The sequence below is a fragment of the Parasteatoda tepidariorum genome, chromosome 5, assembly GCF_982258835.1.
Source record: "Parasteatoda tepidariorum strain Cologne lab strain chromosome 5, Ptep-v5.0, whole genome shotgun sequence".
NCBI lineage: Eukaryota > Metazoa > Arthropoda > Arachnida > Araneae > Theridiidae > Parasteatoda > Parasteatoda tepidariorum.
Window position 1 is genome coordinate 4136742 of NC_141759.1, and position 53970 is coordinate 4190711.

General features: G+C 29.5%; 1 protein-coding gene and 2 long non-coding RNA genes across 5 annotated transcripts; 2 read left to right on the top strand and 1 right to left on the bottom strand.

The window, feature by feature from the left end:
• Positions 1-38502: 38502 nt before the first annotated feature.
• Positions 38503-41120, top strand: LOC147808494 (uncharacterized). Of its 3 annotated transcripts, XR_015433584.1 has the most exons (4): positions 38669-39061; positions 39346-39392; positions 39716-39787; positions 40936-41120. It is a non-coding gene; the product is annotated as an uncharacterized LOC147808494 (long non-coding RNA). The 3 variants fall into 3 exon arrangements; XR_015433586.1 differs by lacking the exons at positions 38669-39061; positions 39716-39787 and adding an exon at positions 38503-38662; XR_015433585.1 differs by lacking the exon at positions 39716-39787.
• Positions 41121-42303: 1183 nt separating this feature from the next.
• LOC147808495 (uncharacterized) lies at positions 42304-47473 on the bottom strand. Its single transcript, XR_015433587.1, has 2 exons — positions 47169-47473; positions 42304-46086 (listed from the first exon to the last, which is right to left on the bottom strand). It is a non-coding gene; the product is annotated as an uncharacterized LOC147808495 (long non-coding RNA).
• A 1562-nt stretch (positions 47474-49035) lies between these two features.
• Positions 49036-49785, top strand: LOC147808496 (uncharacterized). Its single transcript, XM_087165187.1, has one exon. It carries the CDS (start codon positions 49036-49038, stop codon positions 49783-49785), a length of 750 nt encoding a protein of 249 aa, XP_087021313.1.
• Positions 49786-53970: the final 4185 nt, after the last annotated feature.

A 53970-nucleotide genomic window follows, 5' to 3' on the forward strand; every position in this document is an offset into this window, starting at 1 on the left:
CCAGATTCTGTGGGATCCCTATTTTAAAATCTAGGTTAACTATTTTAAAAGAATCAGTTTAACAGTATTAACCTATATCAATTATAAAATTAAAGCATTCCAATAAAATTAAAACCTTCATAAAAGTAAAACTTTTTCCAAACAGTCCATTGTGGATAGTAGGGTGCTGAAAGTTAAGGCTCGACAATTTCATGACCAACATAATTGTGGCTATGTGGGTACCATTGCGCACAAGCCACCTTTACTTCTTAGACGAGTTTTCTACACAGGCTTTCTTACTTTCAGTTTAAATAAATCTTGATTACAATCGAATCATTCGTAATTTTTGGTAAACGCATTAAATATTTTTTACAATTAAAAAAAAAAATCAGGCGACAATTTTTTTTAAGTATATTTGAAATATCCCACACTTTTTTTCCTTACAATTAAGCTTATAACAAAAATCGAATAAATTAAAATAAGTACAAAAATTCATTAATAAAACAATTTGAATTTATTATGTTTATGAAACTGGATATTTCGAGAATCAAAAGAAAAATTACCGTTATAAAAAGAGCGTTTTCAAGTAGTTTAAATGTTTTTAAAACTATATACTTTTTGTATTTTAAGGCTCACATTGAATTTTGACAAAGGTCAATAAATCCTGTGTCCGGCTACCCAGCCGCTATCTGTTCGCAGAATATAAAAAATATTTAAACAAAAATTCGAAAAAAGGAAAACAAAATTCAGGAACAGATAATATAAAATTTTAATAAGTGATTTTTTAATATTCAATCAATAATATACAACATAAAAACCTTGGAACTTAGAATAGCTAATTGCATTGTTCAAAGGAAATTCCACCACACAATAGAAAGATAAATCAGAACAATAAAATTTAAAAAATGCAAACTAATGAATTCTTTTATGTTAATTCAAAATATAATTGTGCTGATAAAATATGAGACTTTGAATGCCTATTGTTATTTTCGGTGATCATTTTCTATGTTTGTCTCATTGCTATCTAGACAAAACAGCTACTTTTTTTTTTTTTTAAATATAGTGATTATAAATCACTTCCGAAACTTGGTCATGATTTAACTACTGATAGAATAATTTTTAAGAAGAAACTAATTCACATTTCTTGTTCAAAATTTAAAAAGAATATATTAAAAAAATTTAAACGAAATATTTGTAAAAAAATTGTTTAGCCAATTTATTTTTTCGTATTTCCTTTCAACAATCTAAGTTTTATACATTTAACAGCTAATATTCATTTCAATAAATACTATTTACATGCGTAATTTATACAGCACCTTGGGTGATTCAGCGAGAATATTATACTAAAAAGTGTGCTTAAAAGTGCTTATTTTCGATTTTCAAAAGCCCTTAAAGGCGCTTTTTCTATTGGATGTTATTAGAAAGTTCTTAATTTCCCCTTTTCCAAAATTAGATTTTTTTTTTCTTTAACACTACGAATTATGCAAAAATCGCGGTTTTCACGTTGTTATTTTCAACGTTTATACAATTAATTCACCCTCAATCCATTGCGGCGTAATATGAAAAAGCACCAATCATTTTATATGTTTGATGAAATACTTGCTCTGGCACTTGATTCTTGCACTCTTATGTGCAACTCCCTTGCATTTTGCAAGAGATTCTCAATTTCAGACTTCATTTTCTGCCCTCTGAAATCAAACCGAATCTCCCGAATTTTAGCTGACCACAGGGATCAACTCAACAGTGTCGAATTTATTTACCAATTAACAAAGGAAAATTTAATTTCCCTTGTTTTATCGTCCTCAAAATTTCCGTCTCCCTTTCATTTATATAATTTTATAAAGATAAGAATTAATTAAGATTTTTAATCGCAAGATTAAAAATCTTATCCACCAATTGAATAAATTTTTTAAAACTTTTATTGTACTTCATTACTTTCTTTTTTACCTATTACTTTTTATTATATTATTAGATTTAACATTTTCCGTACCCTTAAGTTGTTTTATGAAAAAACTGAATAATATTTAGAGGCAAGCTTTTAAAAAAGTATGTAGTGAGCGCTTCCCCTTTTAAATACAGCAAAACATTTTATGTTATTCATATTTGTCTCTCCAGAAACTTTAAATCATCTCTTAATGATTTGGTTTAAAAACAATTGAAAAGGAAATTCAATTATCTCAATTCGTTAAATATTATTAGTGTAGGGACCCTATAACAATTTACTTCTAACAAAAATTTTTAGCTTCAATACTCATTGTATTTACATTTCAAATTTATTTAAACATTTTTTGATCATTTCATTAAAAAAAAATACTAAACTAACAATAGAACTCTGATCGATGTGCCTTGATCCTCAGAGCTGCCTAACTTTTAAGTCTTAAACAAAAATAAATTTTGTGATAGCAGCGTTTTCAAAAGAGTAATTGAAGGTAGTCAAATTTTGATCATTAATACTAAAGGCAACTTTTAAAAACAGATATAAAAAATTTTACGCTTTTTCATCTTGTTCCATTTATCATCTCGTTACGTTTTTTCTCTCATATGCAATTATACGTTGCAAAAATTTAATTTAATTTAGATAAAGCACAATATTAACTACTTTTTTTTTCTGGTTTTGAAATTTAAATGTTACATAAATTTTTTAGCTGAAATTGTTGGTTGAGCATACTTAAACAATTATATAATTGTTAAGTATTTCAAGTAAAAGTACCATTTCCAAGTACCTAAGTAAAATTATTTTTACATTGTAAAAATGTATCGGCAATTTTTTTAATATAGATGTTTTCCATGTTTCACTCCCCGGTAAAATTTCTACAGTGCGTTTGGGTTTTGTTATGTAAAATTTCAGACACTATTAGAATAAAGTTACCTAAGTATTTATCCATTTCATCTCAGTTAAAAAAAAGAAATGGAAGAAAATTTATGGAAGTAAGTAGTTTGAATATTTTTAATTTATTCTCTTAATCATCGTAATTACAAAATAACAATAAGAATTTAAAAATTCAAACAATTTCATTTTTAAGGGAAATTTTTTTTTTTTTTAAAGTAAAAAAATTCCACTCAGAATATGAATAATGTATGATAATTGTTCAGAACATATTATTAGAGTAGAGTATTATTAGAGATGATCACATAGGCTCATTTCTAACGGAAAAAAAAAAAGAATACTACATTTAAAATTACACTTGAAAGCAGTGGTTGGAAGTAGCACACAAGTAATAAAACTACTGTAGTCGCTACTTTTTTTGTAGTTTGTAGTGTAGTGTGCTACTTTATTAAAAAAGTATTGTAGCAAATAGTGTGACGTAAAAAAAAAAAACTGTAGTTAGTCCTGGCAACTACTTTTTAAGTTAGTTTCACATATAAACGTACCTAGTTCTAACCCAACTAGTGAATCATGTTTAACATAAATTTTTTTTTTTAAAAAACTATTTAAAACATAATGTGAAAATTAATTACTCCAGCAATTGTAAATTATGCAGGTGTATATTAATTTCTCCAGCAAAATTCGGTTTCTTAAAGTAGTTTGTAGCCACTACAATTTTAAAAAAGTAGTTGTAGAAACTTAATACATTTGTTACAAAGTAGTTGTAGAAACTTAAAAAATAATGTTTTTCCAGCCACTGCTTGAAAATGATTAATTATATAAAATTTATCAGAAACCTAATTATAAAAAGAAAAGAATTATCAATAAAAATTTAGCTACTCAAATATTATATCTTAATTATATTTTAAATATAAATTCAAACAAAATCAATTGGACACAAAATATACTTTGGAATAAGAGGGAAGAAAATGAATGGTAGCAGAATTCGTAATTTTTAGTATTTCTGTATTGCTAAGTAAATAATGAGTGGAATGACATAAAAAAGTTCTTCTATGTCTGCTTCTATTTATGCTGCACAACAATACCGAAAATTAATTAAAATTATATCGCCGAATAATTCCACTACCATGTAAATCTCCTCCTTGCTTATTCCAAAAATGAAAAATGAAGGAAGACAATAATAAAAAATATAAAATCTAATATTATATAGCATCAAAACCAATGCAAAATAATATTATGGCGAATGCTAGATAATATTGAAAAATAGCACCTAGGTATTATAATATAAGAAAAGATAACAATAAAAATTACAAAATAGTGTATAATAGCACCGTTTTTTATTTTGTGGGTAGCATTATAGCAAGCTTGTGGAGTCTTCTGAATTCATTTGATGTTTGTTTCATTGAAAGAACGCGTTATATTGAAAACACTACAAGTATATTAATAATGGAGGGTGCGTTTTTTCAAGCTTAGGCGTAAAAATCAGCCAGAAGTAGTAATCTGGAAGTGTTACTACAAATTTTACCTCATAGCGCTATCTGTGCTTGGCTTAACACAGTCAACCATTCATAATGCTAAGAAAACAGCAACCTTTTGTATCTTTCTAATAAATTAAAGTTGTGCAAGATAATGATATATTTTCTGATATTATTTTATATTAGGAGTTACTTGATTTTTCTTAAATATTTTTCAAAATGTGTGGGGCCACACTTTTTGTTACACCTTCCCTCTCCCACATCACAAATCACTCCTCCTCTCTAAATGTGGCGTTAAAAATTTATTTGAATGAAATAAAAGCTAAAATGGATGGTTGACCATGTAAAGCTAAGCACACACTTCCGAGTTACTACTCCTGCTGATTTCTACGCCTAAGCTTGAAAAAACGAACCATCCAATATTATTTATTATACTTGTAGGTTTTTACAATATAACACAGTCTTTCGATCTAACTTTAAACGAAACAAACAAGTTAATTCGGAAGACTGTGCAAGCTCGCTATGGTGCTATTTTACACAAATATAGCCAAATAAGAGATAACACTCAAAACATGGCTAACCTTACGTTTTACTTAAGCTGTGATATTAATTTCATTAAAGTTGTTTTAGGCTCACGGCCTGTTAGAATTAATAAATTACAGAAAATTATTACGGTGAAATTACGGGTACATTTAAACACAAATCACAATAATAAAACTTCCAATAGCATTAAGCCTGCTTACACATCGCCTCGTAAGCATAACATAAGCCAAAGGACACACCAGAAGTTTTCTATAGTTTGTCTACGATAAGAACTACTCCGGCTACGCAGTCCGAGGTCGCTTGCTGCTTTGGAAACAAGAATAGCGCATTTTAGGGAGAGTAGCTTCTCTTCACTCTAGGGCTAACACAATAGATGGAAGAAAAAGATTCCCTCTCTCTTACCGACGAAAGCCAAAACCTGTCCTAAGAATTACCCCACATCCCTACATTAAATAGTTATATCTCATTAACATAATCAACATCATGGGTACAGACGAATGGCAAGGGGAGTTCTTGCTTCAGACAAACTAAATTTTCTTTTGGTTTTAAGAAGCTTGTTATTATTTACATTCAGTCAACCATACATAATGACACAAAAAAATACCTTTACAAACAGTGGCATACATTTATAAAAATTAAAAACATTTAATAAAAAATGATGCAATAATTAATACAAACATAGTAATAAGCTAAGAATGAATTATTTTTACAAATATGGCAAATTTTTTACCCTATTCTTAACTCACTTTTTGAGCAAATATATTATACTAAAATTAAGCTTAGATTAATTTTTGCAATAAAATATGTCATTACATAAAATTTCCCCATTTACATGGCACTTGGGCAGAATATCACAACGAATCTTTATCACAATCAATGTAAAAAACAATTTATGAAGTTCTCTTGCATAGTTTATATCTGATTTGTAAACATGCCTTAGATATAATACACACTTTCATTCTTAAAAAATACGTCTAAAATACAATGAATCCATTTCTTAGATGTTATTGCATACATCTAGGAAGTGAAATTAGCTGTTGTACTATGAAATTAACACTAAAATTTAAAAATAAAAAAGCTGAAGAAGAAAGTAATATGAGCTGTTCACTGCACACATTGATTAACTCTAAAAAACAAGATGTAGAAAGTGGGTGACAGTCTTCAATTCCGATTACTGAAATCAGTCTTGAGAGAACAAAATCAGCGGACTGAATTTAGTTCTCTAATAAAATCTCTTTCCAATTAGCTTTTTAAATTAATTTTTCAAAAAAAAATTTTCTTAAGAAAATGTAACAAATATTTTCTGTTAGATGAAATAATAATGTCACATTGCAGTGAAAGAAAACTAAACTACATCTGTTTGTGAATCTAATTCTCTTTGAAATATAGTTTTTTTCTTCTTAGAAATATGAATGCACAGGCACTGCTCTAAAGAAATTTCAAAACTAAATTTATTTTTGACCAATTAACATTGTAGAGTTTGCTGTTTACAAAAATTTGCAGAAACATATAGCTCTCTGATTTCAAAATGCATCTTTCCATCGGAATAACTTATTATATCAATGACTTGATTATTTTTTCTAAAAAAAATATTTATTCATTTTCTTAGTTTATTTTTTACAGAAAACAAAAATAACAGCCATTCTCATATATTTTTTTTATACCAATCGCTGAATAATACACTATTAACTTTTTTGGTTCCATTCATCTGTTTATTTTTTGCTTCATTAGTAATGTTTAATGTTATACCTCTATAAATTTTATTTTTAAAAAAATAATCATAATGTAGCTTTTCCCAGAGTATCAAAATATTTATACACACACAAAAAAAAAAGCACCATATGTAGTTCAGTCAATCCTATTCTTTTAAGTCAGTGTGACAGAATTCAGTCCACTGAATTTTCCTAAGACTGATTTCAGTCCCCAGGACTGAAGAGTGGCACCCATGTATAGCTCCAAGAAAAAAATTGGTGGTTAATGCAATATGGCAATCATGTAAAAAGATTTACAAGATAAGCTGGAATTTTTTATTTTGTTTGCTGTAAGAAAACAAACTAGATATATATATATATATAAAATAATAATCATGTCATTGGTATTATTCTATTCTTATACAAAGATAAATTTTGCAGTCCGTGATATATATTTTTTTTAAATTCTATTTAACAATGCTAGCTTCTGTTAATTGTTCAAAAAAAAAAGATGCCTTGAATTTTTTTTAGAGTGGACCCATGAATATAATGAAAAAATGTACAAATATTATTTCTTAAAAACTTCTTTTATACACTCTTTACTATTCGAGTAATTTATTTTAAACACAAGAAACTACAATTAATTTAAGAGCTTTAACTTAAGGGCACTTTTTCCTTTTACCGGAACAAGTAAATTCAGCTGTTTTATTTATAATTTGTTTTTGAAAAAATTACAATCACCTAAAAATTTTTTTTAAAAACTGTTGAATTTGTTTGCACCTGGTGGCTTTGCATTGAAGAGTACCACTTAAGATATTCCAAGAAGTGGCCTTAATCGAATTACGATGTAAAATAACTTAGATATAAAAGAGTAAGTGGAAAATTTCATTTCATAATTTTGTTTTCTTGTATGAAATTTGTTCAATATTTCATTCATATCACTAAATTAGTTCAGTGATCAGCATATCTTTAAAATGAAGAGATCTTTTCTTAGGATTAATTTATAAAATACAAATTTAGCAATAGAATAGAAATTTTTAATCCCTACATTTACATTCTAAAATCTTAATGATTCTATAAAATATTCAAATTAAAATACAGTCATAATTTTATTTTACTTCATTAAAAAATAATTGTTATTAAAAAAAAAAGAAAAAAATAGTAAATTTAGAGGTAAATTTTTTCAACCAATTTATAAAAATTGCTGCATTGGGATAACCTTATAAACAGCAACAGATTTTTTATTTCCAGCAATAGTACCTTCGTCACTAAAAGCATAACTGCAATATTTTTTATAATTTTTAGGAAAAATATTGAGAAATCTGTCGATATTTCGTGAACTCAATGAAAAAAAACCATTTTCCATCAATTCAGTTAATTCAAATTTTATAAGTTGTTTAATGTCACCATTTTTTCTCAGTTCAAAATCATAAGGTTTGCTATTTTCCTTTTCAGTTACCCAAGAAATATCTATCTTTTGTAACCTCCACCATAATTTAAAAGTGTTAAACAGCAATTCACATGTCGCATTTGGATACTTTCTTTTATAGTGTAATTGCAGAAGAGCAAAAACATAGCTCTTCATAGATCTCCTAATATTTGATTCATCTCCCTTTAAATCATCAAGAATGTTTTCAATTGAATTGTTCTCCAAAAATAAATAGTTATCATCTATTTCCAGATCATTCTCATCAGGAATTGTATTTTCCACTTCTTTTTTTGACGTTACAGATACAAATCCTAGTCCATCAGACTCTTCATCTTTTAAATCTTTACATTTTACACCCACTTTAACTTTTTCAACATTTTCCCCACTTTCAGAAATTGATGTTCTTTTCCTATCCGTGATTTTTTCTTTGATGATATGGTGAGACCCCTCATCAATCAATATTTCTTCGGAAGAAGAATCCACGGAGGCACACATTTCATTATCTGAACAGTCATCATCACTTGAATCCCTGTCTTCTTTGGGTTTAGTAGCATCAAGAGACCCATTTGTTTCTTTAACCTTCAGTGTTTCTAATTCAGCTTGTATTTTAGGAAATTTTTCTCTGTCCTCTTTACTACACCAACTTAACCAATCTTTAAAATCCTCATCAGAATCCATGTCAATAATATCTTCTATATTAGTTTTGACATTAAGAGTTTTTGATAAATGGCGTTTAATTTTAGTTGCAAATCTTCTCCACCTTCCTACAACATGTAGCGTTAAGTTATCAAAGTTATCCTTAACAGAGATTGAACTGCCAAAAGGATATTGCACACGGATTTGTTGACATTCGTACAAACGTATTCTGTCTATCTCGTCAAATAAGTGTTTCATGATAACACTGGGAGATTCATTCCGCTCCTGTGATTCTTGAATTACGATAAAAGGCAGCCTTGTCATATAATGTTCTTTTAAATTATTATTTATGACCCCTCTGACTGGAGTGACTTTCCTACTGAATGGCACGATATTGACGCCACACATTTCAGCAAGCTCCAAAGTATCTTTGTGAGACATCCCACTAATTCTTTTTAAATAATACTTCGTCAATTCGCACTTGGCTTCTTCTTCCCAAAAATAATAAAGCTTAGAAGCAGGTACTAATTTGTTTTCCTCGGAAAGTAAGCTGAATTGACTATTTTTTATACTGCCTTTAGGTTTCAATTTTAGTTGCTCTAATAAAATCTTATAAAAGGAAAGAGTGTTATCTGCACCAATAAGTGGATTTCTCTCAAGAGCTACAAATAAGTTCTTAATGCATAACAAATCAAGCTCCATCTTAAACCCCAGCCATTTTTCCAAGTCTTCTGGCAGTTTTTCATTATCTAAAATGGGTATGCTGTTTGGCTCTATGTAGTGAATAGGATGAAATTTAGAAGAATATAGCTGTTTAGCATGATACACTTTCTTATTTATAGCTAACAGACGGCATGTCTTAAATTTTTCCTTCAAAGTCAAAAGCAAGTCATCGGAAAAGGAAGTTTTGTTTTTACGCCAATAACGAAGTAAATTGGAAAAAAACCATTTCACATTTTCAGGATAATTCAAGTGATTCATGTATTGCTTATAAATTTCGAAAAAACATAGTTTACGTACGCCAAGACAATTCAAGGTCTCTGCCAGCAAATGTAAATCATAGTTATCAGAAACAAATTCATCAGAAGAAACAATGTACTCAATTCCTGGAATTTCTTCGTGGTAATTACTGCTTGATGAAGGCCAATAACAGTGATATGCTGGCTTTAAAGTGTTATTTCGTGTTAATATAAGCATGTTTTTTAGGTCTTCCTTTTCATTTGGTTTGAGACCAGACAAACAATTAAGACTATTATGCCAATGTTCAGTTATATATTCAAGAATAGCAGTATGGTTATCCTTTGTTATTTTTTCTGACAAACAACCCTCTTTAAACCATTTTAGTACACTTTTACGCATCATGTTTGCTGGCGCTATTTGTTTAGAAACTCCTATCGCAGTGAAAAATCTATCTAACACTAGCGAATCATTAACTAGTACTACAACTTCATTTGGACTTATAATATTTTCGAAGCCTTCGACTGTCGATATTGCATAGTCAAAAAAGCATAGTTCAGCTTCTTTAAAAGTTTGACTTCTAGTCAGAAGTGGCAAGCATCTAAAAAGCTTTTTCTCTGGAACAGATAAACTTTGTTCAATTGAAAAATAGTTCGATGCAATATACTCAATGATAGAATTATAATTTTCTTTTGTAAAAAATATTTTACGGTATTTCAACTTAGTCAAAATATTTCGTACTACAGTAAGTGGGTTAATATTGGCACAGACACCCATAAAAATAAAGAAGTTTTTGAGCAAAGCCATGTTATACACTGGGGAAAGTTTTTCTTCATCAGAAACAACACTAGCTAACTCTTTCGCGGGCACGACATCAGAGAGATAACAATATTTAGCGTAGTTAAAACGATTTTTACTAGTAAAAACTATTAAATTCTCTTTTAACATGTGAACTTCTTTCGAAGATAACTGATCTATGTGATTCGCAAGATATTCCATTATATGTACATGATTTCTAAGGGTAATTTTTTCCCAAAGGACACCTAATTCAATCCACTTCAATATACTTAGTTGAATGACAAGGAGTGGCGTTCTTAAAACTCTAGCTCCAATACGCTGCAGCCAATCCATTATTAATTCTCGATTTTCATGCGGCAAATAATTATTATTTACTGGGTTTAAAAAGCAGAAGTCCGGAATTGGATTATCACTCTCTTCCAGGAATGCATTTTTAGGAGATGTCAGTTTTCCATTTTTTGTCACAAGAAATGGAGTTCTTCTTAATTTGCTGTTACAGGAGTCATCATTATTGAGTCTTTCATAGAGATAAGAAATAAAATCAACATAGGAGCTAGGCTTGAATTGGGGGAAATAATTATTAGAAAAATCTCTCAACAACTGATCATAGGCAAAGTGTTCTGCTTCACCACAATTTAGATTAATTCTGTCTAAAACACGATAATCAATTAAATAAGGAGAAATTTTGGGATCCTGAACATTTTCAAAATTTTGCCTGAAGAAATCAATATCATCACTCCAAGCTTGTCCCAACTTTAATAGATACTTTCTTTGGTGAGATGGTAGCCAGGCTACTTCTGTCTTGGCTTCCATTAAGCCATGTAAGAAAGCTTGAGCAAAAATTTTGAATGGGTGCTCTATTTCTCTAACATAAAGTGAAATGACATAATTCTTCAAATATTGAATAGATGCCAAGTCCCTGAGTAAGTACAACTGCAGTCTACCAACTGTCTCGAGAAGAAATGTATTCCAGTCATTTTCGTGCAATTGCGTCCGGTCGAGATTGAGAATGAAAAAGCTGTTTATGTGATAGGGTAACATCAAATGTAGTTGGGTGGGCAATGTATTGTAACAAAGACCTCTAACTTTTGATATTTCTGTTAAAGAATCGGTACTTTTTAATGCAAAAGTAATTATTATATTTTTTGCATTTTTAATTTTATCTGGATAGATGAAACGACTCATACTTGCAATGGTATTTCCTATATGAGCAGGAACACTAGGACTGTATGATCTCGTCAGCCAAGTACTTTCGACGACATTGTTTTTAAAAAATACAACTTTGGTAAACTTACCAAATTGTTCCTTCTTTCTTTCTAAAACATAATTTTCATCATCAATATTTATTATCAATTTGTTAACTCTTTGCAAATATAAAAGTAAATCAGGATGATCAATAACTTCTTTGAGCTGAATCTTAAGTTGATTTACATCTTTCAATCGTAAGATAATGTTAACAGGTGAACTGTAAGAGTATTTTTCAACAAGAGGCAGTTCATCGTATTTGCACCAAATTGGAATAACTTGCCACGGTCTGTTTTCTGGGTTTGGCCAAGATGTTTTGTCAAAACGAAATGAGTACCCATTAGAGCAAATGTAAATAGTGTCGGATAAATTGAAAAGAGATTTAAAACCTAGACCTTTGTAACCAGTTTTGCTTAAATCATTTGCTTTGACTTCTTTAATTTGAGAGGCATAGTCACAAATTCTATCCACATCATTGTAGTCAAAGCCTTTGCCATTATGGCGCACAATAAAAAAGTCATCTTTTACTAAGAACTCCACTTCGATCGACCTATGATGATTTTCATAAGCATCATCAGCATTTTGTAAAATTTCAAAAACAAACTTACTTTGACCACTTAATGCTGTTTGAATAACAGTATTAGAAAGATTTGTAAATGACCGAAGAAGGCGATTGTCTGTTGTATATTCATTGAAAATACTTAAAATATGATCATATGGAGAAACCATTTTAGATAAAAAAATTTACCTAACATTAATGAAATAATATTTAATTAAACAGCATAATTTTTAAAGCCTAATAATCTCATTTAATTGTAATGTTACACCTCATTCCTGTTACATGGAGGGATATTTCCCGGTTTCGGAATCAAGCGTGAAAAATCACCTTCATTCGCTTTCAACCTCTAATGTAATGAATTGAAGTTGTGCGTTGAGTGATAAATGATTACAAAAGGAATTTCTTGTTATTTTGTTAAGCGGGATTTGGCAAAAGTAATAAAATTTTTCTTTGGTCAATTTTTCTTTTGAAGCACTGATCCTTATTTTATTTAATTTCCCTCAATATTTTTATGATTATTGCTATTGATGAAGCCTTTTTCTCAAGACTCTAAACTAAGAGGTTAGAAGCAGAAAAATTAGCCTTCGAAATGGATTCCTTTAGATATAATTCAAACGGAGCACACTTTCAGTTTTGTAATCATTTGCGTTCATAAAAACTTGTTATGTTCGAAAAACATTGATTCAGTTTAAAACGTTTAGCTCATCTCAGCCACTCCAGTTTTCAGAATAAACCCATTTTCGATATCGAAACCGGGATGTTTCCCTTATTACTTTTAACTTATAAACAACACAATTCTTAGAAATCGTAAGATAACAATTTATTATAAACCATTTACAAGAGTTCCGAGCTATTTAATTAATAATTTCAGCACAAAATTAAAATTTATTTGTTTCGTATTTTTCAATAATGTGCTTAATTGAAACCGAAAACTGTTGAACGCTTTGCTTTTAAATGGAGTCGCCCTATTTTCATATATTAGGCATTTTTAGTGAATATACGACTCCTACTCGTTTATTGCAGTCATTTACAAATCTTTCGAACACTGTAATTCAAACTGCATTAAGTGGGCAAAGTAAGTTTGTATTTGAAATTTTGCAAAATGCTGATGATGCTTATAATGAATATCAAGAATCAATCGAAGTGCAGTTCATTGTCAATCAGGGATTTTTAATTGTCCATCATAATGGAAAAGGGTTCAATTATAATGACGTAGAAAGAATATGTGACTATGCTTCTCAGATTGAAGAAGTTAAATCTACCGATTTAAGCAAAACAGGCTACAAAGGTTTGGGATTTAAATCTTTGTTTAATTTATCTGATACCATTTACATTTATTCAAATGGTTACTCATTCCGATTTGACAAAACGGCTTGGCCCAATCCTGATGAAAGACCGTGGCAAGTCATTCCAATGTGGTGTAGAGTTGACGAATTGCCTCTTTATGGACAGTATCATTACGACTCACCAGTTAATATAATGCTGCGCCTGAAAGACTCAAATGAATTGAAATCCCAGCTCAAAGAACTTGTTGATCACCCAGATTTATTCCTGTACTTACACAGAGTAGATAAATTGAGAATTCAATTCAACGATCAAGATTATTATCTTGAAAGAAAAATCGAAGCAGTTGCTGATCACTTTTATAAGGTGGTATTTCTAAAAAATCACTCAGTGGAGAGTACATGGCTTATTAGAACCTATGAGCAACATGTTCCAAAAGAAATTAAAAAGTGTATCGAAGGAGCCAGTCGGTTTGTCTATCCAGAAAAAATAAAGACTGCAGAAAAAGTAAATTTTACCTTTGCTTTGAAGAGCAACGAGACTTTGACTGAGATATCTGAGATTAAAGGTTTTTGTTACAGTACATTGCCCACACAATTACATTTGACTTTGCCATACCACATCAATAGTTTCTTTATTCTCAATCTTGATAGAACACAGTTGCATGAGAATGAGTGGAATCTATTTCTAATTGAAGCCGTTGGACATTTTCAGCTGTATTTACTGAGGGACTTGGTGTCTGTTGGTAACTTAAAGAACTATGTTATTGCTCTCTATAGAAGAAAAATTGATCATCCTATTTATGGTTTTTCTAAAGCTTTTGCTAATGGTTTTATGAAAATGCGAGGTGAAATCGCTTGGCTTCCTTCCTATAATGGGAAACGATTACTGAAATTGGGGGAAGCCTGGAATGATGATATAAAATTTTTTAAACAAAATTTTGAAAAAATTAAAGAACCTAAAATTTATCCCTATCTTATTGACTATGATGTATTACAGAGAAGCAAACTACTTCACGCTGAAGGAGAAGTTAAAGTTTTTACTCTTGATAAATTGATAAATAATTTAAGAAAATATCTGGATATGTTGTCGCAAAATGGTCACAAGAATTTCATCGCATATTTTCATGCACAACTAAGGAAGTACACCAGGATTAAAAGTAAATTAAAAAGTGTTCCATTTTTGGTTACGAAGAATAAATCTATCGTGGCTCCTCGAGATGCGGTGATCGAAGAAATCGAAAACCCGATACCGGATTTTACGTTGCTAAATCCGATCGATAACGAGTATTTACCTTTGGAAAATCGTGAACAAGTTAAGGAATGGCTGCGAGAAATTGGAGCTCGTCGTTTGAAATCTCCGGTTGAAGTTATTCGGGAAAGCATAGTTGCGTGGATAGAAGCAGGATTTGATACTCTTGAGGAAAGAATACAATATAAAACCCACATTGATGTAATGCATTATCTTTCAAAGAACATTTATCATTTTAATCCTAATTCAAAAGAATTTAAAAAGTTGAAAGACAACTTGCTCGTTCTTACGGAGGCAGATTTTTTTAAATATTCAAAATTATGTTATCTCCCTGATGCAGTTCCAGTGAAAGAATTGGCTGATGTTATTGATAAGAATGAAAAACTATCTTCTACGTATGATATGTGTGCACTAAGAGACTTTTTTATTCACATTGGCGTAAATAGTAAACTCAAACCTCTTGACGTACTGCGTAGAAGTATATTTGTATGGCTACAAACTGATGAAATATGGGAAAAAATCACGGTAGACAATTTTAAACCCATAATTAATTATATTGCTTTAAATTATTTTTCAATCTCTATAACGAGAGAAGAGAAAAAGCTGTTGAAGAAGCTTCCAGTGTTGACTTTAGGACGTAAACTTCATAAAGCAGAGTTTTGTTATTTTGATTCATTCACCCCTAAAATAAAAGGCTTAGAACGTGTTATAGCACCAGATAAACTAGTTTCTTCAACTACATATTCTACTAATGTCAAGAAATTTTTGACTGAAATAGGAGTGGCAACAACTATAAAGCCAGTAGATTTGTTGAGGAAAAGTGTCTTGAAGTGGATTCAAGACAGAGAAGATTTAACGAAAAGGATAACTCATGATAATCACCTTAGTATTCTCGAGTATATTGCAAAGCAGTGGTATTATCTCAAATCTGGTCTAAAGCAAAGGGAAATGAGAGAACTGAGAAAAATAATAATATTAACACAAGATAGCACTTTTCATTCAGCTTACAGTTGTTACTGGCCGTTAAAAGAAACTGATGACATTTCTACTGAAAAGATTCCTGGATTAGAACGCGTTATACCTCCTAATGTATTAGTTTCATCCAACTATGACTTAAATTTATTGAAAGTAACATTAAGTAATCTTGGAGTGCGGAATATTAAATTCACTGACATATTTGAAAAATATAGTAGTCATTTGTATCATACAAAAAATCTAAAATGGTTTTTTCACAATTTAGTTGTTTATTGGAAAAAATTTAGAGGATCACCCAATACAGATACTAAATTACTTTGTTATTTACAAGATAAATTCAAGTCGCCATCTTGTTTGTTGGCAAAAAATATGAAACGTTACTGTTCATCTGAACTTTATTCTTCAAAGTTTGAAGTAATGCAGTCAATAGATCCAGATTCTATTCCTGTTTTAGCCTATAATGGACACGTACCAGAAGATTTGGAATATTATCTTGGATTTCAAACAGAGCTTAGCCTTCCCTGCATTTTGAACTTACTTAAGACTTTAGAGAGAAAGCAGTTTTCCGGAGAAGAAAACACATTTAGATTTGCAAAAACTTTATTAGAGCAATTGAAATTGAAACCAGTTGATGAAGTTAAAAGTTGTAATTTCAGCTTATTTTCTAAAGAAAACAAACTTGTACCTGCTGTTAAACTTTATTATTTCCGGGAAGAGAATGATACTTGCGAGTTGACTAAGTGTTACTTGAAAAGAATAAGTGGCATGTCTCACGAAGAAACTTTGGAGCTTGCTGAACTTTGTGGCGTGAATGTCGTGTCGTTCAATCGGGAAGTTATTTACAAAGTAGAAGTTGCAGATTTTACTTTAAAAACATTTTATATGGCACGGTTACCTTTTATAGTTGTTCAAGAATCGAGGTATTTAAATGAGACTCTCGTTGTTATTCTCGAGCGCTTGTATAAAAGCATAAATTCTATAAATTTATATCAGTGTCGTTCGATTCAAGTGGTATACCCTTTTGGAGAGCCCATTAACCAACAATTTCACTTTAATAATTTAACTCTATACATAGAAGGCAAAAACTGGAAAAGATTTCGAACTAAAATCAATAACCATCTGAAAACGATCCTTAATCTTAAAACAGATATTGGAGAAATCATTGACATGAATATTGCGTCGTCTGAGGAAATTCAAGATTGGTTAAATGAACAGGGAAACGAAGATCGAAAAAAATATTTAAAAATAAAAGCTGATTTACAAAAAATTATATTAAAAAAAGATGAAGAGAATGAATTGCCTTTGTTTTTTGGTTCGAAATCTGTAGGAAATGATTTCAAAGAAAATGAATCATCAGAAAGTGAAGAATTATCAGTGGATTCTTCTTCTGATCCATCAAGTGATGAAGAATCTAGTATCAATACATCTGAAATTATTGATACCGGAATTGATTCAAGTAACAAAGATGATGAATTGTATTCAACTAACATGAAAAGAATGAATTCATTTTCAGAGCAGCTAAATGCAATGCAAAAAGTTACAAATATTAGTTTAATTGATAAAGATGTTAGAGATTTTAGTAATTTATCGCCTCACAATTTTAATCGTATTCAGAATAAAGCAATTAAAAAAATAAAAGAATCCATTAAAGATTCTCGAGATCGAAATTTAATTGATGAATTTAATCCAAAAAGATTACAAGAGAACTTTACCTTCACATTGCTTCAAAATTACTACAGAAAAAAGTATCCTAATTCTAAGTGTAAGCTGAATTTTGGTAATTTCACATTAAAGTGGTTATCTCATAAAATTGATGTAATTTGGCTGAATGAAATTGAGGATATTAGATATCCTTATGATATAGTGATAAGAAAGGATGGTAAAATTAAACAGCTAATTGAAGTAGGTTCAGCTGAATTAATCGACAATGATTTGTTTATGCTGAGTCACAAAAACATGTCTAAATCTTTCAAAAAGTTGCCTACTGGGTTTAGAGAATATTATTGTTACTGCTGTGTACTTAATTCTATAAAAAAGGAAACAGTAGCAGATGAAAGATTGATTGCTGTCTACAAAATAGTTCCTATGATGATTAAAAGTCATTAAAAAGGATTTGATACATTAAAATTTTAAGATAGTGTTAAAAATAGAATTTTTATTGTTTACAAATAATATAAATACAGTAAAAGCTTGACTATCTATAACTTACTGACCTGAAAGCTCCAGTTAGCAGAATTTTTCAAAAATTGTGAATTTTTTCAGCAATGCTTTTGTTATGGCATGACACTCTTTCTCGAAAACACAGTAAAATGGTAAATTGAAACTTGGACTTTTTTTTAATGTTACGGGGAATTTTTATTTTATCCCCATTCCAGTTGCCTATTTAGTGACTGACTGTGTAAAAATTATATTTTTTAATACATTCCAATATACTCTTTACACTTTGTTTGTTTAACATATTTTTCTGTAAAAAAGAAAAATGTATTCTATAGTATTTTAAATTCAGAATGTTTCTTCTATATTATTTATTGATTACAATACCTATCATTAATTTTGTATAAGTATGGTAGAGTAAAATATCAAACGTTTATGATGACTTAGTGATCAGATAAAACCCGTAAACCAAAGAATTATTGACAGGTGATGAAATAAGTGCCAATCAAAACACTCTTCTTAGACATGAACCTCACTACATTTGATGTATCTGCTAGCTATGGAACTTGATATTTTTTCTTCAAATCTTTTTTTTCTCTTTTGTTCTGATTTAGGTTTCAATTTCACAATTTTCCTTTATTATAAATTTTTTTTCTCCAACATTTTACTTTAGTTTATATTTGGTATTTTTAAAAAACTAAAATTTTAGACTTGTTTTGATTTAAGATATCAGAGTTCTCCCTAAGGCCGGCCGCACACTGAGGAAGCGAGAGGGAGGTGAAAAACCCCCCAGTTTGATTCTCGCCTCTCCACCAAACAGGTTTTCAGGGGGTGAGCTGAAAAATGACTGCACATTGAAGAAGTGTGCGCCTCCTCAACGAAGGCCTGGATTCTGCAGATATTTGTGTAAATTGGAGCCAAAAGACTATATCGCTAGATTTGGATATAATGAACATATATATATATGAATATATATATATATTTATGAATATATGTAGATATTTATGAATATATATATATATATTATGTATATATATATATAAATTAAATTAAAATGTTTAAAAAAAATTATGAGCAATTTTAGGAAGAAAATGACTTTTAAAAATGAGAAAATAAACAGCTTTCCTTTTTTTCCTTTAAAAAAAAAAATAGCGATTTATTTATTCTTGAAACTGACTGCTAATTTTTCAACATTTCTCATTTAACAGCTTTTAAAGAACAATTTTTGGTTCACAGAACTGTTCTTCAAAGTTTGTATTCCATGTAATTTAATTTACTATGAAAATTGCACATCATAATTAGCAATACTAAGGGAAAAGTCTTCATGGATATTAATTACCAAATACTATCAATTAAAAATATTTTAAAAAGACTTCATCAAAATTCATTAAAAAGTAACTTTTAAAATTGAAAAAAAAAATTTCGAACTGAAAAGAGCGTCTTTTTTAAAAATTTGATTAATCAGCTTCGAAAAATAATTTTTTATAGCATAATTTATGCCTGTAATATTAATTAAGAACAATTTTGTGCACTTAAAATTGTTCAATGAGCATTTTTATTTTTATTTGGTACAAGTTTATTTTTATTTGGTAAATAATATTTATTTTTTATTCTTTAGAATATTATCCAAGAGAAAATTACCGAGAATTTTACATCCTTAATGAAATTATTTAATATCGAGAAATATTATTACACTCTTCCATTAATGGATTTTGTTCAAGACTTATATAAAGCTATTACAGTGTAACGTCCCATATCCGGACGTCCCTTTTCCGGAAGGGTCAATTTCCCGGACACTTTTTAACAATCAAAATAAACAAACATTTCTTCATCTTCCCCACTCTCTTTAAAAAAAAAAAAAGTATTTTGACAGGTTTTTTCCTTTCTTAGCTTCTAGTGATCTATGCATTAAACCCATAAATCAACAGAAAAGAGAACAGAAGATCTACCAAGACCATACCATTAGTAAAGCTCCTCCTCTGGAATGCAGGAAAGGGGGGGGGGAGATTTGTTTTCAAAAGAGCACAATTGAGTCCCCTCCCCCCTTCTTTCCTGTGCAGCTGGCTAGTAAAAGAGGCATTTCCTGGAACCTTTTTGATAAAGTGTTAGGGAAAGAAGTACTGTGAAAAAGGGTAAACACAGCAAACGTTAAAGTGGAGGGGGAATCCCCTTTAGTTACACAAGAAAAAATAAAGAGAACCCAATCAGCATGCCACGCCTTTATGCTTGATTGATAGCCAATGACAGGAGAGAAAGTAAGAACTTGTCACTCCCCCCCCCCTTCAACTTGAATGACAAGTAAGAAGGAAATGAATTTTGCTTCTTCACCTACCCACCTTTATGAATGAATGACGGGAATTTCCCCTTCTTGCTTGAAACGTTCTAGTTCAAAATGGCGGAGAGAGCAATTAATATTTTCATAACTGTACATTTTTTTAGTTTCCTATATTTATTTTTATAATAGCAATAATTATTTTTTTTTAAAAATTTTGTTTTTGATTGATTAGATATCATTCTAATACTAAAACATTATTGCCCGAAAAATAATGTTATTTAATTTCTGCTTCTTAGATTCAGATCATTTTAATCTCTGTTTACCTTGGGGGTCTATTATACGGAAAAATCGATTATCCGGACTTCGGAAAGTCCCGCCGATTCCGGATACGCGACTTTCCACTGTATTAATTTATTATTCGATTAACATTGTAGTTGAAATTTATTTGCACATAACCTCAACAAAAAATAGGATTTTTTTTCTTTTTAGAAAATAGAAAGTAGATACAGATCCTATTCAATTTTCAAATTCTTAGTGAAAAATAATTAAATTAATTTATTCATAAAAAATATTGTTTAACATTTAAATTCATAACATTACATTTATGACTAATATGGTTAATTCAATTCAGGATCCAGGGGTCTGTCCAGGCCGAATTTACTACCGTTTAGCGGTACCTTCACAAATTCAACTTTAGGAAAAACGATAGTTTCACAAATTCAATTTCAGGAAAAACGGTAGTTTCACAAAATACTTTTTCTTAAAATTTCATTTTTGTATCCCTTAAGAAACGATAAATCCATATTTTTGTGTTGATTTTTTAATATAATTTTTAATTTTTCACAAATTACGTCTAAATTTTCACAAAATAGGTACCTGTCAGAAAAACCTAGACAGACCCCTGGGATCGTCAATCCAAGCGCGATCAAGATCACGCGAAGAGGAGGCAAGATTTTACGGGAGGCGAAAATAGGGTCAAACCTATTTGAGAGGTTTGTGGGAGTTTTTAGTCTCCAGGAGGGAAAAAACTCTTCACTCCCTCAATGTGTGCTTGCTAGTAGAAAACTATGGGAAACAAATTTACCCCACCTTCCGTATTCCTCTCGCTTCCCGCTTGCCTCCTCAGTGTGCGGCCGGCCTAAGAATGAAAAAGGGCAGGATGCTTCCTTTCTGAAAAGGGCACTTTGAGTTTTGAAAGGGCACTCACTTAACATCATTAATATTTATCAAAATGTCTAATATTATGTAATAACTGAATTTTATCCTCAATAATTTTTAAATTATCCTCTCGTACTATTTTATAAGTATATTTCAAAAAGTAATTCTCTCTCATTATTAAAATGGAAAAAAAATTGTAGTTAATAAAAATAATTAAAGGCATGTTAAAAAGCAATCTTTGTGCATATATATATTTTTTTCTCACGAAAAGTAAACTAAAAAAAAAAAATTTAATTGATAAACAGCTTGCCTTCTTCTTGAAAGCTTTCTTCCATAATTTAAACTAAAAACTATGAAAAATTAACTTTTAAAGATGCATTGTTTTTACAAGGTATTTATTTCAAAAATAATTTTGAAATTTAAAATCACTTAAAAATTTTATTAATATCCTTCCCCTCCCCCCCCCCCCCCCCAAAAAAAAGATACTTATAAAAAATTTAACCATTTGAAAATAATCCTAACAAAGTAAATCTTCGTAATAGTACCTAATCAGAATTTAACCTATAAACACAGATAAATTTAAAAGAGGATACTTTTATTGGGATCAAAGGAGAATTAGGGCCGGCCTCCCTTTAAAAAATTGCTTAGGGAGAACACTCGAGATATAATTTAAGGTCAGAATTCAAATTACAATTGCAAATCTAAAAATGTGTGACATATTTCTGTGGTTGTGGCATAATTTATATTAAATTAATTTATCTTAAGAATTTTTGAATGGATAAAAAGGTTTATTCTGTGGTGCCAAATGTTTATTCATTGACAATCATTGAGTAGGATATAGTTTTCTTAAAAAATTATATTTTTATATTAAGATAAAAATTTTTACGGGAACAAAGAACATGCGGGATATTTCCATGTCGTGATCTGCCACACCAACTACTATAACCACTCCTTACAGGGTGGCCACCCACCTGGAAAACCTGGAATTATCAGGGAATTTTTTTTATACTGGAAAAGGGAAATTTTAAAGAAAAGCTGGAAATTTTTTCTTTGATAGTTTTTTTAATTTTACTAATTTTAATTATTTACTAATTTTCTTAATTTAAATTATTTCGTCCATTATACCCACTTTTTTTAAACGGAAATGTATCACCAAACAGTTGAAATATCATCAACTTAGCGATACTTTGCTTGCATCATAATTTGCTCCATTACAGCTCTGTTAAACTGGAATGCTACATAAAATTCTCCCACGGTTGCTAAACGAATGTAAAAACCTTTGACCGCTATGCGACTGTGCAATTTAGGAAAGATTCTGGTGGAGGTGGAAAAAGGGATTAGGATATTACCTTCTGTTTTTAAATTTTGTCCTTGGGCTGAATTCATTTATGGCTCAAGTTTGTTCCAATGCTTTGGTGGTAATTTTTTTTTTTCTATTTTGACAAAATGTTTTTGTATTTTTAACTTCATAAAATTCTCCAAAAATTAGTTGGTTATAATTTAATAATAATAGATTTTACATTGCACTCTTTTTCTGAAAGCTTTTCTATTACCATTCAAAGAAATCTGTGAATTATTTTTTTTCTCAGCAAACCAACCAATCACACATTTTTTTACAATCGCTAATGTTTGTCGACAAATTGTTACAATTGTTGCATTAATGCTAATTTTTTCTATTTCATTTTAACCTTTTATAAGATATTTTAATTTTTAAAAAAAGGTTTTTTTAAGAACCAACTATATATTAATATTTAATTTTACTCTTTTGTTGATCAATATATGATTTTTGATTCAAAATTTTGTACCAAAACATTAAAAAATAAATAATAAATTTTGCCAAATTGTCAAAATAAATTATTTTTATCAAGATGATATGTTAAAAAAATAACATTTTGAATAAAATATTTTATAATATAGACACTTTTCTTGTACACATCCTACACTTTATAAGAAATAAAAACCTGGAAATTTTAAGATTTTTATCTGGAAAAATCAGAGAAATTTGAAATCTGATTTGAGTGGCCACCCTGTATTATTAGATTTAAAAAAATTCTTCCTCTCTTTAAATTTTGTAATTGCTACTTTTGTTCATAATAACAGTTTTAAATATCTTCTATATACAAGAGAAAAATAAATAAAAAGAAAATTAGACAATGAAAGAAAAAATTTTAGACAATTTTCTTCTTCCAGCAATCGCATGTCTGTTATGAAGTGTTCATTTTACTTATAGCATGCTGTTTAAAACCATTTTAATCACAAAACTCTGATAGTGATATGATTTTACAAAATTTTACTCTTACTTTGTAATGTGTTTATTCATTTTTTTTTCTTTCAAAGGGCAATTTTAACCATATGAGTGTGAAGCAGATATATTTCCATATCAATACTTGTTCACAACAACTTAAATCTTCAAAGTGTGATATGAAACTTTAGAATACATTTTAAAAAATGTGCTATGACTGTCCTAGAGCAAACTACTAGTTGTGCCTTTCTAGTTCGCCCTATTTTACAATGTTTTTTTTTTTTTTTTTTTGCTTACCACTTCTGTGTTGTTATCGAAACTTGGTGATTATTTTGGTGGAGGTACAAATTTGATCAAACATTTTGGTTTTTATTGCCAGAAGTACTAGGACTCTTTGGCAAGTTCTTTTAAAAAGCAATTACTAGTTGTATAATAAGAATATAATTGTAATAATGTACTTCGTAACTATGCTTATGTGTAATTTTGTAATCTACTCTGTATTTATTGGATGTAAAAGGCCCATTGTATGTAAGAGAAACCACTTGAATGTATGGATACAGATTGTGATAAACAGATGTTGTGAGAATGGTTTTTACCGAACAATATTGTATCTCTCATTTAAACATTGTCTTCATTTTTTTTTCAATTACTATGTGTAATTCCTAGTAGTGAGACTAAGGATGGATTCAAGGTAATTCTTAAACCCAGTGTCTTGAATTGTGTCGTTAAATTTTGAAAATTTTTTTTTATTGAATACCAAAAAAACAGATAATAAGTGAACATTTTTCTAGTGTACTATTTGTATTTTTTTAATGCTCTCTGAGATTATTGTGAGGTTTTATATTGATGTTGAAAAGAGTCAGTTTTTTTTTGTGATATTTTACACAAGTACGTTGTAGTTGAATATTTTTGATAGATTCCAATAATTTTATAATGGATTCCTAATACTGAATCTGGTTTAGAAATTGAAAATGCCCAGTGCCTTATTTTAAAATGTTCATAAACTTTTTAAACCTTTATATGTTTGTTTTTAAGTTAATATTGTGCAAAGCAATAACAAGCTTGATATATATTTAAAGAAAATACAGTTTTCGTTATGATTTTTTTTAAATTTCTGCTTGAAAAAAACATTCAAAACAATTCTTAATCTACAATTTTTTATAAAGAGATTGAAATGTAAAAATTTTAAAATAGACTAAATCTTTTTTTTTCTTTCCCTTCATATTTTCTCCTCTTAAAGTTCTTTATAGTTAAATAATTAATGACAAAATAGAAGTATTAATTATTCTACAAAATAAATAGATTTGTACCCGTAATAATACATGAATAGCAAGTTTTCAAACAACATGAAACTGAGCTGGACATTCCTTTAGGTGAACTGTCTAGAGGAGTCAGAAAAACTTGTTTTTGGTTTATGTAATCAAGTTTATAATAAATTCAAATTTCCTGTAAATTAAACATTTCTGAACAACTGGAAAATGCAATATTTATTTCTTCCACATCAATCAGAGTACTAACAATAAGAAATGGAAAGATTCCCTATTTAATTCATAAAATCAAATTAAATTTAGTGCAATTCATTCCTTTCGTGAGCTTCATTGATTTTTGTGCTTAAAAGAAATGTTTTTGATTCGAGGTAAATTTAATTATTGAAAGACAATGTCCCTTTTTCATTTAACATGGTATTATGGGCAATTAACCTTTTACACCAGACAGAAATATAAATTTTCCCCCTAGGAGGTTTGGAAAGGTGCTGGATTGAAATATTTCATTTTGTGGTACTAGTGTAATCTACATAAATTCAAAAGTTTCTCTGTATATAAAAATGAATTAAATTGTGAACTAGATTTTTAGCCGTTTAAACCAGTAATTCCCAAACTTTATAAGCTTATCACCCCCTTCAGATTTCGATTATCATTTATCGACACCTCCCCCCCCCCAAAGAAAAGATTGACACCCAATCACCCTCCTTTTTTTTTTGCTCAAAAAACCATAAGTTGTCGCTATAAGCATTGATAATACTGAATTTTTTTTTTTGAAAAGTGAAAATGCAATTTTTCTATTTTTTCAAAAAAAATAGTTATTTGAAGAAATATTAACTAAACAGAGCAGAGAAAAAAAAATTTAAACTGGAATCTGGGAGTATTGAAAGTAATGATAATTAAAATATGAAAACTCTTTTGTTTATCTTTACAATGACTCCCAAGTGCTTTTCGTTAAAGCATGAATGTTCACAGAGGTCTGCTTTAAAGCAAGTGTTCAGCCTATTTCTTTGTTCCGAGAGGATTCGGAGGACAGATACTTGGTCAACCCAAAATATAACGAGAAAGTTCAGAAACTAAATTTTTATTTTTAAATAATTGTCTGAATGATTAGTTTCATATACATTTTGATTTTCGCTTGCCTTTTATCATTTTTCTTCTTAATACTCAGTGGGTTATCTCCTCATTGAAAGGTGAAATCACCCATTTGGCTTGGATCATCCCCCAGTTTGAGAACCACTGATTTAAACAAATATTGTTTTGTATAAAACTAGTCTTATTGAAAACTTGTTTTATTTTAATTTAAATGTCTATATTTTATGTACAATGATTAAGACATTTTAATTTCTTAATTTTTTTAATGATGTGATGAGCTTTTTGGTGACATTCCTTACAAATATACATTTTTATTCTGTTTTTGCATTAGGTTTTTTACTACATTATGCATTCCATATAAACATCTGGTTCCTTCTTGTGCATGGAGAATTTTAATTTATTTAAGTAATTATCACATAATAACTTAATAGCTGTTATAATGTGTATGTCAATTTTTTTCAAATTTATTGCCTTGATTTTAAAAAATTTAAGAAATTCTGATTGTTGAAATTAGGAATTGTAGAAACCAATTTGTTTAATAACTTCTTATTTGTTTTCATATGTAATTTTGTAATGATTCATGTTAGTGAAATTTTTTATTGTCCATGCTTTTATATAGTTTTATGATCAGATTCAGAGTTTGGAAAAAATCTGAATTTTTTTTTACTTTTAAAAAATGTCTTTAATTTATATTCTATAAATTAAAATATTGAATTTCTTTTAAGTCATAGCTAAAACTTATATATATATATAACACAATAAAGACTAAAGGGATAAAAGAAAATACTATGTACTGTTGTATTGAGATATTTTCCTTTGGCTATATGGATATTATATTAGAAAGCACTCTATTTTGCAGATATAATCATGTGAGCTGATGATGAGATTGTATCTTTTCATTATTTTGTTTTTGACTTTTTAATTTATTTTTTAAATAAAAAATTTTTTTACTGTTTTTTTTTTTTTTTTCTTTTTTAATAAATCTCTTTTATATTTTTTCCATGTCTTATTTACAGTTTTAACGCATAATCCTATCTTAATTTTTTAGTGATTTGGAAAAGCAGTGTGAACACATTAACCAAAAAATTAACTTGCTTGCACTAAAATTTATGGCAATTAGCAATTTTTAAAAATTTTTTTATATGGTTCTTTATTTACCCAGGTAGATAGCCGACCCCGATCAATTTTGTAATTCTATTGAATTGTCTACTAATAAATATATAGTATTTTTATAAATTTAAAATTATGTTGCTAAGTTTTTCATAACTGGTACAATCTTAATTTGTAATGATTTGTAGTAGTCAAGCATATTTATTTTTTTAAATTATTCACTTTTCAAGTAATCTAGCTCTATTGTTGAAAGATATGTTTTTGTTTACATTTGATTATTAAAATATGTTTTCAAAATATTTTTTTCAGTAAAATTCTTTTTTTTTAAAATTTGTGATTCTGTTGAACTGAGTTATATATTTTTCAACAAAACAAAATTCTTTTCTTTTTTATTTATTTATTATTTCATAGAGAATTCACAACTCCATCAATTCTGTCTTTATTTCTTAAAAGAAAAAAAATCAAAATTTTTATATTTTTTAATAACTCAAATTTTACAAATTGCCAGGTCCAATTTGGTTTTAATTAGAAATGTTCAATGAACTTTCTAATCATATTATATAGTAATATTTTGTTTAATAAAAATTTGTTTTATGATGAAATCTTTATTTTATTGATGTACTGTGTAATATATTTGCTTTTAATAATTAAAATTTTTAGTTTTTTTGTTTTATACAAATTCAGTAAAAATTACACAAACTGTGCCTATATTTGTAACATAACTATATGATTTGGAAACTAGGAGATTGCAAATAAACTAAGTTAATTGCAGGCACAAACATCTAATTGGTTTCTGTAAAATAACAAACTAGAACATAACAAGATAAACACAGCATAATGAAGTACGGCTATCGATATGTTTCTACAAAAAGTATAATTCATGGGAGTTGTTTCTATTTTATTTATCTATATTGAACTAAAATGTTATTGACAGTGTATGAAGTTTTTGTCACATCAAAGCTTTTAAATTGTTATGATATTAAGTTCTTCAGTTTTAGCAATCAGCATTACCACATTCTTTCAATTCAGAATTATGAATAAAATTGTACTAATTTCATTTATAGCAATTAATATATTCTTATAAAAAGCACAATTTACGGAAACCCAAGTTTTTGGTTTATTTCTGACTAGCGTTAAAAAAAGCATGAAATGAGATAACATAATATTAAGGTTAAAAACAATAAGTATATTTTTTAAAAATGTACACTTACCCCAGATGTTTTTTGTTATCTTTATATAATTTAACAAAATTGCTCTCAATACTTAACTATTGTTAGAAAATTTTAAAGAGTTTTTATGCTTTCAAACTCTAGATCACTTGTCAGTATATCCTCTGACATTTTTATTGTTTTCATAACTATCATCAGGAGCAGGTATTAAATCAAATACTGAAGAAATTAAAAAGTAATGAGATTGAGGTGTGTTCAAGTCGATTAACTCACCAATCTTTGAAAGATCTTCAATTTCAACCATTTGTGAAATTTTTTTCCGCAGGGCCAATGTTCCCGTTTGATACCGAGAAGCTTTATTAAATCCCTTTGTAAAGCATTTTAGTCCAATACTGTTGAAATTAAGTGCAGAGCTTCCAGGAAATTTAGTCTTCACTTTAGAAATATGCCATTGAATTTAAGAAAAAGAAATGATTACCTAACCAATTTTTTAGTGTAACATTCTTCAAATGATTGGATAATTACAAGATTCAAAGGTTGAAGTTTGCTAGAAAAAAGTTCACTTACAAATTTTACAATTAAAAGCTCCCTTACTTCCTATGGCAGACCATACAGTGCTCTACCCTTCGACTCAAGGACACTCTTCTTTTTGGTATTTTCTTTAATAAAATATTATTTAATTTTAGTTCAGGTAACACATTTTAAAATAAATAAAAGCCTGCAATAGAATTGTGTCCAACAACCAAGAGGAATATCTTCAAAAAAAAAAAAAATTCTTTTAACGTTGCTGTATTTAAAACAAATGGTCTAATTTAATATTCTTTACAAGTTCACATTTATTTCATGAAAATAATGGGCCAATGCAACTTATTAAATGTGATGTGTATGATGAGTTCATGAATGGTTTTTCCCAAAATAAAATTCCAAACGTTTCCAATATAAATAAACAATCCTACATTTATTCAACTATTAAATTTTCAACATGGCAAGGTTATGAAAGACAGTATAAATCGTGAGTAATTGTCAATATAAAAAAAAGTAACAACTGAACCTGGAGCATACACAAGTAGGTAGGTGCGGAAATAAAATTTTTGCAAAATTCTAATATTGAGTCCTTAAAAATAACAATCAAGCCTGTAATCTAATTATAAAAATGTTAAAAACAAGTTTAGATACATTTAAAAATTCTCTCCCATTGTTTGCTTGCCAAAAATGAATTTGTAGTTGTTCTTATTGCAGTAGTGATACTCTTGGCAATAAAGGACACACTTTTTAATTCTTTCACTGAACAGAGTATAGGTATAGCATATAAAACAATAATTAACAATGTTCAATTTTTAAATTGTACACATTTGCAAAGTTGCATGTTTACTTTCTTTACTCTTATAAAAATGTTAACAGGTACACCAAAAATTAATAAACATATTTTTCATTAAAAAATCGTCCTCAAAAATAAAATATGTAATTAGTAATTTCATTAAACATAACTTTGTTTAAAGAAAAAATATATATTCATATATGCAATGGCAGAGACAAAAAGTACGGGGACAAAAGTAAAAATTGAGACAATGCTTGATAAGAATGAATGACAGTGACAGCTTGAGACAATGAATTTATAATTGATTCATTTAATTGCATAAAATGTTTAGGAAAATACATGACAATAAAAATATAGACATTTATACATCTCATTTTACTTCCAAACAGCTCAAAAAGTTTTCAAAATAAAATTATTATTCATAAAAAAATATCCTTATTCATCATTTACATTATCAAAAAGCAGCATACATATTTCAGGCATTGCTGTGTGCTAAGGGAAGAAAAAAAAACAAGATATTTTCTGTAACAGTACATATATACCATACTACTTTTTAAAACAAGCAAAGTAAAAAGTATGATTTTCTCTATTTAAGAGTGCAACAAGCAAAGTTTACTGCAAAAAATAATAAATATTATTATTTTTTAAATTCAGAATTACTTTGTTTAGAAAATGAATCTTTTTCAGCAAAATTTTATCAATACTGAATAATTATAATTAATATGTAATAATAAATAATTACCATATAAGAGAAACCAGTACAGTCATCCCCACTCAATTGTATATCGGATAATCAAATAACCCACTTATACGAATAAAATTTAATGAAACCAAATCATTTCATATGAAACTAATGTTAAATTTTCCTCGTTTAAATTAATATTTGTTTCAAGTTCTTGCTTAATTGCATAAAGAGGTTCTGAAATGAAAAAAATCTGTTTATTTTTAAGAAATATTTCACCAGATGTCATGAAATTTTCAGCTAAGAATACAATAGGAGGTCACTTCAATAGGCACTTCCTGTTCATTTGTTGCTCTAAACAGGTGTTATGAGTATAGTTTAAATGTTAAAATCTTGCTGGCAGTTATACATTGGAATGAATGAAGAGTGTTTTACCCCTCTTAGACTTACTTCACTTGCATATTATTTAGAATGTAAAAAGGTACTGAGTGATTTGTTTCACAGGGAAGACTTATGGTCCCTTCCTGTTGTGCTATTAGTTCTGAAGTTTCAAAAACCTAACACTAGCCTATAGTGTGTCTTTTTCTAAAGTAGAATACTCATAGCTTACCCCAGTAAATTCCAGATGAGTGTGAAAAAGAATGATTTGAAATAATCGAAACAGAAAAATAATAGAAGTTTTAGAAGACATAAATTTCAAAAATCCCTAACTAAAATAGCAAATTAATTTGGTATTTCAAGGATCAAAAAATGAAAAAAAAAATCGAAATGCACCATTTTAATTGAATAGTATTGGCACCAATGGTATTCCTTTAAGCAATAATAATATAATATTCCCACATTCCATTAATTATCTAATTAAAATTTTTTAGATATAATTTCTACATTGTCTCTTTGGAATCAATTTTTTTTAAATATCAGATGAAATAGAAATATAATTGTGAAACTACTAAATTCCATTTTAGAGTATTTGTTACTGCCTGTGCAGAAAATAACAATGTGTGATACCTAAATTAATCACATAAAAAATTTATAATGTAAACTTGATCATTTAAAAGTTCACTGGTCATAATGTTTACAAAAAAAGTACATTTTTGATTTCTGAAGACCTCAAACTATTATGTTTATATACATAAATTCTATTGGTGTAAGTTTACGTGATGATAAATACACAAAAAAATTAACATTTTCTTTAATGTTAAACACCATAAAAAAAAACTTAGTCTCCATTTTGAATAATTAACAATTCAAGATTAGAATTTAGATTTCAGACATTTGAACTCCCCAAAACAGACTAGGTACCTAGTTCACTTTAATAATAACACTTTCACATTGAAATAAATTAGGACATTAATTAATATTAATGCTACTATTTCTTTTAAACATCTTTTAAAAAATTAATGGTTGAAGAGATTTATGTACACATAGCTGCCAACACGGATAGGGAAAAATCCAATAGATTTTACAAAATAATATAAACTTTTAGAAACTTGTTACAAAACGTAAATATTTTACACAAAGAAAATTGAGGGATTTTTATTCATCAAATTAAAAAAAAAAAAAGCAATATTTTAAAGTTATTATTATTAACATTAAATAAACTTGACATGTTATGTATTATTTTTACCCTAAATCTTGAATATCAAGAGGTATTTAATTCAAGAAAGGTAGTTAGTAACTGATTTTTATACATGAGGCTCGCTTCTTTATGTATTAGTAACACTTGTTTAAATATTTAAGCAAGCATTAATCTGCACAAAAATTCTATTTCAATAGGGGTTTTTTAAGATAACTTTCTCATATTTTAGAGAATTTTCTAAAAAGTACAAAAACCAGGAGAATTTTTATTAAACCAGCAGAAACTGGCAAAATTCAGTTGAGTTGGCAACTATGTGTACAGCTACTTCTAGACGAATCACTGTAACAAATGTTTCGCTAATTTATTCTAATTACAAAAACCAGTCAGTGGCAACATGGTAAACAGTGGGATCACAGTAGGTGACACCAGGTACCGACATGAATATATCAAAAAATTAGCAGACATAATCTAAGATTTAATCAAAACCAGCTTAAGAAAAAAAAGCTTTTTTTTTTCTTCAGCAAAATGGTTCAGGAAGAAGTAAATTTAAAAAAAAAAAGAAAAAGATAAGCTTAGGTCTAGGTAGTAAAAAAACTAAGAAAATAACACTAAACATCACTTAGCTATGGAATCTACAGTGATTAGAGATTAAAAGGTTGCTCCCGTTGAACCACTGAAAAAGAAAACAATTAATATGATGTAAATGAAACGAAACTACATAAAACTCTTACAAAACATGGGTAATAAAATATTGCACAATTTAAACATTTTAGACAGGTAATTAATTTGTACCAACATTTTTGGTCTTGTCCTTTTTAACTATTGCATTGCAATAATTTTATAAACTGCTGCAGGATTATTATTTTCTTCAGACATAACAGAACTTGATTCTCTGAGAATATGGAAGATATAACATTTTTTATCATCTACAGGCAATTTGTTTAGCAGCATTGTCATGTTCTTATGACTTAAAACAAATGACTCATTATCTTTTACTTCAGTTAATTCCACTCGAATGAACTGCTTGATCACACCATCTTTACACAATTCAAAGTCATAAGGATGGTTACTACTCTCCGTTCCATTTAACCATTTAATATCCATTCGACGAGCTTTCCACTGCAACGTGAAGGTATTGAACAGCAATCCACACCGTGAACCCGGATACTTTCTTATGTAACGCTTTTGTAGAAGACTGAAGACAAAGCGACCAATGCACACTCTCATTTTTGATTCATTTTCATTCAAATCTGTTCCAAAAATACTTTCAACCGACGTTTCATCATTTACAGACTTTTCCGACGTTCGGATTTCTGCATTTCGAGCATACAGATAACTATGATCTGCTCGAATCAGAGAGTCATCTTCCGTTTCCTTTTGCGAAACTTCTGTTTCGTTTTTTGCAATTGTAGACTTAAAGCCACCGTAACTCAAACCAACATCATGATCTTTTGATGTTAAACTATTCTGTGCAAAGTTTGAAGAATCAAGTTTCAGTATGTCATCTACAGATATATCTCGACCTACAGATGTGGTTTCCTCGACATCGACACACTTCACGCCAACCATCACTTTTTCCTTAATTGATTGAATCTCAATACCTTTCACTTCGCATATGGAAGTTTTTTTCGCAATATCTTTAGCCGCAATAACGTATAAAGATTCGTCATCAGAGGTTTCCTCACAGGAAGAATCTTCGATGGAAGAAACTTTTTCATCATCACTTGAATAATCTTCTCTAACCTCAACATCTTTTACAGAACACAATTCTTCTTTCTTTTTAAGCTGCAAGGCTTGCAGTTCAGATTGAATTAAATCTATTTTCTTCTGGTCTTCCCAACTGTATCTCTTTAACAAACACTCATAATCTTCATAGTCAAGAATGTTAACAATATTTGTTTCAACACTGAGAATCTCAGCAAGATATTTATAAATTTCAGTTTCAAAATCTTTCCAACTATTAACAACATGCATTGTAAATTTTTCAAAGTTCTTTTTTAAACCTACTGGTTTTCCAAATGGATATTGTACACGGATTTGTCCGCATTCGTATAAACTTAAAGAGTCTACCTCTTCAAACAAGCAATTCAAAATGTTACAAGATAACTCATTTCTTTTCTTAGCTTCATCAAAAACAATGAATGGTAACCGTTGCATGCATAAGTGCTTCAGAGCACCATTCGACTTTCCCTCTACGGGCATAACTTTACGACTGAATGGCAGAACATTAACATTACACAGTTTTGCAAGCTCCAATGTCTCACTATGAGACATGCCGTTTATTCTCTTTAAATAGCATTCTTTCAATTCACATTCAGCTTCTTCTTCCTCAAAATAATAGAGATCCTTAGCAAAAGCCATTTCGTTTTTTTTAGAAAACAGCTTAAAGGGATACTTTTTTATTTCATTTTTAGATTTCAGTTTTAATTGTTCAAATAAAGTTCTGAAAAAATTGAGGGTCATTTTTTCTCCGCTAAGTTTCCTTTTGTCTATAGCTTTATATAAGCGTGTGATACAATTCAAACTTAATTTAGTTTTCATCTCAAGAGCTTCTTCAAGAGTCAAAGGCAAACGCCCATACGCCAAAACAGGAAAATTGTCTGGATCCATGTAATGAATGTCACTAAATATTGAAGAATACAATTCTTTCGAATAATAAGCTCTCCTGTTTTTTGCCAGCAAATAAGACAATTTCAATTTTGAGAGTAAATCCTCTGGCACTTTGTTTTTCCTCCAGTAATATACTAACTCATAAAAAAACCATTTCACATTTTCAGAATAAATCAAATGATCAGTATACTTTTTATATAATGTTAAAAAATTCATACTACGGACACCGAAATATTCTAAAGTTTCTTTGAAAATATTTAAGTCATAATCTGAAGAAACCAATTCACCTGGAGAAATAATGGATTCAATTCCAGGAATTTGCACGTCATCCATTGTAGAACTTGGCCAAAAACAGGTACAAGCTGGCTTGAAAGTGTTATTTTTTGTTAATATTAACATTTTTCTCAAATCACTTTTCTCTCTTTGCTTTAAACTAGAAAAAAAATGGCATTGTGAAGCTATATGCCCTAGAATAGCAAGATGATTTTCCTTGTTTATTTTTTCTGAAATCTTACCATCTCTTATCCATTGTATTACACTTTTCCTCATTACTTCTATAACAGACATTTGCTCTGAAACTCCCAATAGTGACAAAAATCTATGAACAATCTGAGACTCATTGTTCAAAAGAACAATTTCATTTGCGTTAATTATATTTTCAAAGCCTTGTACAGTCGGAATTGCTGCTTCAAAGAAACAACTGCGAGCTTGCATCAATTTCTGTCCTTTAGTTAAAATTGGAATATTTTTAAAACTTTCCTTTTCTGACTCCTGTAAATTGCGTTCAACTAATAGGTAATTTTGCGCAATGCATTCCATAATCGAACTGTAATTATCTTCAGTAATTATTTTCCATATCGCATTACTTTTTATCCATTCTAATATTCTTTGCACCACACTCATTGGCCGAATTCGGTTTTTCACGCCAATTCTAATAAAAAAGTGCCTCAAAGTATTCATATCATACATAGAAGAAAGTTTTGCATCTTTCGTTACAACATCAGCCAGCTCTTTCATGGGCATAATATCGGGGAGAAAACAGGATTTTGCAAGACGAAATGAATTTTTTTCTGTAAGAGCCATCAAATGTTCATTTAGTTTAGCAACTTCTTCAGAAGATAGTTGATCAATATGCTTTGCTAGATATTCGATAATGGCAACATGATTATTTTTCATTTTTTCAGAAAGGCAGCCCAAATGAATCCAGTTAAGCACACTTTCTTGAATCACATGACAGGGTGTTTTTAATATTCGAGCTCCCATTTGATGCAACCAATCCTTCACTGATTCTTGATTTTCTTGCGGTAAATACCCATTGTCAACTGGATTTAGGAATAAATAATTTGGTATTAAGTTTTCCTCATCTTCTATCACTGCCTTTTGAGGAGAGACCAGTGTCTTATTTCTAGTCACAAGAAAGGGGATATTTCGTATTCTCTTGTTAATCGGAATGTTGCTCTTCAATTTTTCATAAGCATATGAAATGAAATCTATATAAGAGCTCTTTGTGAAATGAGGATAATATTTCATAGCAAAATTTTCGAACAGATGTTGATAATTGAAACAATGAACTTCTTTTTTAGGTATTAAACTATCTCTGTCTAGCACATCGTAATCAATGAGGCAAGGTCCAATGAGATGATCATATACATTATCAAAATTCTGTTTAAAAAAATCAATTTCATCAGTCCAAGCTTGTCCAAGTTTTAACAAGTGTGTGGCGTCGTAAGAAGGTATAAAAGGAGTATTTATGGCATTCATAAAACCTCCTGAGAAAGCTCTGGCGAAACTACGATAGGGATGCTCTATTTTTCTCACAAGAAGCGAGATTACATAGTTTTTTAAATAATGATCGGGAGTCAAGTCTCTCAGCAAACAGAATTGCAGTTTCCCAATGACCTCAATCAAAAATGCATTCCATTCATTTTCATGCAACTGTGTTCTATCAAGATTGAGAATGAAAAAACTGTTTATATGATAAGGCAACATTAGGTGCAGTTGAGTTGGCAATGTATTGTAACAAAGGCCTTTAATCTTAGAAATTTCCGTTGAAGCCTCATTACTTTTTAGAGCAAAAGTTAAAGATATATTCTTAGCGTCTTTAATCTTCTCAGGATAAATAAAACGGCTGCCTCCCCGAACTATAGTTTTAATTTCAGGAGGAATAGGACACTCATATGTTTTAGTTAACCAAGTACTTTCTAGACACTGGTTTTTATAAAACACAACTTTAGAGGTTTGCCCAAATAGTTCAATTTTTCGCTCTATAATATGGTCTTCTTCGTCAAAATTAATTCTCAATTTGTTGATTCTGTGTAAATATAGCAGCAAATCTGGTTGATCAACAACTTCTTTGAGTTGGAATTTAAGTTTATTAATATCCCTCACACGCAAGACGAAATTAACTGGGAAACTATAATCTATAGTTCCATACAGAGGTAACTCATTAGCTCCGCACCAAATAGGAATAACCTGCCACGGTCTGTTTTCTGGGTTTGGCCAAAATCCTTTGTCAAAACGAAATGAGTACCCATTAGAGCAAATGTAAATAGTGTCGGATAAATTGAAAAGAGATTTAAAACCTAGACCTTTGTAACCAGTTTTGCTTAAATCAGTAGCTTTGACTTCTTTGATTTGAGAAGCGTAATCGCAGATTCTCTCCACATCACTGTAGTCAAAGCCTTTGCCATTATGATGCACAATAAAAAAGTTATCTTTCACTATGAACTGCACGTGTACCGCTTTCTGGTGAGCTTCATATGCATCATCGGCATTTTGTAGAAGTTCAAATACAAACTTACTTTGACCACTCAATGCTGTTTGAATAACTGTATTGGATAGATTAGTAAACGAGCGCAGAACTCGGGATTCAGCAGTATACTCCTTGAAGATGCTAGAAATATGTGCATATTGTGAAACCATTTTTGATGAAAACAATTTACATATTTTGTTAAAAATCGTACAAACACAGGAAGAAAAAAAAGTTTGATCAGATTATAATTCTTTATGTATTTCGTGCAGATAAGAGTAGTAGGGGGAATCTGAAATACCCGGTTTCGATTTGAGACACAAAGTATTCTGACTCGAAACTTTTAACCTCTAATTAACAGAATAGTAGAAATCACATAAATCTCGGTGCTCTACTGCGAAGCGGCATTAAGTGATTCATCGGTAGAAATAAATCGATGATGAGAAGTAGTAGTGAAGTGAGGATTAATGGAGATGGGGGAAGAGGGGGAGCTCAGCACCAAAATTCGAGACGGGGTTCGTGTGACATGGACAATCAAGAAATGTAGAGTGGCATGGGGTATAATTAAACGACAATATAATCATAAACAATATAAAATAAGATAATCATGATGATCGATAATATTAAGAAAGGTCTTTGTTAAACATAAAATATTGGTAATCAAAGTGGGCTGCAGGTGGCGTAGAGCAGAACTCTCTACCTATGGCAACTCTTTCCCCATTAGCGTGTGGAGAGTCCTAAGAAGCGGAAGTACGTTAGCAGTGATTTTCATATTCGCGATCGCAACACTCGAATACGCCATCTGGGGAGAGACCGGTTTCATGCCTTTAGCCCTTCTCCCTTCCCTCTCCTCCTCTTTTCAGTTGTATAGGAATGTACTACGATATTTTCCCCTTTCTTAATATTTTTCCTTTTTATTAAATAAAAATATTTTTTAAAATTTCCATGATACTTTTCTTTAGAACTACGTTTAATGTAGTCTTCAGTTCCATATAGTTTTTCAAGTTGAAAGATTTTAATCTATATGAAAATCAAGAGAGAAACTAACGTACTTCCTTCCTCTATGACTTTCCACACGCTAATGGGGAAAGCATGTGAAGTGTTGCCATAGGAAAAGAGTTCTGCTCTACGCCACCTGCAGCCCATTTCGATCGCCAGATTAAAATCTTTTAAGTTGGAAAACTATATGGAACTGAAAACTACATTAAACATAGTTCTAAAGAAAAATATCACGGAAATTTTAAAATATTTTTATTAAATAAAAAGGAAAAATATTAAGAAAAGGGAATATATCGTAATACATTCCTATACAACTGAAAAGAGGATGAGAGGGAAGGGAGAGGGTCCAAAGGCATGAAACCGGTCGCACGATTCCAAACCGTAATGTTCCCAATCCTTAAGACGGGGAATATGCAACTTTTTCCCTCTTTCTCGGGAATACGTGATTCTAAGCAATGACGTCAGAATAAAATTGTGCGTGCGCAACATGCCATGTACTGTCTTGTGACGCTGTGCTGTGGCGGGAATCTGCAAAGCTTTACAACCATTATTATTTGTTATTTTCCGTTGAAACTGGAGAACGCGAAACTGTGAATTAATAATGCAGTGAAGTAAGTAATTTATCATTTTCATTAAACTTTTGTTTGTGATTACAACTAATAAATTTCTAATATATTTTCTGTTTTAATTAATTGTTTTGCTTTGACTGTTTATCTAATACCCCATATATATCGCTATAGTGTGTGTGCCATTAGTTTTTCCCTGCATTCATTGCTTAAATGTTACACGTGTCTGTAATGCAGTATTCAAAGGTTTGAATAATGCTGTGCTGTTACGTTTTTCTGTTATGTCCCCAAAACGTAAAGTTTTAAATTGCAATATGTAAATTTTTAGATAGCTTCATTTTGTTGTGCACATCCATGTGCAAATTGTTAAATTTAAGTTTATGCTTTAGAAAAAGAGATAAAACTACTAACAGGAAGAGAAGTTACTGTAGATATAGCACTAATGTAGGCTACATGAATAATTATATATATTAAAATTTAAATTGCTCTTAAAAATTTTGTTCACGTCATTAATTTTGATATATATGGGAGTTTTGTTATAAAAACAAAAAAATTACTTCAGCAACTGATAAAACCTATGTTATTTAAACAGAAGACTGTTTTATTATTAATAATCAGAATAGAATGTTTATTATAATAAAATATATATATTTAAAAGAGCATTATTATTATTTAGCGTGCAATAATAAGCATTAAATCCTTTTTTTTTTGTTTTGTTTACCTTTCAGATGCAGGTGGAGATGGAAGGAGCAATGGTTGGTTTTAGTCATAAGAGGTAATTAAATTATAAGTTTTTTTCATTAATATTTAAAATGATTATTGCTTATCCCTCAAGTTATAAAATATCAGAATTTATTATTAAAAGTTTGTCATTCAGATATTTTTTTTACTTAGATAGTTTTCATTTAGTTTAAATTAACACGCCTAATGATTTCTTTAAAGTAAAATTTTTTTATGATATATAATATAATATTTAATCATAAATTTCTAGGCTTTCCAACCTTAATAATTTGTTATTTTAACATCTGTCAATATCTTTGGTATACTACTGGATGTATTGTTATTATTATGACCTAGATATTTATTTTTTTCACCTAGGTGTATTATTGTAGCTTATATCTTGGTTGTTATATTGTAGCTTATAACTTGGTTCCATGGTCTTGGCGACCAATAAGTATTTTCAGATATCTGATATTTCAGTATTTAGACCTCTGATTTTTCGGACGGTTCTATATCTGTTGATTTCAATACTATCCAGAGTTTATCAAGGAGATATAGCTTAAACCTACAGGGAGAAGTTTGCAAATTTTATACATTAAAATTAAGTTTCAAATATTTTTTTTCTTTTTAAATTATGAAATTAAGTTGTGCTTTAAAATTTACTATTTCTCTAATAAATATAAATCAGAAACTATACATATTCCCATAAGAATGTATAAGTAAAAAATATTTCAGTACTCTAAATTTTGTTAACAGATTATGATACAAATAAACTAGTAAAGATGATTTTGTAGTGAAGATGGAAGATAATATTATATGTATTAACATATATTAATGAAATGTGCATGCACATTGTAATTGTTTGTTCGTTATTGGAATAATTTATTTGTCTACTTTTAATTTATTCATTCTAATAAACAATTATGTATACCCAATAAAATCATTAAATTATGTAATCTGTACTTAGGAAATGTGTGTTAAAAGTTTTTTTCATATAATCAAATGCAAAAAGAATAATTAAGATACAAACTGATGTTGTTGTTTTTTTTAATTAAAGGATTTTTTTAAATTAAAGTCGAATTAATTTATTGTAAAATATAGTAGAATTATCTTGTGCTGTGAATGTTTAATATGTGCTTTTACATTCCAAGGAATGATTTGACATGCTTTTAGGAATTCCCTTTATTTGTGCGTTTATCTATAATTTAAAACAGGCTTTACATTTTCTGAAGCTTCATTTCCGTAATTTTATAATGCACATAAATGGAAGACTAAAATCTGAAATATCTATCTCTAAATCGTTCCTTATATTAATTCCTTTGTATATACATATATATATATTTAGAATATTTCTGAAAAACTTTTTTTATTCCTGGGCAAGTTTTCTGTTGATTTAATTTACTTTTTATTATTGAAAAAGCCTAGATATTAAGCTAACCTTCTGACTTAAGGTTTTGTCGTAACCCCAACTATAGTTTTATCTAATACATAATTTGTAGAAAAATTTTCATCAAAAATTCAGTTGCTATGATGTTTTCAAAGTGATTTTATTTTTAAAATGTACTGTAATTTAAGTTAGTGCACGATTTTTGTTTCAGATTCTTGGAAAAAGTGTTGTGTAGAGTCTGAGATTTTCTTTGGAACTTTCTTCTATTATACAGCAGATACAAAGTTATTTTGTTCTAGGTATATATTATAGAGGGTTTTTATATCTGTCTTTTATACCATTTTGTGCTAAAAATGTTTTGCAAATGCTTTTAGAAATAAAAATTTATTTAATTGATTTCTCATTTTATTTTAATTCTTAAATAAACCCTACATTTATTTATTTATGGTATTTTACCAATTGTTGCAACTAACAATTACATTTGTATTCATAAATATGTGTAAAAAATCTGATTTTTTTTCTTGCAACCTTTTTTTCTTTCTCAATAGTTTTTTAAGTTAAACTGAATTTAGTAAACATTCAAATAAGCATATAAGAAATGAAATAGAATCTTGAGACATTTCTCAAATATTTAATTAATGAATTGAGTTAACATTGAAATAAACTTAAAATAAATTAACACATGTTAAAATAAAAAACATTAATAAAATAAATGATTAAAAAAGTAAAATAATTTCTTAAATATTTCAGCACAAGGACTGCAAGAATGGGAACTTTAATGCTCCCTCATTTAATAAGTACATGAACAGAAATAAACAAATTGTTTAGGTTTGATATTCAAAATGGAAAGGTTTAATTTTCATATATATTAATGTAGGCATATGGATATTACAGCTTAACCTAGTCTGGAGTAATTTAGTTAAAAAAATTTTTCTCTTAATTATACACATGAGATAATACAGCTGTATTACAATAAATAAAAATGATAGGTTTGGTTGCGCAAAATTAATAATCTTACACTATTAACACTGAAGATTTGTGATAACTAGTAAATCTCAGTACATATACACTATTTTCAAATAGTGATAAGATAACATCGATAAAGATTTATGTCAGAGATTTCTTAAGTGTGAAAATTATTGTTTTAGGAAGTAATTAGTAGTTTAATTAGGTTTAGTAATTTAAAATAAAATTGCTTATGAATATCTTTTTTAACTTGTAATTGATTCTTATGTTTTTAAAGCCGTCTCAAGAATGTCATTCAGTTAGGGAATGTGGAAATAAACATTTTTTGCTTATGAAGTTTATTCCTGTGAATACATTAAAATATTTTCTTAAACTATTACCATGATGGGAAATAAAAAACAGTGCGTTTTAAAAAAATTATCTGTATAAAGTAATCGACGTCAAAAGAGTGTAACCTTGCATTAAGTGTTGAATAGCATTAGTTGCTTCTGAAGTTTTTTTCCCCATAAATAAATTAAAATAATATGTATCTCACTATAGGATATTTTAAAACTTCCAATTTGCTTTTTCATTTTTATGCACTAAAAAACTTGTCCCAATTTACTGATATTAGTTTTTGAGTTGGTTTTGCAGAACATGTGCACCGTTTTTATACAAATAATAGTTACTTAGGTTTGAAATATTTTGAATCATTCATTATGAGTGAGGGAATATAAAATATGAGTTTCAAATTTCTTGCTCAATATGAAACCTATTTAAAGACCAGAAACTTTGACCAATTTTATTCATAGTAACAGCATTACAGGTATTGATATTAAACGGTAAAGGTTGAACGACAAAGCATTAAAATTTTTTGCATTTGTAACTGGTAAGAGTTGCGAGCGAGGGAATGATATTTCATAATGTTGAATTATTAATGAAAAATTTATTTCAAATAATACTTCAAGCTTATACTAAGCTGAAATATAATCTTCAAAATATATTTTGAACAAATAACTCATTCATATATCTGGGGAGGAAAACTAATAGTCTACCATTTAAACTTTATAGCAGAGAGCTACCCAAATATCAGCAGAAAATAACCAAAAGATTGATTTAAAAATATTTAATATTTCCTTGTAATTAGAAGAATTTGTAGTATTTATTAAGATTTTTTTGGTTAGGATTGAAATTAATTTATGTATTTAATTCTCATCAGAAAGGAAATGGCTATAGAACATTACGGTTTTTTAAATTAAAATTTAAGTTGGAAAGAAACAAAAGTTTGTGAATCCATAATATGATACTATTAACACAAAGTTATTAAGTGAACAAATTTTATGTTTAAAAAAAGTGTAACAAAAAAATTAAAGTTAATTTTGAAAACAATAGGTTTAAATATATTAATTTGACTAGTGTGACAAGATGCAAGTTGTAAGCCAGTAAAATAGGATATTCTACAATCATGGCATTAAACAGTTTTTTTTAGATATCAAGTTTTTTTTTAAAAAAAAAAAAGCTGTTAGTGCTGATGGTCTTAAATTAAGACTTATGCAATGAAAGCAACAGTACATGAAAATAAAGGTTTCAAAAAGAATAAATACAAGATCTATACTCAATCGAAACATTTTTTATTTATAATATTTACTTTTAACAAACGTTAGTTATTTTCATTAAATACAAAAAAAAATTTTGATTACATCCAATTTACATTTTTAAGTCTTAGAAAGCTTTTCATGTTTTTGCATAATTGATAAAAGAGGAAAAGAATATAAAAATTATGGAATGCTATTATGGTTTAAAAAAAAAAAAAAAAAAAAAAAAAAACAGATTTGTAGAGTTCGAAAAAAAAAAAAACGCCTGAGTTTTATTTTTCCACCAGAAATCAAAAATTAACACTTGTTATTTTGTAGATCACCATGGACCAAAAAATGTAAGGATAGGGTCATGGAGGAAAAAAACATTAGCACAAATAAAATATGTTGAATAATAAAGTCAAGTTATATTTTTAATCAAAAATTGTTGCAGAATTCCTAACTTACAAAGTTTAAAATTTATTAAAAAGGACTTGCCGATCTTAGACAGTGAAATTTACATTATGAGCTATAAATTAAAACAAATTCATTAAATAGAATAAAAACTACAATTCTTGAAAGATAACCTTAAATTGGAACAATTCCAGTGAACTAAATATTTATAATCCCTCAAGAAAAAGCTGCCAAAATGCCCATTAAAAATTATTTAATTTTATTCTTATATTAAAGAACATAATGCTAGAAAGCTTTCAGTTACATTTCAAAAACAGGTATTAACTTTGTTATGTATAGCAAAAAAAATCTAAAAAAAGCACCCTAGTTTTTTAACTAAATAATTTTTATTTCAAAAGCACTAAAACAATATTCAATACCCACTGTGGATTATGAAACTATTATAAAGCATGTAATACTATAATTATAAAAAAAGCCAATTGCTAAACAATGTAAATATACTTTTTCATAAAATATTCTAAACCATAAAATGCAGTTAAAATAAATGTTGAAAACTAGATGAAAACAGAATTTTGGAAATACAATTTTAATAATATTACTGAAGAAAAAATCTTATATCCTCATAAAGAACAGAAAATAAAAATTAACAAATTTATTCAATACTTGAAACAGAATAAATTTGAATTTGTAAATGAAGTTTAAATAATGCTACTGTCGACTATAACAATTAATTATGTAAATAATAACAATTTAATAAATTATTATATATTTTAGTAATTGCAATTATTATCAATGGGGACTGATTTCAAAGCACATCTGAGATCTCTTATTTTATAAACAATATAATAAACTTAAACATTTTGTAATATGCACAGGTGAAATAACTTTACTTAAACCTCAAAGCTTTGAAGAAATAATAATCAATAACTTATTGAATTGAAATCAATAATTAAAAATAGTACAATTAAAACAATAACTTTATGAATCAAGGGTATTAAGAAAACTTGAATTTTTTTCTGGTCTCATACTCAGATCAAACATAGAACACTTGAATAATGCATACAGACCAAAAAAAAAATTATCTACACCTAGGAAAATAAGAAACTAGCAGTAATTAACTTGATCTGCCAAATATAATTGTAAAAATTTTTTTATCCCTATAGCATTTTTCCCCTTCGACTAATAATTAATATATTATATGCCTTTTAGTAAGCTGACTGATAGGCATAGTAGAAAAATCAAATGGATATTTTTTGGATTTGGATGGTTTGTAAAAATTATACAAGATAAAAAAATGAGGTAAACATTTGCTATATACAGTTAAAATCAAATTAAGTGAATTTCAATGCATTAAAGCATGTCAAAACAAATTAATCCTATTTGTTTTTAAAAAAACATATGTACCAGATAAAACGAGGAAAAAATTTTGCTATGTAGAATATCAAATTATATGAATTTCAAGCAACTAAGAAAAAGAATTCAAATCAATAGCGCAGCATGTCAAATAAACGAATAAAATCCATGATCATTTGTTTTTAAAATAATATAAAACTGAATACAATCAAGCACAGGCATGCATACAAAACAAATTCACCTGAACCTGCAATGTGCTGGGCAACTGGCTCGTTGTTGTATGCAACTGAATTCAACAAGTGTTCAATCTGAATTCAATATGTCTTTACTGTTCATCTAATTTTTTAAATATTTGCATAAATTTTACAGCAATTTCGAATGAGCATTGTTAAAATAGTCAATGATTTTCTCAGACAAAGAAATTAGTTTAAGTTACTACTATATGTGACCACTATTTTAACACAAAATTGATTAAGACATCAATGCATTTTTTTATTTTTTATAAAATATGATTAAATATAATATTTCACAAAATTTTAATGCATAATACTAAGATATTTTGAGCATGGAGATTATTTTACAAAAAAATGTAATTTATCAAAGACATTTTCATGAATACAGGTTTTATATATATATATTTTAATCAATTGTTTGAAAAATATAAAGGTAACAGAAATTTCAAAATATTAAGAAATGAAAATCCTTAAGTACAATAAATTACAGTCTATTATCACAGCTCTTTTTTTCAAAAAGAAAAGAAAGACTTAAGATGTCCATAAATAATGTAGAGCATTGTAAAATATTATGAAACCTATGATAAATGATAGTTAGTAGCAGCTGCTGGTCTAGGGAGGTTACTTGGAAGATCAGTTAAAACCTTGCTTGATGATCTATTACTAGCCTTTGTCATTGTCTTAATTGCACTGGTGATTTCACTGAAGATGCCATGTGATATTTAGTTCAGCTTAGCCACTGTCCATAATTTAGATATCAAAATTAGTTTCTGGATAAGAATCCTCTTTACAGTAGAAAAATCATCTCATTCATCAAATAGAAAGCTGTCTGCATAAATGTAGCTGAAAATTTAAAAAAAAGAAAGTGAGGCCATAAGCATTCAATGGAAGGGGTATCTGTTTAACGAATAAATGTAGGTACTCAAACTTTATTTACTAGAAATTCTATGTTTAATTAGGTAGGTACTTACTATAAGGAACCGATTTAGGATAAATCACGATTTTTAAACAATTTTAATAACATTTGATAACATTAAAATTTAAATATTTTTGACACTAAGGAAACTGAAGAATATTTTGTTAGAAACAATTTTTAAAAAGGATTATATTGTTAATTATCAATCTTTGGAGTCAGAAAACCACTATTACCACAATCTTTCTATTATGTTTCCCATTATCCACATTTAATTAAACACCACAAATAATTACTACTGTTAATTATTTGTGTTATAATTGTTACTTATTTATTGCACCTGAAATACATAAGTACCATAATTCCTTCTGTAGCAACAAAACAAAAAATAATAGTAACAACAAATATTAAATTATCTATTTCTATACATTGTGAAATTGAAAGGTGTTTTAAAACTAAGATGTGCCTGATGTAAGATGTTATATATTTTGTCACTAGAAATGTATTGTTTATTAAAAAATTTTCTCCATGCAACTAAAATTAAATTAATAGATACAATTGTTTATATTATTAACTGATTAGAAAAAATAATGCCGAAAACTAAAGTCATGCAGGATATTTTGTTAAGAAGAGATTAATAATTAATAGGTACTTTATTTACGTCGCATTAGAGCTGCTCAATGACATGAATTATGCATATGACTGTTAATGGAAGGATACTTAATAACAGTACAATTCAAATTCAATAAAAATTTATAAAGTAATATAAATAAAAAATTCTATAACTTAATATAATATTCGTAACGGAGCCAAAGCTATAACTACTAAGAACATATATTTTTAATAATTCAACATACCTATCATAACTGTTTATTTACATATTGAACGTAATTTCACTTAGTATCTATCTGTGAAAGGTTTTTAAAGGAAAAACTAACAAAAGTAAAAGCGTTAAAACTTCACAGTTTGGCGCGAGAAGAACCATCGGTACTCTTAAGAAAATTAGACTTACCTAGCATCACTCACGAACTGTTTATTAAATTAATGTGTCGATACTCCAACCAAGGAAATTAGCAGATTCTCTTCTTTTGTTTAATGAAAATGACATAAATAGTTGTTTCAGGCATGGCGATTTCAGCTTCGCACATTTCGAAGCTATATATCAACATACTGCGACTTTTCCAGAAGAGGTACATGCGCACAAACCTATTTTATTCTGACGTCATTGCTTAGAATCACGTATTCCCGAGAAAGAGGGAAAAAGTTGCATATTCCCCGTCTTAAGGATTGGGAACATTACGGTTTGGAATCGTGCAAACCGGTCTCTCCTCAGATGGCGTATTTGAGCATTGTGATCGCCAATATATATTATATATACGACGCACGATGATCAACCCAAATTGAGTAAAAAAAAGATAAAAATAAAATAGATATATACAATAGGAAAATAATTAATGACTCGTCTTCTGGATTGCTCACCACACGAGTCTTAATCATACTACATATTCCTTAGGGACGACCCTTTGGGGTCGCTACCCCTCCTCGGTCCATGTATATGTTACGTAATACTGTGTGTGTGAAGTGTAATTTTGATAGAAAACCAAAGTTGGGCTGGTGCTGAGTGCATTTCGTGTGCTAGGGCAACACAATATCCCTACGGAAAAAGGCAGTGATTGGGCTAAATTTTGTGTTGTCATCAATCAATTCTATGTCTAGGAGTGAGTTAAAACATTTGAAGTAATATAAAACAGAAAAGTATGAAATGTGATATTTAAATTGCAGTATCCTCACTGCTGAGTCAAACTCAAAAACGACAACTGCCCCCTGATGCAGTTGTGAGATTGTCAATTTCTACTTCCGAACTTTGAACTGAAGTGAACAGTAGTTTCTTTTTAAATATAAACAAGTTCATTCACGAGATGTTGTTCATCTGATATTTTTTCTCACTCGCGATCGTCAGCGAGATATGTTCTTATTTCATGTAACCTTTTATTATTTTATTTTAAATTACATTAAAATGTAATATTGGAGATGAATTATTATTTCATGTCTACTGCATAAAAGACAGGATTGGACTTCGTGATCGGGTCTAAACCTGTAGTGGTGACCTTCGAACGTGATGTGCTCACGCAAGTAACGCCCACTTCGCAATCTCTCAACGGTTACGCCTACTTCGATGGATAGTCCACATTGAACGGTTGACTTGCTATTTGTGCATGCATCATTCACCTCCTGCGCTGTTGCTTCTCAGTCTCGTCTCGAACATTCACACATCGCCTACACTCTCAACGCCTGCATACTCTCGACTGCTAATGGCAACACAGGAGCGACTTCGATTGTGATGTTAATACACCTCTCACATTCAGCACTCAAAAAATCCGGTGACTCTCTCCCGGTCTTTCACAAGTACATCAACTAGTGAGATCTGTTCATCGAATTATATCACAGATAAAATTCTGGTGGGGGAGTACTGTGGCGTAACTACCACTACAAAAGTTTAACATCATTCACTAGTATATAAAGCATGCTAACTTGATTCTATCACGAGGTACCTTTTGATAGATGAAGGTTGGCATGGCCGATAACTCCGCCCCCCACATTGGTGACCCTTGTAAAAATTATTTTAAGCATGCAGTAGCGACAGAGGATCTCGTTACATCCTTGCTTTAATTGAAATCTTTCACGCTTATAAACTTTCAAGGAACTGAGACGGTACTAAAAGCTACCAAATAAATCTTCATTTCCTACACGAATGGATAATTTCGCATGCCAGTTATTCTCCGTCTGATGATTGATTAAACTCCATCGCCAAAAGCCTCTTCAGTACAAGGCAAGATCTTATATTTGTCCATTTTCTTATCAGTTATTGGAGCTTCACCATGCCGAACAACGATACTCAACAAATGCAGGTTAACAGAGTAGGGTTGAAATTACCTCCCTTTTGGGATAAACACGCCGTACTTTGGTTCGCCAATATTGAAGCACAGTTTGTGGTATCCGGTATAACTCAAGATGATACTAAGTTTTATTGCGTGGTATCAGCCCTTGCCTCCGACATCTTGAGCCATGTTAGCGATATCGTGCTCTCGCCGCCAGCCACGGACAAATATGCAGCTCTTAAATCGCGATTGATAAGCGAATTTTCGGATTCTGAACAAAGAAGAATAAAAGCAGTACTTTCGGAATTAACCTTAGGAGAGGACAAACCTTCACATTTATTGAGGAAGATGAAACAATTAGCGGACAAAATTCTTGGCGACGATGTGCTAAAAACACTTTGGCTACAACGTTTGCCCAATCAAGTGCAGGCGATACTTTCAGTCTCTGACGATAATACAGAAAAGCTCGCAGTAATGGCGGACAAAATTCATGAAACCACAGGCGGTAATGTCGACGCAGTACGTTGCTCAAATCCATCTTCTGAAATGAGTGAATTGCGAACACAAATAGCGGAACTTACTAAACAAGTTGAACGCCTTTCCCGAAATCGCGAACGCAACAATTCTTTTCGCCAGCGTAATCGCTCACAAACACCCAAAAAGTATGATCAGTGTTGGTATCATTTTAAATTTGGAAATGCAGCAAAACGCTGTAAGTCCCCTTGCAAGTTTAAAAAACAGGAAAACTAGAGAAGAAATCACATACTCTGGCGCAATGTGATTTCAAACCCGATAATAGTAACCTTTTATTATTTTATTTTAAATTACATTAAAATGTAATATTGGAGATGAATTATTATTTCATGTCTACTGCATAAAAGACAGGATTGGACTTCGTGATCGGGTCTAAACCTGTAAAATAAACCTTTCACACTAGATCATAACATTTAGTAGAACAAGTGTTCAGGCACTAGGTTTCAACTCTAATTACAAGATTTTTTACGAACTGAAGAACAAGATTTCTTACGAACAGTTGCACTGAAGAAATCTCCAAAGCAATTGATGAATCTGCTAGCAGGAATTCGTCTCAAACAGCAACTCCCCTGTGATGCCACGATTGGCAGCACATATTTATTTCCTACTTTTAAAAATATCTTTAATTACTTCAGCTTATTTTAATTATCGAATTATATTTAAAATAAATCAAAGAGTCACATAAAATATTTATTCTTTTTTTATCAATAAATGTAATAGTCAATCAAAGTAACTAAAACAAATTTTCACTTCAAACTCAATCTTATAAAATACGGCAGATTTGAGCTCAGAAATCATCTAATTTATTTCCTTTATTGGAAACAGAAATATCCGTTTGGGGGTCGTTCAAAAAGCACGTACACAAAAATGGAGAAATTTTAACCCCTATATCCCCCCCCCCTTCGTACATTACCATACATAAGATCTTACTCCCCTCCATTAGAGTACGTACATTTTATTAGTCTACCCCCCTTTTTCATAAAAATTATATACTTATAAGAATAATTAGTAAGTTATAAGTATAACATTTCTAATTATACTTACTAATTACATATAATTAGTAAGTAGCAGATATGGAACTCGATATTGCTTACATTTACACTGTCCATTCCTCCCTTTTTTTAAGAATAATTTGCTGAATGAGATTTGTCACCCCATGAAATGAAAAACTGTCTTTTCCATGAAGCATATAAATGTTGATTGAAAATATGTCCGCGCACCAGCTGCAATAAATGCGCATGCGGTTTTAAAGACGCCAAAAAGGGCTGTTGTGCTAAATGTTGTAAACATGAACAACAGTTAAGTGAAAACGATACCAAAACCAGCCAATAAGATTTCTCTACCTGACAATGAATTACGGTTGCCGAGCAACGTTCATCTTTAAAGTGTAATTGATTTTTCTCTTTAATTAAAGTTGATAAAAATTTTAATTATGATTTAATTAATAAAAATTTTAATTTAATTGATGATAGTTTTATGAACTACTAGGAGAAAAACCGAAATTTAATCTGATGTTTAAAGGTTACTAGTTTCAATGCAAAATTTCTGCCTTTTAATTCCAAAACTTGGTTTTGGGAACTTCCCTCTTAAATTTAATTCACGCTTTAGTCTCTCGATATTTACTGATGAATAAATAATGATAAGATTTAGAAAACAATTATATTATTGTTACGCAATCGAAATATTTCTTGTGACTTTTCTGTTATTCTTAATTTTGATTGATTTGCTCTAAAATGTCTGTTCAGTTTCGACATGTTATGAACATTCATGATGAGTACACTACTGAATCCAGTGTGCTCCGATCGTTCACAAATCTATCGAATACTGTCATCCAAACTGCATTAAGCGGGCAAAGTAAGTTTGTGTTCGAAATTTTACAAAATGCCGATGATGCTTACGAAGAGATACATAAAACAATTGATTTAGTGTTCTGTGTTTGCCAGGACCTTTTAATTGTTCATCATTCTGGAAAAGGATTTGATCATAATGATGTGGAAAGAATATGTGACTATGCTTCTCAGATTGAAGAAGTCAAAGCAAATGATTTAAGCAAAACTGGTTACAAAGGTCTAGGTTTTAAATCTTTGTTTAATTTATCAGACACTATTTACATTGTCTCAAATGGTTACTCATTTCGTTTTGACAAAACACAATGGCCTAACCCTGAAGAAAGACCTTGGCAAGTTATTCCGATTTGGTGTAGGGCTGATGAGTTGCCTCTTCATGGAACAATCAATTATAGTTACCCCGTTAATTTTATATTGCGTGTGAAAGATGTTGATGAACTTCAGGGGCAACTTAAAGAGCTTATTGATCAGCCAGACTTGCTCTTGTATTTGCACAGAATTAATAATCTGAGAATTATTTTAAATGGTGAAGATTATTATATTCAAAGGAAAAGGGAGCAGTTAGGTCAATTTGACAAAGTCTCGTTTCTTATCAACTGTTTTTTAGTAAGTACATGGCTGATAAAATCCTATGAATCTCCAGTACCCCCAGAAACTAGGCAGTATATTCAAGGGGCCAGTCGTTTTGTCTATCCAGACAAAATTAAAACAGCTAAAAGAGTAAATATTACATATGCTTTGAAGTGTAATGAGTGGTTAACCGAGATTTTAAATGTCAAAGGGCTTTGCTTTAGTACACTGCCAACTCAGCTGTATTTGACATTACCTTATCATTTGAACAGTTTTTTCATTCTTAATCTTGATCGAACACAATTGCACGAAAATGAGTGGAATGAATTTTTGATTGAGGCGGTAGGGCAGTTGCAGTTATGCTTGCTGAGAGATCTGACTTCTCTAGCACAGTTAAAAAATCAAGTTGTTTCACTATATGTGAGAGATATTGAACATCCTTATCGTAGCTTTGCCAGAGCATTCAGGAGAGGTTTGAATGATGCTAAAGGGAAAATACCTTGGTTGCCATCTCACCATGGACAACATTTGCTAAGATTGGGAGAGGCTTGGAGTGATGACATCGAATTCTTCAAGCAGAATTTTTACAAAATTAGAGATCATGCAATATATCCTAGCCTTATTGATTATAATGTGATGGATAGAATCAATTTGCTTCAACAAGAAGGAGAAGCGAAGCACTTCAACCATGATAACCTGTTTAGGGACTTTCCTGAAAAGTACTATCCTCAATTAACTCAAAAATCTCACATTGAATTCATATCATATCTTTATAAAAAATTCAAAGAGAATGGCCGTATGAAAATTAAATTGAAAAGTTTTCCATTTCTTTTAACTAAAAATAAAAAGCTATTGCCGCCTCAAGAAGCTGCAATCGAAGAAAGCCAAAATCCAATACCCGACTTTTCACTGTTGGACCCCGTTGATAACCAATATCTGCCCGAGAAAAATCTTGCAGCGATTAAGCAATGGTTTTGCGATTTGGGAGCTCGGCGTTTGGGCACTCCGATTCAAGTTATTCGAGACAGCATATTAACGTGGTTAGATTCTGGTACCGGTATTATTGAAGAAAGAATTAATAAGAAAAACCATGTTAAAATAATAAATTATCTTGCAATTAATATCAATCAGTTGAATGAAAAAGAAATTGTGAAACTTAGAGAAAAATTGCCTGTTCTAACTGAAAACAACTTTTTCAGGTCCGTAAGGCAATGTTATCTTCCTGATGCTGTACCTGTTAAAGAACTAGCTGATATTGTTATCTCAAATGATGAGAAACTGTCATCTGCATACGATATAAAACCTGATACAAAGTCTTTACGAGGTTTTTTCATCCGTATTGGTATCAATAGCAAACTCAATTTTCTGGAAGTACTTAACAGAAGTATTTTTGAGTGGTTGGAGAAAGACCAAATGAAGGACATGATCACAAAAGACAATTATAGACCCATAATTGATTATATTGCTTCACATATTTCCTCACTTGATCGTCCTTTACCAAAACACAAGAGAGAGTTACTGAAAGATTTTTTAGTTTTGACAATGGATGAAACATTTCACAAAGCGCAACATTCATACTTTGATAAAGCAATTCCAAAAATAAAAGGTTTACAGCACGTGATAACTAAAGGCAGACAAGTTTCCACTAGCGACATTTCTTCCAATTTAGAAAAATTTTTAACTGACATTGGAGTTAAGAAAACTGTAGATCCATTATTGTTTATTAGAGAAAGTATTATTAAATGGCATAATGAAGGGGAGAATTTGTCTAAAAGAATAAATAGAAATAATCACCATGAAATTCTTAAGTACATTGCACAAAATTTGAATTCTATTAAATCTGGCCTTGATTCAAAACCGAAACAAAGAAATGCTTTGAAAAATATCATTATATTAACGCAAGATAACACTTTTTCCCCTGCTTGCAAGTGCTATTGGCCAGCATCTGAAAATAATGAAGAGATTCCTGGAATAGAAGATATTA

Coding starts and splice junctions, on each gene's coding strand:
- LOC147808496 (XM_087165187.1), top strand. CDS start 49,036: ATGCCGAACAACGATACTCAACAAATGCAGGTTAACAGAGTAGGGTTG.